The sequence below is a fragment of the Ptychodera flava genome, chromosome 16 (genome assembly GCF_041260155.1).
Source record: "Ptychodera flava strain L36383 chromosome 16, AS_Pfla_20210202, whole genome shotgun sequence".
NCBI lineage: Eukaryota > Metazoa > Hemichordata > Enteropneusta > Ptychoderidae > Ptychodera > Ptychodera flava.
Window position 1 is genome coordinate 37138209 of NC_091943.1, and position 57398 is coordinate 37195606.

At 37.3% G+C, this 57398-nt stretch overlaps 3 protein-coding genes across 6 annotated transcripts; all 3 read right to left on the bottom strand.

Annotated features, from left to right (window-relative positions):
• Positions 1 to 1986: 1986 nt before the first annotated feature.
• Positions 1987 to 14739, bottom strand: LOC139114746 (TRMT1-like protein). Of its 2 annotated transcripts, XM_070676628.1 has the most exons (8): positions 14503 to 14739; positions 13605 to 13687; positions 12718 to 12931; positions 10319 to 10531; positions 7584 to 7774; positions 6669 to 6747; positions 5562 to 5945; positions 1987 to 3083 (listed from the first exon to the last, which is right to left on the bottom strand). In XM_070676628.1, the coding sequence occupies exons 1-8, from the start codon at positions 14709 to 14711 to the stop codon at positions 2936 to 2938; spliced, it is 1521 nt and encodes a 506-aa protein (XP_070532729.1). In that variant the 5' UTR covers positions 14712 to 14739; the 3' UTR covers positions 1987 to 2935. The 2 variants fall into 2 exon arrangements, with proteins under 2 accessions (XP_070532729.1, XP_070532730.1); XM_070676629.1 differs by lacking the exons at positions 13605 to 13687; positions 14503 to 14739 and adding an exon at positions 13410 to 13515.
• Positions 14740 to 15853: 1114 nt separating this feature from the next.
• On the bottom strand, positions 15854 to 25846 carry LOC139114747 (glutamine synthetase-like). Of its 3 annotated transcripts, none has more exons than XM_070676632.1 (8): positions 25640 to 25846; positions 21854 to 22034; positions 21166 to 21327; positions 20711 to 20857; positions 20194 to 20321; positions 19649 to 19848; positions 19349 to 19529; positions 15854 to 17099 (listed from the first exon to the last, which is right to left on the bottom strand). In XM_070676632.1, the coding sequence occupies exons 2-8, from the start codon at positions 22017 to 22019 to the stop codon at positions 16956 to 16958; spliced, it is 1128 nt and encodes a 375-aa protein (XP_070532733.1). In that variant the 5' UTR covers positions 22020 to 22034; positions 25640 to 25846; the 3' UTR covers positions 15854 to 16955. The 3 variants fall into 3 exon arrangements, with proteins under 3 accessions (XP_070532733.1, XP_070532732.1, XP_070532731.1); XM_070676631.1 differs by lacking the exon at positions 25640 to 25846 and adding an exon at positions 24000 to 24247; XM_070676630.1 differs by lacking the exon at positions 25640 to 25846 and adding an exon at positions 23109 to 23281.
• A 6460-nt stretch (positions 25847 to 32306) lies between these two features.
• On the bottom strand, positions 32307 to 55667 carry LOC139114748 (anaphase-promoting complex subunit 5-like). Its single transcript, XM_070676633.1, has 19 exons — positions 55256 to 55667; positions 53351 to 53430; positions 52036 to 52151; positions 51458 to 51647; positions 48489 to 48555; positions 47995 to 48096; positions 47416 to 47588; positions 46720 to 46801; positions 45238 to 45330; positions 44651 to 44718; positions 43845 to 43958; positions 42823 to 43033; positions 41472 to 41593; positions 40563 to 40679; positions 36327 to 36474; positions 35681 to 35750; positions 35034 to 35126; positions 33966 to 34060; positions 32307 to 32655 (listed from the first exon to the last, which is right to left on the bottom strand). The coding sequence occupies exons 1-19, from the start codon at positions 55424 to 55426 to the stop codon at positions 32539 to 32541; spliced, it is 2229 nt and encodes a 742-aa protein (XP_070532734.1). The 5' UTR covers positions 55427 to 55667; the 3' UTR covers positions 32307 to 32538.
• Positions 55668 to 57398: the final 1731 nt, after the last annotated feature.

A 57398-nucleotide genomic window follows, 5' to 3' on the forward strand; every position in this document is an offset into this window, starting at 1 on the left:
GGTGATTCTAGAAATAAGGTTAAGGTCATCTCAAACTGTAAAATTCTGATTTTTGGATGAAACCAAACCTGGTTGAAGTCTTCTCCTTTGACCTAAAGTATTTCCACATCTTTTTACAAAAATCGATTTGCCAAAAAAGTAGTGGCAATTGTAAGTAGGAGGCTCTAGTATTTGACAATACATCATATGCATACCTGTGTGCATGTGTGCTGTGGATCTCAATCTATATGCTCTGTTCCAAATGTCCACATAGACTCATCGCAACCCTAAATACCGTCTGAGCGTGACAACTAAAATTCCAGCAAAAGAAAAGACAAACTCTCGGGTGTTAATGTTATTGTAAGTGTGTGCTGCCATGGCACTAATTCGATGAGCCCACTTAACTTGCTTCATCTTCTGAAAAATCTCACAAACAAGGGAAAAATACAATCAAGTCCAGCAACAGACAATGATATTAAACATTAACAGCAACAAATATCAATAAGTATAAAATGAAAAGTCCAAAACAAAACACACAAAACATGCGAAAAACCACACATTTGCAAGAGGCTAATAGTTGTAAACCTTTGAAGTTCACCAATACCCTGAGTTACTTGCCACTACACTGTTGAAATGGGAAGCGGATGAGTTGTTATGGAGTGTAACTGTGGTGTGAGAGATTTAGGGTTCAAATCTCGGCTGGGGTCTCAATACAACTGTAAAATCTTGTGTTCATTTTACAAAGTACAAGACAAAGTCTGGAGGGATGTATGAATACAGAGGAAGAAGATGAAAGAAGAACGTCCTTCCTCGAAACTTATGAGCTTCCATTCCCTACTTTTGCTTATTCTCTCAAGAATAGAGCTTATTTCCATAAAGTGAACCCCCTAAGAAAATGTACTTTAGTTCACTGTTCATCAACTGCTGCATGTTGGCTTCTTCACTTCTTGCCATTTTTTTTGTCTATTTATCATTTTCAGGATTAATTAAAACTTAATCATTTACTGAGCATGCCAATTCACGGGATCTTCCTAAGTCCACACATTATAGTAGACTGTCGACAGTGCCTTGTCTTTTCTGTCTCTTATTGGTGTAGTCTCTTGAATGTCAGACGGTGGGGGAATCGCAAGTGTAGTGCTGAAGGTGCGAGGTGGGCATTCTGAAAGCATACCTCACGCCTTATGGCACTCAGGCTTGCATTTGGCGCTTTACTTGCGATTCCCCATCATCGTACGTGCAAGAAGACTACACCAATAAGAAACAGAAAAGGTGCAAGGGACTGTGGACAGTCTAACGTCATAGCTACATCTCCTCTAGCAGATGTGAAGATAACCAAATACAAAGACTCAAGCTAAGGTTTTCATGTAAAAACCCTAGACCTTGTGTCTAGTGAATTAGCAGACAAGTATTTTGGTTTACAGAAATCTGCAAATGTGTTCTGTAGATTTTGCACTTTTCAATGAAAAAATTTTCATGGAACTGAGAATCATTTTAATTGCCTGCAAAAAATTTCAGAGCTGAAATACACAAATTATACTGTGAATAATTGTCAAGACCGAAACACAATGGCATGGAGTAACAGTTAAATTTTTGCAAACTCCAGTGCATCATGGGTATTACCAAGTATGGGGTCAGCAAAGTCATGGCTACACTATGTTGATCTCAGTTTCTCAGTGCCAATGAAGTATCTCCTGATATAAACTCACCAGTCACCCATATCGCATTGCAGACTCTGCCCATACTGAATGTACACAGTCTCCCGTAGTCATTCTTCCTAAGTTAATCCAACAATTAGGTAATTGTGACAAAAAGTGCACGCGTGTACTATTAAAAGTCAATAAAAATAATATCATTGAAATGTAATTTATGAGATTAATTTAAATACACAAAAAAAAGCTTAAGACATGACGACACAGACAAGAGTGAAATGAAAATAGGGTGGCAGTCACTTAGATTCTGAGACATGTTTTTTTGTTCTAGCTGAGCCTAAATAAGCGCATACAGACATAGCGAATATTTGTACTTTTATTGAACTATGCCAAAAATTGACATACAACACAATACTATTTGAAAATTGTAAAAGAGATGTATTGTAACAATAAGAACAACTCCAACTCTACTTCAAGTCAAGGAACACAGGGAGAATATAAAAGTGTTCAACTACTGAAAGTGGTTTTTGAGACAAGTGAAATATACAAATTTTTAACTAAAATCCTTCAAAAGTGACTTTAAAGGGATTCCATGAAAACATTTTGATATATTCAACCAATGTGATTATCCCAGCAAGTTTAAAGAGAAGTTACAGGACTCTTTGTGAGATATCTGTGTCTACAGCTAACAGTATTTGGCATGCCAAAGGCCATGTAATTAGTCCATTGGACCTACATGTCCAAAGGATTAAGAATGACATTGCACATTCCATGTGGTATCACATCAATAATTATCCTCATTTCTGCACCTTGGTGTTACCCTTACATTCCACAAACCATACACAACTAATCGGTTGATGAAATTTATTTCTTGGCAAAGATGAACTAATTCTGTCACCATAGTAATAATGTTCCCTTATGTTCAAAAAGCAATAAACAGTAGGTCAGTAATGGTGTCCAAAAAGTCATCTTGAATGTCTTGTTCAAGAAATTCCGAAGTATATTGTGGAGAATGTTACCAGTCTAATATCCACTACTTAAAGTCCATTGTGTCTATGATAACTCTTACAGACCATTCCACAGTGGCTTCTACCACACTACCTACTTCATTTCACATTCCATGGAATGGAAATCCTTTGTGACATCATTCCTCTCTGCAATGTGCATAGGTCATACTGTTTTAAGATGGCAATATTTCTGTCATTCCTACCACAGTCTTTCCAGGTTGTATGAACTTCATTGTGGTACATCCCTTGCATTGCGTCCAAACTCCCTTTGCATTGCATCCAAACTCTTCAGTCTCTTTACTACAGTTTTAAAGTTTTACTGCCTCTATTTCTAAGCAACTCAACAAACTGTTGCAGAGTGGCATTTGTTCTAACAGCCAGATTGTCAAAGTGAGTCCTGCTTGCCCGGTATCCACTCTCTTGAAGGAACTGCACCATTTTAGCTGTTCTGTTGGCACAGATTTGAAAACAAAATGAGCATCATTAAATTAATAAAGATAAATCAATTTTCAATTCTGTGTTGTTTCCATTATATTATTATTATTAGACCCTAAAATTGTGTTCTTGTCAATCGTACTTGATGTCTTGTATTTTCAACATGTGCAACTGAGTATGTCAGGTTACTGGAAATACACAATTTTTTATCTATTGTTGTTGTCATCATTGTTGCAATTATTAAAACAAGTCATCGTTGATGACACAGTCGCCACTTGTTAATGGGTACTTTGATTACAGGTCCTCAGAGAGGATAGAGTCCTCTTCATTAGGTCTGTGATAAAAATACTTTTGAATAAATTCGCTTGATACATGTCTGAGCTGTAGTTCAGGACATGAAAAAATCGTAATAAAATGGCCACATGGCGGCCTTATTGGATCGTATCACAAAACAAATCAATGTGCATATGTATGACATAGGTCAATGTCCTTGTACCAACTTTGAATAAAATCTGTTGAAACATGCCTGAGTAATGGCTCTGTACATGAAAAAATCGTAATAAAATGGCCGCCTAGCGGCCATATTGGATCGTATCACAAAACAAATTGACGTGCATATGTATGACATAGGTCAATGTCTTTGTACCAAGTTTGAATAAAATCAGTTGAGATATGCCTGAGTTATGGTTCTGTACATGAAAAAAATCAAAACAAAATGGCTGTAAGGCAGCCATATTGGATTGTATCACAAAACAAATTGGTGTGCATATCTATGTCATTGGTCAATGTCCTATACCAACTTTGAAACATGCCTGAGTAATGCCTCTATACATGAAAAAATCGTAATAAAATGGCCATACGGCAGCCATATTGGATCATATCACAAAACAAATCAACATGCATCTGTATGACATATGAAGTAATCCTTGTACCAAGTTTGAATGAAATCGCTCCTTGCATCTCTGAGATAAATGAGTGAAAGGACGGATGCACGCATGCACGCACGCACGCACGGACCCACACACGGACATGACCAAACCTATAAGTCCCCCCGGATGGTGTCCGTGGGGACTAAAACCATCTGCACAAAGTTTCATCAAATTTGGTACAGTTGTACCAGAAACAGCGCTCTAATCTCGAATTATGCAAATTAGACCTAATTATGCATGCCACACCAATATAAATAGACCTGCATATGTATGCCATAGTGTAGTATCCTTGTACCAAGTTTAAAAAGAATTGGCACAGGAATATCTCAGATATCTGCATTCATGAGCCCCTATGCATAGACACAGCATTAATATTAATTTCATCCTGGAACCCCTGTGGATCATACCTGGGGACCCTGTGGATGGATATCAAATACAGGAAAGAAAACGGCCATCACACAGCCATTTATGATCGAATCATTACAAAAATCGGCATGCATATATATGTGATAAGGATTAATATAGGTACCAACTTTCAATGCAATTGCGCCCAGCATCGCTGAGAAATTTATGTGAACGAATGCACAGTCGTAAATATAGGAAACAAAATGGCCGCCATGCAGCCATTTTAGACCAGATCAAAACAAAAATCAATGTGCATATGTATAACATATAGAGTAATCTATGTACCAAGTTTGAATGGAATCGCTCCTGGCATCACTGAGAAATTTGCGTGAACATACGCACCGACATCAAATACAGGAAACAAAATGGCTGCCAGACGGTCATATTGAATTGGATCGTAAAACAAATGGACGTGCATATGTATGGCATAGGTGATAATCCTTGTACCAAGTTTGAATGAAATCGCTCCAGGCGTCTCTGAGATATCTGCGTGAACGGACGGACGCATGCACGGACGGATGGACGCACGGACGGACGCACGGACATGACCAAACCTATAAGTCCCCCTGGACGGTGTCCGTGGGGACTAACAAAACACTCATGAATTTCAAAGTGTTGTACACAAATGTCAATAAATGAACAAATTACCACCAATGCACAGAGGTGCATGGTAGAAATGTACACGATGGTTAAATTAATCAAATACTGAATAAAAAGAGGCAGAATGTTTGATGTTTTTACCAAGGGTAAAATTTTAAAAGGGCGGCCATCGTAGATTAACAAGAAAATGGTTATAATACTATAGAATTTACAAGTTCAGCTTAAAAGGTCAGCTAGAATATTTTGAAGCAAGTATAAATGATCACAGTAAACTGATCTGAGGCGCAGTAAATGCTGTGATACACTTTCGTGTTCAGTATTTGCAAAATACAAATGTTGATATCTCACAGCTGCCATTAACCATGATGAAACATAGCGAATCTCTTCAGTTTTACAGATCTGTATGCAATGAACCAGCTTGAATAATACTAAGGTATAAAGCATGACACAAAAACAAGACAGAATTTCTTGATTGAAATATTTGCTTTGTAACAGAAGTAGTGGATAACTTTTGAAAGCAATGTGCCATGATGGAGAATAATCATCTATGAACTTACTTTGGAGTGTTCATGTCTTTTTGGCTGTGTTTATGTAAATTGAAATAAAACGATGGCTGTCCGTCATAATCAGTTTCCTCAAAAACATCTGTATTGCTGATATCACTATCTCGTTTTGCTTTCTTCTCAGCTGGAACATCCTCTGCTTCAAACTCCTGAGGGCGCTTTCCACACATGTTGTCAGTTCCTCCATTTCTACCATCGTCAAGGCTACTGACAGGTTCTACAACACTGGATCTAATCTGGAAAGGTTTCCTCCTTACAGAGCACACGGCTTCACTCAATGCCAGGTCAAGAAGTCCCTGTACTTGATTGCTCAGATTCAGTTTTGTGGCAGCTTCTTTCATACTACAAATGAACTGTGCATTGAATATACTGCCTCCCCTACAGACAAAAATATATAGCTTAGTGAATCACAAACCTAAAAGCCAGTAAAATTTTCACATCACAGAATAGTGAGCATATCCCCTTACCAGGCATATCGCAATTTACTTTTTATCTCAACAGCTAACTGCCAAGAGGAAAGACTCAGGCTAGCAGTATACACAAACTGACTTGCCATGAGGGTAACTGCATACGATTTGTGTCCCCTTCAGGATTGTGAATTGCCCACAACAGTTTGTTTTGCTGAAGACAGACTGATGCTTGTCTGTCAGGATAGCTATCAGTCTGTTCCAATTTAAGATATTTCAATATTTTGAAGAAAATGTTTGAAGTTTACAGTTAGGCCAACAGAAAAAGATTTCTGGTCACCGAGCAATATGTCATTTCACAACCTGTGCGCCATTGCTTTTTTGGGGTTACATACTTATCAGTACAGCTATCCTTGATATCCCTGTTTGCATGTCCAAAAATGCTGAACAGAAAACGGAAGTATTTATGCAGCCAGTGATAAAAGACAATAACAGTTGTGTCAATAGTGCCAAACCAGCATTGTTAGGAATATTAAAAAGAGATAAAAAAAAAAAGAACTGTCTTGCCGCATCACTTTTGCTGAATGTCAAGGACCAGAAACAATTTTTTTTTCTCAGATGAACATGACGTACCAAGGGTATTTGATACAAATCAAAAACTCAAATTGGTAACAGTGTAAGTTTTTCAACCCACCATATTGGTCCCAGTTCTACTGCAATTCTTCCTGGTGTATTCTTGTGACAATCACATCTCAAGATGCTGTAGTTACTCTCTGAAATGACACAGAAAACAAAATGAAATCACTAAACAAGTCTGTTAGTTTGGTGATTTGTTGGAACATTGAGAATTCCACAGGATTGTCTTTACCTCTTACTTTTCTCTTTTTCCATTTTGTTTGAGGACATTTTATGTCTTCAAGCAAAATGTAAGAAGAGGAAAGTGGAGAATTTGAAGTTCTTTTCTTCTTTTACAATGATTTCTGAATAGATCATGAGTCCTATGCATTTTCAACTTTGTATACTCATGAAACTACTGTCGTGAAGAATCAGAATCCTTTGTCAAACGTTTGTTTTATCTCCATGCTGAACAATTATTTTCATCAACATTGAACCCTCTTCTTCATAAAAAATATTTGTGCCACTGATGAATTCAGCAGAGCATTTGCCCCTGAACTTCATTTTTGATTAGCAACTTTTTCAAGAACTTTACTGCAAAAGTTCTGGTATTTCATCAGATTCACAAAGACAATCCTGTACCATCAAACATAGACTGGATCATTCACAACTGCTACCAATAAACACCCATAAAATCAACTTCAAATTTATAGGCTGTTGTGAAATTTGTGCTGAAGTTCTCAACAGAAATTTCTATCTGTATGATGTGAATTTTTACTGCAATGTCTTCCCATACCGTTTGGCAAGTGACAAAAAAATCACAAAAATCACAGTGAAAGTGCCTATTCTCGGTACATTTTGAATTTGCTCTTTAATCACACATGAATATCATAACATCGATACTACACACTCGCAGAGACCAAAATCTAGAACTTGCAGACAGTGAGATCACTCCAGTTTCCCATTGACTGGTTGACAGCCATTGGTTCCATACCTGGTACTGATGTTGTTGTTGGAATGTAAACTCGATCTTCACAGATGCGGCAGTGAAGAAGCCTCTTGATCTGGTTGACACTGTTGTCGGCAGGTTTACCACCTCTGTGTACTCTCACTATGACCAACACAAAGTGTTCCACAGTTATACTTATTAAAACTTCAATGCCTTTGTAGCATTTTGCTGCTGCTCTGAAATGAAGAGAAGAGCTCACAGTTGACAGAAAGTGAAATAAGAATTTCTTTCATGGAATCATGAATTAAGACCACTTGAAAAAAGGTAAAAATACTCCAGTAATGATGAGGTTTTCATTTGGGCAATTATAGTGGAACTTGGTTTTCTAAAATGAACCTGACAGGTTTCTTTGATCCGTACTGGGTATTCACACCATATTCATTGTAGGTTTTGGCTCAACACTGCTTTTAACAGACTCAGCAGATGGGGAAGTGATTGGCCAAGCAAAAAGTAAGGTTAAGGTTTCAAAGATATTAACACAGACGTTCACTCTTATTACTTGAGACACATGTAATGGAAACAGTCTCATCAAGTGCTTTGTGAATGCCTCAGAAGGCAAACAATTAGGATCACTCAAATTTTGAAATTTTTGGCATTCTTTTACGCAATGCTGGACCAGGCATATTAAACTCAGCTACGCTATTAAGATCTAGCATATGTATATGATAAACACATCTAGATAGTAGGTAGAAGCACACTTTACAGTTAGGTGTGCAAAACCATCGCTTTTACCATAGTTGCTCATAGAAATCAAGGAAAAATTAATTACAAACCACTCATCTCCAAAAAGGTTATGTTAATGGCTCCAGCATTGGACTGCTGAAGGTGGTCACAAGTTGCACACTGTTACACATGCATTATTGCAGTGCAATAAGAATAAAATTTTCGACAACACAGGTGTCCCATGATTCTTGTGATTGTGTCATCTTACATCAGGGCCAACCTTTGATAGTTTTTAATTTGAGTGAAATTTGCCAGCAGTGAAGTTACAAAACTACTACATTAACTGGAAGATGGTAATACATTGAAAGGCATTGATATCTTTTCGTTTTGGAAAAACATCTCACACGGCTTGATGACATCAGTTATCAGCTTTCATTTTTTGGAAAAACTGTGCTATGCAGAAAAGAACATGCTTGTGAAACACACTTTGGCATTAGAACATTACAAAGAATTGGCTGTGAATTCAGGTACGGATCTATGTACATGCAATTCCTTGTCAGACCAACCACTCCAGCTGAAAATGTTAAAAATAACACATTATTGTCACAAGTTGTTGACAGCTAAAAGAATGTCTCAAATATTTAACCCTTGATATGATAGAGGCAGGGTTGAGAATTGTGGGCAGACTGAGCTGATGATGGTAGGCAATATTACAACCCTTCTCAGAATTAGAGCGCGAAGCCACTGCAGTGAACTGCAATAAAACTGCTTACACTAATTAGTTTCAGCTGTAGCCGTGGCCACTTTGGTGTTGAACAAGAATACTTGATAAAGACCAAAAAGTCTGCTTGTACAAAGGCAAAACTAGCTCTGTCTGAGGCTCGAGTTGTAAATGAGAGTTTACGATTGGCACCCTGTGTTCAAGATTAAGATACAATGTAACATTACCATGCACTGGTCCATGTACAAATCTTTTTTATTTCAACTTCCCCAGACAAACTGTTTGCATGCAACATACAATGTTGTCGACTTTGCCAGCTGGCTACAGCTGAAACTAATTAGTGTGAGCAGTTTTATTGCAGTTCACCGCATTGGCTTCGCGCTCTAATTCTGAAAAGGGTTGTAAACTGTAATATCAACCAATATCTTAGCCCTGATCAGTTCCCGCCACAGATTTGTTTGGTAACCCCTCTAATCAGGTTGTAAATTTGTGTATACTGTACTTTATCTGTATACAGCCACTTAATTCGCTGACTGTATCCATTGGCGAGGCCACAGGTCTGAAGTGTGTCTATGTGTCTATAAAGGCACAGCGATATAAGGTGTAGAATTTCAGGCACTCATAGTGGATATGAAACTTTGCACAGAAGTGTCACCACACAACATGTACTGATACCAGCATGAAATTCAAGCCATGTGACACACATCTTATTTATGCAAATTATCGTTGTTTTGTTTTGTTAAGTTTGTGTTTCACAGTATTTTTTGTTCATGGGTACTTACCAGACAAATTTATGCAGGCATTAATTTTTCCAATATTCAAGGACAAAACAAATGATGTCACATCAGTCGATAATTATAGACCAATCGCTCTTGTTACAATTGTGTCTAAGGCATTTGAACTTTGCATCTTGTCCCGTATTGACAGATACATAAATACTAATGACTTTCAGTTTGGCTTCAAGAGGAATCACTCCACTGATATGTGTATTTTTATTTTAAAGGAGATAATTGACCTGTATAAGAGACAGAATTCGCCAGTTTTCTCTTGCTTTCTTGATGCCAGAAAGGCTTTTGATAGAGTTAATCATTGGTCAATGTTTAAAAAATTAATTGATAGAGGATCACCGCGTTTCATTGTTCACATTCAGCAACCATCTACAATGATTTCTTCACAGCTCTGAATACAGACCTGTATTGCTACTGTTGCCATAGCATTATGTCGTCTTTGCTGTCACACAGCTCTACCACAGCTCTGTGATAGGAGCTGTACAGGGTCTGTTATAGTAGGGAATTTTTTCTTGCTGTATTATGTATTATGCATTATTTCATCTCACCTTGCCACTGCCTGTAAGAGCATCCTTGCTCCAAGTTCTCTGTAATATTCAGTTCTCATCAAATATCCTCCATAGTTTCTGAGTGTCACGTTATCACTCTTACCAAATAAAGAGCTGACGTCAGTTGATGTTACTGAAACAATGCCATGGTTGCTGACATGATGAAACGCTGCTTCTAAGTACTGCACAGATGTACCATACGGATCTAAGTGGCTTGAAAAATATATACAAACATGTTGTTGTAATACAGGACCAAACACTTGTAAAACAACGATGGCTACATTTGTACCACAGGGGACGGCAAGCAATACATTAATCTATTAATTATGATAAATAATTATTACATTAAACATTTCCATGACAAACATTAACCATGGATGTAAAAAAGAGGACACTGGACAGTCCAATGACTTCTTTTTCAGACACAGTCCCTCCATCCATCATTTGTGAAATGCCTCGGCCTATATGCTGCTGTTAAGATGCTGGTTATGGGTTGTTGGCACATGATGATGTCATAGGTGTCATTGCTTCCTGCAAAAATCATGTGTATGGTTTTGGTTGATCTGGAGTTTTTAGTTTAATTTCTCTGATCAGATCTTCCCGATACTGCTAACTCTACGATCACATTGATTTGCTGGTAAAATGGAAATAAGTGAACACATTTTCTCCAATGATTCATTGTTAATATGAGTCTTTATTGAATAGATAGAGTCATGATAGAGGATAGAGGTAATGATTCATTGTTTCTACGAGAAATCTGCAGTTCAATTTTTAGTATTCATTGGCTTGCTTAGTCTTGTGTTTATAATTGAGTGTCTAGTCATGATGAAGTTTGTGACTTTTTCATTGCGGAGGACCCTGCATAATTCCTATTTACAATGTTGGTGTATGGAAGATATACACAACTTTCTGTATGTCTGTATGAGTATACACCAAATAAATGACTGAAATTATTTTTGTGAAAGTGTTTGGAGTTGCCTGTAAAAGGGATATGGTGGCCACCTTCAGTCATCTTAAATTTTTCAAAAAGTCCCAGAGGTGCTTGTTGTTAACTAATAGGGCAATAAAATTGTACCAGAATTTACCGTTTATATCCAAACTTTTTATTGCATCTGTTGTCACTCATGTAAAGATCTCAGAATACCTCCTTCTTTTGTACGACTCTTGTTGTCTTTGAAGTGATTACAATTCTTTACACATTGACCAGAATTTCAGACACAACTTTTTTGTGTTGTTTTCATATCAAAAACTATGTCTGCTTTTGTGTACAAGTGTTTGTACACTTGTTAGTCCCTTGGTGCACACTCTGTAGTATTGTCAATTCAGTGAGTGACCATGTCTGGAGGTTGTCAAATTCAATAAAACAACCGAACTTTTTCCACATCAACTCAGACTGCTGATTGCAATGATCAAACCAATAACATATGTAATATTGTGAATGCTCAAAGCACTTTTTCAATGCATTCAGGCAGAAAATGATGTAGCATTTATGCAATTTGTGTGCTAAATTATATACATGTATAGATACACCAGCCAGTTTGCATTTCACAACTTGATCAGCATAAGGGTGACAGTATTATTTTTTTGTTTCTCATCTCCAGAGGAATACTCTGGCAGGGCGTGTGGGTGAAAAAAAAACAAGTACCAAAAAATTGTATTTGTTTCAGTTCAATGTTCTGTTCATTCAGTCTCTACAATTTTTAAAATTTAAACAACATTAGTAGTATCTCATATCAAACAAAATTCATGAAAAATGGCTGACTTTGTGTCTTTGGTACAAAAAAAGTGTATTTGTTTCAGTTCAATGATCTGTCCGTTCAGTCACTGCAATGTCTTGTCTTTCAGTTCAGTGTTCTCTCATTTTAGTCTTTACAATTTTTAAGTACATGCTAGGATGATCGCCTCAGAGGCAGCGCAAATAAAAAAGTTTTTATTTTTTTTCATGTCGGAGCTGAAAGTTACAGTTGGTCGGGAGATGAGAAACACAAATGTTGCCCTAATCCCTGGCATCATCGGGAAACATATTAACCAGGATCATAACAATAGAAAGGACAGACGTATCTCAACTGGTGGGTACAATGATGGAGGGACTGTGATGTAATGGATGTTGACATCAGCAATGCAGACTTCCTGTGAAAACATTTGGTTTCAGTGATTTATGGAAAAGTGTCAAGAGTAAAACCTTTTGAGTATGGGGATATATCTTCTCCTACAAAATGAGTTCTTAATAATTGAATGATAACTGATTTGCAAATATTTGGTCATCAGTCTATGACTGGTAATTATAATATTCAGAAATGCTATTATCTGGTCATCATTCTATAAAATGGTTGATTTTAACATTGAAAAATACAGGCATTACACTGATTCTTCAAGGTCACCATGATTGTTGTACTCACATAAAATCAAATGCTCTCTGATGAAGTAATACATTGGCATCACTCTTCATGACTTCAACAGTCATCTCTTCATTTATCTGCTCACTTCCTTTCACATTCACTCCATTCCTCTGGCTGTTCTCCTTGATCAGTTCCACGGATTTTTCATTGATATCTGATATTGTGACTTTCACTGCATGGCTACAGTGTTTTACCCACTGGAGTCCCATCATACCTTAATGTACAAAACACACAGCATTTGAATTCAGATTAAATTTAAGGTTTCTGAATCATGTTGACAAAATTACAAACTGTTCGCTGACAGAGGTTATTGAATTCTATACAACTGGGTAATTAGCAACAAACAGGGATTATCAAAGTTCTAATTAACCATACAGAGTGCACAGTTAGTTCCAGAGCCATGAAGCTGTATATGAACTATCAGTGCTATTTCCTTTAATGATGAAAACAACCAAAATTTCCTTTAATGATGAAAACAACCAAAACAATAAGGAAACTTTGCTTTACTTGTTTATCAATGATATATTGGAAGGAAAGAATGTAGTGTGTTTGTCCCAATTAGTATGCATGTTGTTATCTCAGGTTTGTTTAGACATCCCTACCTGCATCGTCGACCCCGCCAAATGGCTATCTATGCATGCGAGATGTTGCTCAGGAAAACTGACAACACAGTCATGCATCTCATGTCCTACCTGTAGCACCAAATGCATCCAAACATTGTACAGGATTATAATGTCCTACCTGTAGCACCAAATGCATCCAAACGTTGTACAGGATTATCATGTCCTACCTGTAGCACCAAATGCATCAAACATTGTACAGGATTATAACGTCCTACCTGTAGCACCAAATGCATCCAAACATTGTACAGGATTATAATGTCCTACCTGTAGCACCAAATGCATCCAAACATTGTACAGGATTATCCTTGTCACTTGTATATGATGACAATGCACAGAGCACCAACTCCCTTGAAAAAGAGATGAAAATGCATTATTATTAAAAGTAATATAAATTTCAACACCTTGGTACATTCACATAAAAAAAAATACTGTATTTTCAGTTTTGACTACACTTACATTTTTGCACCAGCTAAATAGCTAGAAGGATGCTAGCTAAAACAAAAAGACTTGTTTTACACCAGTACTTTATTATCTTATGAGCAGCTATCAGTTTCAGTAGTAAGACCATGTACACAAGCAGAGCTTGAAGCAGACAAGGGGTGACAAGGAAACCCACCATTGAATACAAAATGATGCAAAACTAATCTAGCACAAAACCAATATCACAGAAACTTTTACTAATTGAAGTCTACTATTACACAAGAGGCAAGCCATGCTAACATCAGATGATAAGTGCACTGCCAAGAGACAGATGATAAAGAGACACAAGTTCATCAACACAGGTGACAGTACTGATGAATTGCTGAGCGACAAAGATAACACTGACACACAGGGAGATAGACATACCAATATTTCTCAGGTAGACAGTGATATATCTTGTAAGTTGTAATCCAGAGTGCATAAAACACACTTTTGAGACCTGTCAGATATTAAATTTTCTGAAAATGGAACATTTACACGGCAACTATTTTTCTTGTATGTGACCCCGTAGGCAGATTTTACCATTAGTGTCTAGTTTTAGATAGGAGACATAAGCTGATTTTTGCATACACATGGCTAATTAATAACGGAGTGTCTATTGCCACGCGTATGTCAATAGCCTCGGCCAATTTATAATTTAGTTATACACTGTGTAATACAGGTTCGTCGATATTTCGCTCACCTATTCATCCGCATTTTAGGGTTAAAGAATGTAGTTGTTTTCACCGGAGTACGATGGTCTGAATTTAAAATCACTCCCACTCCATTTTCCTTTGCTATCCTTTCAGAACTTGAGTTTTCTTCATTAACTTCGCTGCTTAGTGTGACCACTCTACTCTGCTCAGACTGTTCAGTCGTAACGTTCGCGTTCGCCATGCTGCTTACATGCATTCATGCCCCTTCAACTATGACCTACATTGACCTTTACTTCGTGCAGCCTGTGTTTGAGGGCGCACTTCCACTACATCCACCAGCTTCTGCTTTCCTCCTATATCCCATATGATCAATGTTCGGGTTCTTCTCAAGATGGACATACCTCTGTGGTACGTCCATGCATAGATTTTGACCAGTATTAAATGATAGCCTTTTTTGGTCTAACTTTCTAGAAACCTCCGAACAATTTTGTAAAAACGGCCTAGCATCTTATTTCTGACAATTTCAGTAGTCTTCTCAAGAACATATAAAGTGTGATATACTTTTTGCAACTTAGGGACTGGGCCGAAATTACAAGGGAGGGGAGGGCCAATTTTTTTTTGGAGGGAGGGTTGCCATTTTTCGTGCAAGCAGTTTTGAAAGGTCATGAAATTTTATGACATTTGGGAGGGTCATCAATGCTTGCAAAACTAAGGAAGGCAAGATGTGGCCTTTTTCCCTCTACAGAACAAGCTATATATAGCCTGTACATTTATATGTTTGATAGACAAACACTATTTACTAAAGAACAGACGTTTCACCAATACACAGATTGCCTTCCTCAGGGTAAAAACTCATAGACAAAGCAGATACTTTTTATTTTTTCTGTCCTCATTTAACTTTCTGTTGACACTTTCAATTTTATCCACTGGTCTATTAGTTTGTACCATGAGGAAGGTAAGCAGAGTATTACAAAAATGTCATTTTATACAGATTAGTAGATTGATCCACTGTGCATAGGTTGTCTATGAGAAAGCTATCCCCCTCTGTAATTTCTGTCCAGTCCCTTTACGCTATTTATCAATTAGGTCACCAGTGGAGTGGGTGTTGAAGTTCTTCATGATTACACTGTGTAGAGAACACCTGTCTAAGCACGTGGCTTGCACATGTCAGAATTGCATCACCCACAGTAATATCTACTCAACAGATTACAGTTCAGAGTGTTAGATTACACTGTTAGTGTTCTGCCATTTTTCAAGACTAAGACAAAAATTTCTTCACTGCCATGACCAACTCTTCAGAGGTAACTGGATCAGCCTTATTATACTCCAATCACATATTACAATCTTCTCATACAACTAAGATCACACAGCAAGGAATTCAACAAAGTCTTCATAATGTAAGTGTGACAAAGTGGGCATTTTATTGAGAACAAGGAATGGCATAAAGTTTAATGTCAATGATAAAATGCTAGAGATAGAAAAAAATGTTCACTATATTAACAATAAATACAAAATACCATTAAATTGGTCTGGCTGACCATTATTAGCCATTTGATGGAATAATTTGTTTTGTTCAGCCTTAAGATGGTAGATAGGTTGAGTGGTATGAAATAACATCCACAATACTTTTTTCATGGAAAAAAAATTGTGTAGAGTAAGCACCTGGCCACCAAGGTGTCTTTCACATTTGTTTGACATAATTTACCCTTTAAAACCCTGTACAGCTCAAAAAGAACAGCCTACAGAAAATAACAAACCTGATGGTACTTGGTTAAAATTAAAGATTTTGATTTGCTTTAATCTTGCACAGAAAAAAACACTGGCAGTGATGATCTTACAACTGTCATACCTGACAATGTTTTTGTGTCGTATCTCAGGGAAAGATATTTGCTTTGCAAAGCGACCAAAACACATGGCTTCTAGTAAACGCAGTAAAAATCTCTTTTATTCAGTTTCCACAAATGTGGAATGAAGTATTCACAGCTAGTTCATTTTTATTTCATCCCTTATTAGTGTTGTGATAGGACAACATAAGTGAGCTTTGTTTTCATAGAATATTCTCTTCAGAGTATTTGAATAATATGACAATATTGCTTGTAAAGTACTTTACTTTCAAATGTACCTTACTGTAAAGATGACCCTTCTAATGTAAGATAACTAGTTCAGCATTAGCAAAATAGATGAAACATTCAAAATATAAGACAGGTGAACGCTGTAAATGGCTAGCAATACTCTGTTAGAGTTAATACATTTGAAGGTCTGAAATGCACTGTACAGGAATGGAGCAAAAAATCCAGATGTAAGAATAAAACAAATGCAGAGAAAAGGTTTTGCCAACTGAACCTTTTCTTCAATTTACACTTCAACTACCAATCCAAAGATTAGAGTCATGATGTTCAAATGGAAAGGCAAGTTAAGAGGTTCAGAGGGGTCTAATATTGCTTCAGTCTATCGGATGCTATTATCTCCATCATGTAAAAGTGATTTGTCAATTTGTAGTTTAGTAATCATCATCATAGCCACATGCCTCCTCTTCCCAGTCATCAAGAATTGTCGTCCTGACAATGGCTTCTGTTACACGATATGGATCACAGTTAGATGCGGGTCGACGATCTTCAAAGTACCCTTTCTTTTCCTCACCAACCTGAAGACAGCAAAATAGTAAAATATGTCAATAAGCAGCCACAATGGTATAGGAATCTTTACACCTTCACATATCAACACTGACAAACTCGTATGACCATTCTCCATTATATGCAAATAGAGCATTTCTATTTCATCATTTAATATGCTTAAATGTATAAATACTACAAACAGTCTAACCACATTTTAAGTTTCCTTACAGAGCAGTGTTCTCCCCAGGCCATTTTAGCGTAGCGGTCCCGCTACGCTTTCGCCTCTCCCCGCTACGCTTTGATTCTCCCCGCTACGCTTTAAATATTCCCGCCATCCTTTAGTTCACACGCTAGCGCTCTGCGTAGCTATCAGCTGTTGCATGCATTGTCTACACATTAGCGCTCACTGCAACTTTCAACCTCGTGAAAGAGTGGAAGGTGTGAAGTATGGTATGCGTCCGATAACTTGTCCGTAAGTGTTGAGAGGAACGTTAAAACAATAGAAGAATCGGCTTGGTTGTTCACAAGTTTTCATTCTACAATGACTATTACGACCAACAAAGACCTTTAGTCGGTATACCTCGAGGACAAGTACTCACAGAGTTAGGCGGTGTAGCACTAGCGGGGCCTTTGATCACATTCCCATGCTTTGATCAACGAAATGGACCGCAAAAGAAACAAAAGAAGCAGTTGACTAGTTAGGTTGATTATGATTTTACAACGATGATCTTTTTTTTTTTGTCCGAGTACGATCACGATCGCGATCGAGTTCACATTGCATAAATTCCAATATGGCGGCGGCCATGTTGGCCGACGTGTTTATAACGTGTTGACATCGATCCTGGCGTCGCGTGTGTGGTTCCACTCTGACACGTTCTCTGAAAGATTTTACACCTGATTTTCGAGTGATTCTAGTCGTACTTAGTTCATGTCTTGTGATCATCTTGGTGGTATTTTTAAAATCAAGAATCGAACGACGATGTTCATTGGCAGTGGTAGTTACGGGGGGGGGGGGGGGGGGTTGAAATTGATCCTGTGATGAATACATTTGAATTGTGTAAAGCTTAAACTTATGAATTTTCCTCTTTGTTGGCAATTTTTGACAATTTTATTAGCAATATATGTATTAATGAAACTCCAATCAGACGAACCATTTCTTGCTTTCAATCTGAACTTGCTGTGAGTTACTGTTTGAATCTTCTATTTTAATTGCAATTGTACTATACTGTGATGATTTATTTAAGTGTAATAAAGAGTTTCCATGATGTTCAAATTGCATACTTGTGTGTTACCAATTTGCATTTTGTTGTGAGTGTACATGAATGCGTGGGTGCATGTGCAAGCTTATATCCATATGCAAATATAATTAATGATATGCAAATGATTATGCAAATTAGCCGCTACGCTTTTGCTTGATCCTGGGGAGAACACTGCAGAGACCTTTACAAAATCGTAACACCTACTTTTATTATTCATTGTTAGAAGACAATATTCTTATTAAAAGCTGTTATTTTTCCTGCAAACATGTCACTACACGATGTGTAAAGCTTTAACCTTTCTTAAATTCTCCGCAATTTACACATCTATAATGTGTCAATCAAAATGTGAACATTAAATTAGATACTACAGATTGTTCAGCAAAATGTCATCATTGAACGGTTTATTCACATCTCCATACCTGGCTGCAGTTCAACTTATATTTGCCAGGTTATATCTGACACAAAATTTGTTTCGTGTTTACCAAAGCGAAGCATACAAAGGCTAACTAACAACAGAAAATCTATTTTTGTTATATTTCTGAATCGTAATTTAACTGGGAAAATGCACTGAATTGGTACAGAAAGTTGTTACATCCCAAAAGATGTTTTTATCAATTCTGATTCTGCAGATTTTTTACAACACTTGGCCAAGGAACACGTGCACATAACAGTCATGACAAACATTGCATCAGAAAACGTACTCATGTATCTATAGGGGCCTTAGTAACAGACACAATCCTTGTTCTATCACACACTATTTTCAATACCAGAATTACTTCTCATTGTACAAAGTTTGGTGAAAAATACTGTAAATCATGGCCAAGGATAGGCAACATTACCTGACCTCTTTTTAAAATTTCAACGAACTGAATTTACCCATGAAAGAGAATAGCATGTTAACAAAAGTAATGTTTGTTTACAACTTGCTAATGCCCGGGACACACCCTAATAACCTTATAGGACTTCTTTGGAACCCCACCCATTCACGGGAAGGACCATTGTGAATGAAAATCACTTACTTGGCGTGGAATTCTTATACTAGCACCACGATTGGCGACACCAGCTGAGAAGTCGTTGATACTTGATGTTTCATGGTGTCCTGTGAGACGGCGGGCATTGTCTTGTCCATCATTTGGATCGTATAACATGATATGCCTCTTGTGTTGCTTTGCCAGCTTTTCAATGGCACTTTCAATATGCCTACAATACAAATAAATGACAACATATGTTACCCATTGAAACAAGTGTGGAAATAAAATTTGTACTTTCAAAGACAAAAAACACAATACTTCAGGAGAGAAATATCTTATTAAACTAACCTGATTCCGTTTTCTTCTCTCATGGCAAAAGTGCTGTAGTTGGTATGGCAACCAGCTCCGTTCCAGTCTCCAGGCATAGGTTTTGGATCAAGAGATGCAACAACACCAAAATCTTCACAAACCCTATGGAGCAGAAACCTGGCAATCCACAGATGGTCACCCATCTCAATACCTTCACATGGTCCAACTTGAAATTCCCACTGAGGGAGAAAAGCGGATAATGAAATGTCAAATTACATTGACAGCATTCTAAATTTACATGTAGTCTGATTGTTTGAATAAGCAGTTTTGTAAACTGGATTAAAATAAATAATGAAGAAGAAAACAGAATTCAAATATGGGGTGATATAGATACAATCTACATTTTTAAATAGGACAAATATCGTATGTTACAGACTTTACAAACATCAGTATGCAAGCACATTCAGACCTGACAGAACAATGGGTTTCATGTTTGCACTCAACACAAGACTTCGACCCTTGCTACTGTGATTGCCTGAGAAAACAGAATTATCAAAAGTACACCTTGTACATCAAAGTCTTACCTGAGCTGGCATGACTTCTGCGTTAGTACCACTTATCGTAACACCAGCATAAAGGCATGCTCTGTAATGGGCCTCAAGAATATCACGACCATATACTTTGTCAGCACCAACGCCACAATAGTATGGACCTGAAAATGAATTTACAAAGTTTTAATTCAGATATGAGATACCTTACATCTATTGTCATAAATTAACATTCATGCAAACAATATGTGGTTTCTAAATTTGACATTTACCAAACCCCAGTATATCACATTTAACAAATGACAAACAAAATTTAGGTAGAGGGTATATTAATTGCCGTACAGTTACATAATTTTCAGAATATGCTAGTTATATATCCCAGTAAAAAATTCTTATAGAGTATCAGTACCGGTAACATCTGTTTCTCTTTAATGTCAGGCTGCTGTGAACACTGCACTGCTTATAATGATATCAGATGTTCAAAATGTAAGTTGCCAAGAAACGGTAAATATCCAGCAAAATGTTTCTCAAACACTAAGTGCATTTTTTTTACCTTGTGGTCCTGGATATCCCCTCTGGGGCCAACCAAATGGATGTCCATCTTGGTTCAAGAGTGTGTATTCCTGTTCCATACCAAACCATGGATGTTCGTCCTTTGCACGATCCATGACTTTCCTACACGACAGTCGAAAGTTAGTTTCTGCAAAAAAGTTTTTAAAATACTTCAACAAAACATTTTTTCCATTATCATCACCTATAGACAAAGCAATATGTGTAGAAAACTGGTTACACATCAAAAGTCCAACAACAATCATTAAAACAGCTGGTAATCAAAAAATGATACCACACCAATGATAGCAGAACCCAACACTGGATGAAAAAAACATGTCATTTTCAGGACACAATCATTGATAATGTGCATTTCATTCTTGTAAATGTATTGCATTCGGTCCTACTATAACACAGAATCATTTGTAACATCTCATTAGCAAGAAAATCCCATTTTACCTGCTGGTCGTTTGTCATACTTGTACGTTTCACAGAGTACAAGTTTGTTCGGTCTCAGTCTGAAAGGATCATCAAAGAGGGCTACAGGATGGAGATACATGTCACTGTTGCTGCCTTCTGCTTGACCTGTACTGGAACCATCATAGTTCCACACTGGTAGCTCTATTAAATGGAGACAAAATTCAGCTTTTGGTTAGAACTGATGCGTCAATGTCCTTGAGATACTGATTCACAATGCCACAAAATGAAAACCATTCTATCTACACTCAGTCAAAGTTTGTTGCTGTCCCTTTTCATGTGAAAGTTAGACTTCAATTCAAAATTGCTACTCAGGTCATTTTGCATTACGCAATGAATAGAATATCCTCATTTCTCATGCCCTGCTCAGCGGCTGATGCAACACTGAACAATTACTTTTTTGTTTACTGAATTGACAATACAGTTTAAGATTTATGACAATATTCTCAATTAAGATATCAAGAAATGACAGTTCAAGATTTATGACAAGATTCTCAATTAAGATATCAAGAACAGAAGTTGAAACCCAACAGTAAAGTCTATGTGATAACTGAACTTTTTACATTTGATGACATTATTTAGTTCATGACAAATCTAGGTTTTTGTAGGGATATAATACTTCATGCTCAGTATTACTTTGCTTAAAATCAGACACTTAAATTTGGCATACCTTCAGGGGCCTTTGGCTCGAAATCTACTGTCCTGGTTTTACACCTAAGTCCTTCACCAGTGCCATCTATCCAAATGTACATACACTGGACATTTCCATGCGTTGGCAACTGCATGTACCGATGGAGTACCTCCTTGTTAGTATACGCTGCATTAGAGCTTGACATTTTGTTCAGCAAATCCTGGTGCAATATCAAAAAGAAAGAGGTGTAAGATTCTTTTTTTGAAGAATGCAGCACTATCCGATTTTGACTTCAACTTCGAGCGACTGAACTTATGCTGGAGCTTTTTAAGCTCCAGTGCTTGATCGATAACTGAAACAGACTATAAAATAAATTCGCAAAAATAAACAGTATCAACACAGTCCCATTCTCCGACCATGGTAGAAATAAAGCAGGTCAATATAACAGCGAATAAGCTATGAAAAATGAAAGGACTACGAATGACCATGAACTTAAGCTGATGCTATGAAAGCGCGAATTCCCGGGAAATATATCGCGCCAAAAACCATTTCCGCTGTACGTTGCCTTGATATCGCGGGACGTAAAATTTGGAATGAGATGTGACATTATGTATCAAAATAAAATACGACTAAGATATTTGTCGAATCGATACGAACGAAGTAAGCATCTTCTCTTCTGTACACGGTTAAATACTACAACAAGGTCATTGACAGTGACAATACGGGGACGAGTACATGGGGTCCAGTTTAACGGCTGAATTTAAATTTTCTCATAAAAAATACAGCATTTCGTTTTCCTTTTATATCGTGCCACGTTGACGGATACGCCACAGTGTTATACTTTACATCTTGTAGTCAGCAGTGTTTGTACTCGTGGCATGGCAATCGCCAGACAAGTCAAGTACATATACATACACGCCGCGCTAACCAGTCCAAGGCGGCCGGCGGGCCACTCGTAACGTACGCAGGAAAATTCCGCGAAATTTTTCGGAGTTCATACACACCCGAGAACGGGCGAAGGATGTAGGGTTTAACAGTAAATGTACGTGGAAATCTCGCTACATTTTGTTCAATTACAAAATCCGTACCACATTTCATGATTTCAGTAGAATTTGTTCTCTTTTCCGGCTTCCGTCATTCACACACACATTTCTATGTGCTGTGGCAGTCCCCATTCATCATTCAGTACAAACATGCTGGTTTACGACGATTGCATCAGCCAACAGATGACTCGTTAAAACACAGTTTATGTCCAAGTTGACGGACTTATGGTATATAGTTAGTTCATACTTACGGTCAGCCGGGGCTACACACAAGAAAATTGCAAAAGTAGAAGTTTCTTTCCCTGAGACAGACAACTACTGGCTAGTACGTTCGCATAGCAGGCTTGGGCGACACACTATGTCACTAATATGATGAGCGTGACGTAGCGTTACTAGGTCACGTGAACAGTATGCGAACATTCTTCGCAGTCGTGACCAAAAAATTCCAAAGCGATGATTGGATCATGCAGGTGACGCCCTGGCCTAACTATTGGCTGGAATATAAACCGCGCTTTTTTCTTGGATTCGATGCGTGATCACTGACTGAGTGTATCGAGGAGCGTACAAGAAGACAATGTGTCGCTCACGTGAAAAATCAACCATCCACTCAAATGTACAGTATATTCTACCTACATTTTCACTTCTTCCAATACGTTTTTAAATATCAAGTATTCACTTTCAACCCTTGACATAAGAAAGCCTGCGCTGAAATAAATTGACAAACGTAAAGGATTTCCAACATTTCGGAACACTTCTCCAATGCGCGACGCTATAAATTCAGGAGTATCGACCGACGCAGAAATGTATGAAGAGACACAAGGAATGGTGAAAGCCCAGCATATAAGGTGGACATAACCGTCGACCATAATATAAATACATGTTATACTGGCGGCGGGAGTAACTTGCGAAAGTGCGATTGCAGCCACTGTGACCTCACTCTGAGGTCACAATAATAAACTTAGATGCCCCGGAAGAGTGGTGGAAGAGATTCGTACTGTGCTCAGCACATTGATTTAATTAATTTTATGCAATTCCTGCCACTAATTATAAAAATTTGGCTTTTTTCCTAGAATGAGTTGATGATCGAGACTAGCTGTCACACGTTGCCAAATACAACACAAAAGCACAATTAGCAAACTTACACAATGCTGTCATGATTTAACTTAAACATGTACATCCGTCCGTCCACAGATAAACAAGTTGAGATCGTGGGATTGCGCTGGCATGGCAGTCTTTACCGCGATCAAAGGTACAGTTTACATGTTTCACGGTTTGCGAATGACAGTTTTCCAGGGGCACGGTTGTTTCCAAACACGACAAACACACGTGGTATATATTAAGGTCACCTGACGGTCAGGATACACGCATCAGACAAAGGCAAGTAGTTATTGTGAGCACGCTGCTAACGAGTGCCATGCCGCTTCCCTACATACAGCATAATTATAATATTCAATGATGCGTTTGTATCGTCCCGGCCCCTGCATGATAGCTAACATCATAGACGAGAAAAACTGCTATGTTGATGCATGTGACTTTACTTGTAACAGTACTGTCTCTGAAGAAGTTGAATTTTTATCAGTCAATCTTTTATTACTCAACACACACTGACAGAGAGTGGTATGGTACATTTCAGATGAAAGAACAACATGTCCAAAACTGAACACCATCAAATGGATATTAAAATCCAAGTAAACTGAATTGAAGTAGGCCTACACAGTTTCATTTTTCTTTTAAGTCGAATCAACGTCTTCCCGTTTCTGCATTGCTCCAACCAGCCCGAGGTAAAAGCGAGACCTCCGTGGTCGACACCGATTATTTTGCAAAACTGAACCCTCAAGGTGGTTATTTGAGACACAGTCCTTTTGTGGAGGGACTGTGTTTGAGATTTTATAAATCCTGAGGGGTTTTTTTAATTTAGGCCAAAGTAATTAAATTCTTTGTTTTGTGTCCCCACCCGCGTAGGTTTTTACGGTTTTCATGAAAAATACACACAATGTATTTGAATAGGAAATTTTAGGACATGACAGCTTCTGAACAAAACTTTTGTTACAATTTTTATTTGCTGCAATCAAATTACAGTGTGTTAATTTTCTTGTGTGTGTTTTGCAGCCGCTTAGACGCATACCTTTTGCCATTTAGAGTGGACGCAAAACAAAGAATTTAATTACTTTGGCCTTATTTATGTGAAAATATTTGCAAATTAATTTCCAAAACTTTTCCCCATTCATTTACAAATCTAAATCGTAGACCGTAATGTTTAAATCAAATGGGAAAAGTTTTGAGGTAAGCCTACGTAATTGATTGAACCACAAAATACTTGTCTGGGATCGTCGAGATTTCTCTCAAGGATCTGACTTTGACCGTTTTGATTTTGTTGACATGAATGATACCATGTCGAACTTTAGATAGGTTAAGACGCTTCAGTTCCTGCAGCTATAGTAGTATCCCTCAGTCAAGAAGTCGAATTTTCTCAGTTGTGTGTCCGTTGTTAACGTTGATTCTCTAGCCTCGCATGATATTCGTTAATGCAAAGCACGTGCCGGAATTACTAAGTTGTAAAGCCTGAACTCATAGAAAATGTTTTGAAACCGTAGCGCGACACTCGAATGAATGGCGAAGTCTAGTACTAAGCTTAGGCCCTACCCTCCTTTGAAATCTAAAGTGGCCACAGGTAAAATATGATATTGTGAAATGGTTCAGTGAGAATCAAATCAAGATACTGATCATGACAAATAGCACACAACGGCAATACCAGTGTATAAGCTTACTATGGTACACCTACCTGTGATTGATGTAGACACTTTTCAGGAAAGCTGGGAATGTTTGTTGTCTTCGATTTTCGAGGGATAATTACTATCAAACTGCGCAGATTCGGAGAGTCTTGTTGATCCAAAGGTGTATGGCGTAATGTAGAATTTGTAGTTAAAACAGCACACCTACATACATCATCACATGTAGCTGGCGAGTGACTTGCCTCTTGGTCAACCGGCGATTGGTCAGAACGAACTAATTGATTCACAATAAAGCTGCGCACGGCCGGAAAACGAAACTCACTGTGCTCAGCATTCATGAACCTGGGGCATTGGGGGGGGGGGGGGGGGGGGGGTAGAGGGTAGCTCCTATTCGCGAATTCGATTATCGTGCGCAAGTCGGCACAGCTCAAAATTTAAATTTAATTTATGTGCCGATAAAAGCTTACAATCATTTAGAATTTGCTTTGAAATGTTTGTGGTTTCAACAGTTTATAATAAACTTCTAACTCAACAATTATCGAGTTTGGGGAAGTTCATTTCATTAATTCGTCGTATTTTCCTACTTTCAGACTTTCGTTGAGGGACAGCGTCTAAATTTAAACGTAATGAGTTTGGTTTGGCATGAGGTTTAACTTCGTTCCATTCTGTGCGGATCATAAATAATCTGAATGCATATTAGACAGAACCAAAGCGTAGCATTTCACTGGTAATGAACAGTTGATTGTCAGAAATGGATTGAGAATCAAATACAAATCCAACTAGTACTTCGCAGATAGACATTTGCACTGAGATATCGAATCCGCCCCGGAAGACGAACAAATAACAATAAAAAATAGAATCCGAATTAATTCTCACTATAGATTCAAATTACATGTAAAGGATCATATCAACGATGGTGAGCCCAATCATCAACCTTGAATCGAATATTATCGATCATGTGAGTCGAGTTGTGACGTCACGATTTCCGAACTTCACGTCGCGGGCAAAAGGTGTCTCAGTCACGTCACAATTAACCCACGTGTAAACCGAGTAATGTCAGAGAATATTAAAATATTATTCAGACAATATACACGCGCGGTACGACAACCGCATGATGCCGATATGTTTGTTCTTTTTTTAAATTGATCTGTTTGTTGATATTCAACTTGTATAGGCCTATTAATTGAGAATGTTGATCGGTTAATAGCTAATCACATCTTGTAGACAGTGGTGTACATGCAATAATAAGACGCCGACTGGGATTCGATCACACACATGGAAATCAGCATTATTAATGCGTCTTTCCAATATTATGAGGCGACATGAGACCTCAACTCTATCCTTCGTCGCAATTGATATCGTCAAAAGATTACAACGATGTTAACGCGAAGAACTTTTCAAACGTTGTGTGAATTTTTCAAAAGGTTAGAGTACGATTGAGTTGAAAGTGAATAAATGTGGGAAAAAATAAGTTAAGCTAAACCAATGATTACTCGCCGCTTTGCAAGTGAGATCTTCTTAAAATCAAGTGTGCGAAAGTTTTAAATTCCAACTCTCTGTACGATCAGAATCTTGCTCAGAATTGTCGACGTCACTATTATACACATAGTGGCGACTGTCATGCCTGAAGTACAACAGTCAGAATGTAAGTAAAGTAAAGTAAAGTAGACCTAAGCCTTTATTGAAATAGTATGTCAATCAATATTTTGTGTTCCAGTCCGTGACGGCCGATGCCATGGTAGCAGTCTCGACCAAAACATCAGACACCGTTTAACATTTGAGACTTGTTAAGCGTTTTCACTGTTTCAGTATAGTGTGTCTTGCTGACGCTGGTAATTTCATTACGTTCTCCAAATTTTAAACTTCCATATTTTCCAATTTTTTACGCGGAGCTTTGAGTAGCTTTCCCCCGAATCAAAATGTACAGAACGCAAATAAGTTTTGTTTCGCGTAGGCCTATGGCATGGTAGCACTGCAGACAACGATAGACGTACGATCAGATGAAATAAACGGTATTCTCAAAACAAATAAAGGAGATTCCTTTTTTTGCCGCATTTAAACCCTGGTAAATGATGTATTGATTGATCCTTGATATTCTGCGAAAATAAAAAGCAAAGATAATTTTTTCCAAAATCACAAATGATGAAGAATGCTTTATGTTTCATTGTAAATTTGTATGGAAATATTATAAAAGGGTAATGTGCTATTAAATATATCTCCAAAGAGGTGACAATAATGATGATGGTGGTGATGTACATGATTGGTGATGGTGATGATGATGATGACGGGATGGGGGTGCCGATGGGGGAAGTTAAAGGCGATAGAAAGAGACGACTAAACAGCAAGTCATCGATAAACATCACAGCGATATAAAAATAAAAACAACACTAGTATGTTGCGGAATATTTTTAATTGACCAGCCAATGACGTCATCATATTTTACGCCATGTCGTACTTCGATGGGATTAAAAGGCATTTTGTCAAAAGATAATCCAAATTGAAATACTCAAAGATAAGAAAGTACGAATTGATTTTGGAAACCATACAGTACAGGATGGAGGCTATTCTATTCGTTCCTTGTACGGCAGCAAACTCACGCAATTACAAAAGTCGCTCAATCGAAGAAAACATCCTAATTTGGTTATTCTATGACGCACGAACAGGCTTTTGAAAGGAGACTGTTTTGATTTTCTTCAGAATGGAAAATGTTCACTTTGTCTTACTTTCAATCAAACGCACACTCTTAATGCACGTGATATTGTTATTATTTCACGCACCAAACGAGTGTAGTCAAGGCTTCTCGACAATTTACGTCACCAGATCACGTGATACAGACTAAATATAGCGTTTCCTTGAAACCACCGAATATCCTGTTCAGACGACATGGCTTTACAGTAAAACGCTTTCACTGCTCGGCGATGTAGGTCACGTGAACAAATGACTTATCAAATGCAAAAAATTTAACAGAGAAAAACTAATCATAAATGGAGCAGTAAATAGAAATTTAAATGGTCAAACTATGAAAGAGATATCAGTTCATATATAAATTTCTCTTTAAAAAGTATTTTATGGTTGAATTAGAGTCCTATGGCTACTCTCGAAAATGACGTAGCTATATATAGCTCTAAAGTCAATTTACAGACGATCATGAGAAGACAGCGTGATTTCACCTTAAGTGGGCACAGTTAAATGTTAAAAGTAGACATAGTCTAGAATTTGTCTTCAGATATAACTTTCACTTTCGTACTGACAGCATTGCTCTCAACTCAATGAAGATTTAAGAAATGGTAAATAAACTACGGCGATGTAGAAAACCCAAATATTTACATACTGTACATGATTGTATGGCATATGACACAGACAGCTAAGGATAGAGAGAGAGATGGTCTTTGTTGTAATGGTATTACCTACAATGAAAGGTGTGGAGACTTGGGCTTGCAAATTTCACATTTATAGAGAGTAACAACTAATGATTGTGTTAGTCAAGGACAGTGTAGGAATATTATGTAATGATGCAATGGGGCAGGATATCCTGTCAACAAAAAGATGAATACCGGTACAATGAAACCATAGAAAACCTACTTTTACAGTGTTCAGTCCTGCACAGCAATGTAAATTGACATTATTGCAATGATACTATACACTGAATTCTCAAAGCACCATGTATTTTCATAACAGGAAAAACAAAACATTGCACATTTATATTAACACCACAGGGGACCCAGAAATCTTGTTGTTGTTGTTGTTTGTGTTGCTGTTTATTATGATATTAGTTGTATTGTTGTTGTTGACCAATTATATTCAAGGAGCATATCTATTGAGCTGCTGTTGTTTCAAACGTAATGTATATATCATACGAAACATTACAAGGATACTGTAACTAATTATTTGATCCAATGCAACTCTCTCCCAACATACACTCGCTACTGTTTATAAATATAGGTAGAGAGTACACTTTGGGAGAGTTGCATTGGGACAACTAATTAGTGTCCTTCTAATGTTTCTTATGACATATACATTATGTATGAAACAACAACACCACAATAGATATGTTCCTTGAAATTTATTGGTCAACAACAACAACAACAACAACAACACGACTAATATAAACATAAACACCAATACAAACAAAAACCAGATTTCTGGGTTTCCTGTGTTAATACATTAAATGGAGAGAACCATTTGCTTTTATAATTCAACTCAGGCATGATCTACATAAAGATAGAAATACAGTTGAAGACATTATTTTACAGTGTATGGTTAAGTAATTGATCATTAAATATCTTTTATACAAAAATGTATTTCATTGGAAATAGCAATCGCCATACACATCACCTGTGTATAACCATACATGGCAGCTTTACAATCACCTTAGATGTTGTCTTGATATGATGTCACACAGTGGTTTTTGATACTTCACTGCTTCATAAAACTAATTAAACATACTATGAATGACATCATTGAAAGTGTCAAGCATTCTCAAGATTCATTTATAACTTCAGAATCCTTGATAAATTGCAGCCAACCTATTTTATACCGCAAGGAGAATTCTAAAAAGACTTTGAATATAGATTTTTTGTTAATTGTTCTTATATGCTAAAATCTACTGAATATTGAAATATACTCCTATATCTATCCTATGATTTCAAAATAAGCATAATGATACTTCTAGGTAGAAGATTACTGCAAAATCTGCGTGAAGAAAATTGAAAATAGGAACATTCCTCAGCCTGAAGAAAATTGAAAATAGGTAATAGTCTACTATATTCATTTTGGTGCAGGCATGTACTATGGTATCTAATGATGGTTACTTTTTAGAACAATGTGAAGATAGTGTTATTAAATAAATGTTAAAGTGAAATCTTTATCACATGAATCAAGCACGGCACATCTGTACACTTGTACATCTCATGATATTGGGAAATTGTGCGTTTCAAAAAGGTACCAAGACAGTCAGAATAACTGTAAAAAATACTGCTTTCTCATTACAGACTCACTTTTATATATTCTTATTAATGTACAGGACTTTACTCAGTTTGACTGAGAAATCCATGCTATATTGCCTTATATTTTTTAGACAGCTATAGCTACATTTCATCAATAGACTACCGGTGAATATGGAAGGAAAAGTTCACAATATAAATAACTCATTTAATGTGCAATGTTACATCAACTTGAATATGACTAACACATACCCCTGTCATAAATGTAGATCCCAGTTCCATTGGCTTGAAATAAACAGCAATTGACAAAAATTAATTAAGCATCTGACATTAGGGGGGCACTTACACATTTATCCCCCACCCCACCCCTTTAGGGTGTGTGTACTTGGGACAGTTGCTCTACAAGGCACAAACTCTACAATTTTCTGGTAAGCCAGGGTCAAATGTCTACATTTTGACCAAAATACTTATAGCAAGACTACATTTTCAACACAGAGATGGGCAAAAAACAGAGGTCAAACATCTGTTTTATCAAAATTTTGCATGGCAAAAGTCTATGCAGAAGTATACACCCTTTCTACTAGAGTGCCAGCTCATTGCTGCATGGCCTCTTAGTATGCATTGTCTTTACAATATTTTTGTGGCAGAGTTTTTCCCTGTCCAATAGTTCTAAAGGGGTGTATATCAACATTCACAAGGATTTAACAGTGGGCATGTAACTATAATTCTGTTTGCATTTGGTAAATCCTTGGAAAATCTTTCACAGAGTTGAAGGCAAGACCTGAAGCAATTGGGAACCTTGTCAGTCTACACGGTTGACCCTTAGAGTTCTCCTCAAAATCACATCTTCACAAAGTGCTGTTCCTATTAAAGATCCATTAGTTGTAACTTTGGTCATTTTTTAAATTTTGTTTGTTCTGTGTATCATCTGCAGTTTCTGGTTTGAATCCCTGAACCAAGGAGAAATTCCTAATATTTAGCTCATAAATATACCCTATATGAGTATAATCTGCTTTGTTATTGTTTAACTTTTGTATTAGGGTCCGGACTAGAATACATTTATTAACAATAACAATGGTCATTTCACATATACAGGCTGTGTTGGCAAGCAGGACACCAGGCATTGGTCATGATGATCGGATTATAGTACAATTCTGTAGTTGATACATTGAAACAAAGTAGTGAAAAATAATCAAAAGTTACAGCTAATGTCTCTTTAACATTCAAATGTGAACAAGGCTGCAGATCCTGCAGTTTGTGGGTTGTGAAAAAAGTAACTATGGTCAGTCGGGAGTCAAATTTGTGCTGGGTTACATGTAGTGAGGGGTCACAGTTATATGGTTACATCAGATCATTACATGTTACATGTACATGGCCACGTGCATGGCCACGAGAATCCCTTTTAGAGAATCCCTTTGTGACTATGTTTGTCAAACTCCTTGACAGTTTCATAATCTTTTTGTAATCTCTTTTGAGTTATCTTATCTGGCTTATGTAATGACCATAGATTAGATAGTAAGAAAGGATTGTTTGAAGATAGTCTCCAGACACTTTAATATTTTATTTTTTATGCCACTGATATCAGGGTATGAAGGATGATGGGGTGGTGACTTCCAAATATGTGCAAAGGGAGATGTTTCAGATATTCAATGTGGTAAATAATGTTGCATAAGTCAGAAGTTGTGGTTGCTTGTCTGGCCAAGAAGATCAAATGTTCAGTGTGTTTGTGTTAGCATTTTTGTTGAAACTTGAATTGACGCAGTTTCTGACACTGTCAGGTCTTTAGCATTTTCCATTTATTTTCTTGTACATAAAAACCATAAAGTACAGGTTCTGATGGACACCTTGGAAAAAAATAACATAACCACTACATACATGCATGATGATGAATTCGTGAATAATTTTATTGATTAATTTGTGAAAATATTTCAACATTCAGAACAATGAATTCTACATCTTTGATGATACAATTTTGTCATGTTTACAGCATGTAGGATTTTATCTCCTCAGAGAGTTGACAGGGATGGTGAGACTGATGATGGAAACTGTTGGTCTAATTGACGAAATAGGAAAGCACTCTTGTTGCGCTCATTTTGGTCACCCAGCTCATTGAAAATTCTGGCCTGAAACAAAACATAAGTATACATTGGTACAATATGAAATTGTCAACTTCACCTTATTAACAAACTAGTATTTTCCAAAAAACCTGTTCAAATGGATCTGCAAATTTAAAATATTTGCCAGTTGGGTTTTGATGTATATTATAACAATCTTCTCTACAGACAGCACAACATATAATAAAATAGATTGTTTTTCTGACCTTTCACAACAACAAAGAAATAAGCCAGTGACAACACTATAAATAATATTTGCAAAGCTGATGTCAGCATGCATTGGATTAAAGCTGGGGTATTGGCATCAGAAATCAGAGCTTCATAAATCTAAAGTTTGTCTGACCTTCCATAACAACAAAGAAATGAGACCTAACGACACTAAATGATATTTGAAAAGCTGACGTCAGCATGAACTGGATTAAAACTGGGCTATTGGCATCAGAAATGAGCACTTCATAGTTTGACATGAGAAATACAAGGATAAGTTGCTCCATGCTGACGTATCAACAACATGATCACCACACCGTACTCAATGTCAAGTGCATTCACAAATTAAATCAAACTTAAACCTACATTTACAACATTTGAGAAATTTTGAAGATTTGATACTCATCTACAATATTGCTTCAAGAAGAAAAATTGCAAAACTGAGTGTGAGTCCCGTACAGAGACACCATTTGCTCTAAGACTAAACCATATGCATGTGGAAGGTAAATAAAACATCCAGGTACTTCAAGTTGGGTATCATCAACATTTCTGTCATGAGCACTAAACCCTAGGCAGGCAATGGTGATCTTGTCCTTGCTATTTATTATTTGTTATTACAATTACACATTGAAGAATGAGATGCCTTCATGCCAATTATCATTTTCAACATTGACAGATTCTATCATTTCAAATAAAAGCTAAATAAAAAACTGAATTACAGTATGAACACTTTTCAGAGTTTAACATGGTGAATGAAAAAAGTCATATAAAACATTAATTACACTCACAAGAAGTCCTCTCTCACTGGTGAAGAATTCATTACATTTTAAGCAATTCTAAGAACAATTCCTCTATACATCGATCATTTTCATCTACTCATTGTTAGTACATTGTAAAATTTTGGCTGCTGTTTGCCAGATACGTGAACACTAAAACTAAAACCATGGGTCCTTTGGAAAAAATCATACCGTAAACATCATCTATATCTGTATGTCTAGTTTTATTGAATGAGCAAGTACACAATGTTTACATTATGTAAAAACATCATAGCAATATAATTATCTTATCTAATGATCTTATCCAAAAAAATTGTGAAATATGAAATCGCTCACCTGTAGGTAGTAGACTTCTTTCAGTTTGCATAGGGCTTCTGTCTTTTGTAAATCATGAGAGACTTCTACGAGAATCCTTACAGCTGACAGCAATGCTGATAAGAAAAAAAATATTGCACTGGTTAAATGCATGCTCAAAGCTGGCTTTGATGAACTGTGTGTTCACATAATGAAAATTGGAAATATGACCCAGTTTCCATGGTAAACCGAGGATAACATGAAATGTCTTCAATGTCTGCACCTGTGAAACACCCAGTATTCAGATCAATTCCTAGCCTGCCTCCACCAATGCAGACCTACATCACTGATAGTACATCCATATCATTTTCACTGGGTCTTGGGACATGACAAGGTTTGTCCAAGTTGTGCAGATGTACTCTTCAACCAGCTGAAGATTTCTTTTCAGTATATTGTTTACAAATGCTGAATTAGTGTTAGAATTTGGCATGAAAAGTGAAAACAGTAAAGAACTGTCAACTTATTATGTGTTTGTTTCCTTACTCTCCTTGGGAGTGAGTGAGTGAACTTTACAAGTCAATTTCTCGATTCATGGAAGTTTATCTGTATCAGCCCTATACCAGTATTTCTCTATATCAGCCCTATACCAGTATTTCTCTATATCAGCCCTATACCAGTATTTCTCTGTATCAGCCACATACCAGTATTTCTCTGTATCAGCCCCATACCAGTATTTCTCTGTATCAGCCCTATACCAGTATTTCTCTATATCAGCCCTATACCAGTATTTCTCTGTATCAGCCACATACCAGTATTTCTCTGTATCAGCCCTATACCAGTATTTCTCTGTATCAGCCCTATACCAGTATTTCTCTATATCAGCCCTATACCAGTATTTCTCTGTATCAGCCCTATACCAGTATTTCTCTGTATCAGCCCTATACCAGTATTTCTCTTTTATCAGCCCTATACTAGTATTTCTCTATATCAGCCCTATACAAGAATGTGCACATTTCTCTGTGAAATTCTCTAAAATCAGAGTGAACTTTCTTGAATTAGTAGCATGTCAAGTTAGCTTCTAGGGCACTTTGCTGATTGTGACACACTTACCAAATTTACGATTTCTGGGTTGATCTGGAGGCGTACTCGCCAGATTACACTTTGACAGCAGAAGTTTAACACAGCATTTATCATAAAGAGATCCTTTAAAAAGAGAGAGAATTATCACTGGTTATTATTACGGAACAAATCAATGAACATTACTCATAGAGGTAGAGGTCACAAATGAAATCCTAAACACTCTAACACAATCATTGCATCATATGCTGTATCACTTTCACTTTTTTACAAGGAAGTTCACACATATTAAGGAGTTGTTAACAGGTTAAGAGACTACTTCATGTCATGACAAATTTATAGTTGTGTTTTTGTGGTTTTTCTCCCATGAGTCTGACTTCATCATTAACCATGGACTACTGAGGAATCGTCCAACCCAATTTAAGTAATTTACATATTGAACATTTGAAGGCCTTTGAAACACAGTGTAAACATGATTTTTACTGACTAAGGCTATTAAAACATGTCAAGCCACAGAAGTGGAAGTAAATATGTCATGGTTTTGACTCAATACTGCTTTTTACTGACTTGGCAGATTGAACTTACATTCATAAGTAATGCCATAATTTAACGATCATGATTCATATGAATGTAAAACATTGACATATAGAATAGAGACCAATCAATCACAGTACACCTACCATGAGCTAACACCTGGATCATGCATTTTTCAACCAATGAGAGTGCTTGATGTGGAAGATTTAGCTGTAGCTAAAAAACAAAGCAATCAGTTAAAGCACAAGAAGTGTTCCGGAATCAGATCACAACTTCATATGACTATTTCCTCTGGTGTAGTAAATCTTTTGGAAAAGCTGTAAATGATAGCTCAAATCAGACATTATCGCATAATTTTTATTGTGCCAAACAGTTGGTGGGTAGGTGTTGTTTTTCATGAAACAGTAAGCTCTGCAGGTAAGCAGAGATATGCTTTCCAAACTATCCATGAAAATAGTAAATACAGTAAAGATGACATTGAAAAGCAACTGACAGGGTGATACCTGTATCTAATATGTATAAGAGTGTTTTATATAATCTGTTTGAATTAGTGTCACCTGCACAGAAAACAGTCAGATTAACCAACTCAGTATCAGCAAGTTTCCCAGCATTGCAGTTTTACTGCCTGATATAGTCAAAAATAATTGGTACATTTGCTCGACAAATCTCAAAAATGAATTTAAAACCGATGGAGAAGAAGCTGCCATTTAATCCTTTTGCTCCAGAGTTGTATTTATTTCTATGGTTTGTCTATGGAGCCTGGTAGAAAGATGATTAATTTGATCAACTTACCTGTACATGAGCTAAATGCATGGTTGTCATGGCACCCAGGTAGTAAAAATGATGTTGTTGACATAGCGACAAACCTTGTAGCAGATGGGATGCAGCAAGTGTGTAATTGGATGTTTGGCAACATAGCTCAGCTAATGTGATCAGCAACCTGTTTGCAAATGATGACAACATAAAAATTTGAAGCAATATATGATACGTAATCCTCAGAAATATGTTGCAGATGGTGAGATTAAAAAGATTGCCACAGGCTGTCACTGTATGGAGGGAAAATGGGAGTTTTCATTGAATTTTGACTACCGTGTATGAACAGTACAAATGTTCAAGGTGCACCACAGTTATGGACTGGAATTACCCCTTATTTTGCAGAGTTTACATTTCACCATCATGTTAAATTTGTTCAAACCAGTGACGTATAACATGCCCATTCGGTTGCATTTTAATACAGTAAAAATGATTTTTGTTTACTCAACTACCTATAACATGCCATGTTTCCATTCCAAACAAATTAAAATATCTACGGACTTTGGCTCAATAGTGCTTTCTATTGACTTTGTAGATTGGGAATTAAGATAGGAGTGTGACAGACTTGGCAAGATAAGGGTTGTTGTGACTGTCGTCTGGTCTTAAAATGAAGATCATTAAATATTTTGGGGTAATTTTTAGTTTGAAACGACAAGTAGGTACAGTGTACATCAATTTGTTTGGCTGACTGGAGAATGCAAAATTTGATCATAATTTTTCTAATTCCAAAATACAAATAAATGCTAATATTACCATATAGTTTTGTGTTTTGCCAAAACTAGACGCTGTAACAACTATTAAAGGGCTACTTATCATAACTTTTGATTATCTTTTTAGTATATTTCTTTTGTATGTAAATTGCAAGTTTTTGTTTCATGGCCAAAGCATGTTGAAACACTAACTATTTAGCTTGTCAATATAGCATCTACACGTTTAGAATGCAGTTATTGTTACATTTGAATTCCACTCTGGACCAGAATTCACTTGTCAAAGCTGTCTGAACATGTACAGGCTGAGTTGACATCCTGAACACTGTATCTCAATATGCTTTGGGAAGGGGGACCTGTGGCTAACATTCTAGTACAGTATAGAACAACATTGCTAACAGTAATCTGGTAAAGAATGCATAGATGAGTGGGACAAAGTTGCTGTAATTTACCAGTGGATATTGATATTTGAAAAAATATTCACAACTTTGGACAACATTTTCTTTTAATTTGTCCCATCACACATCTTATCAGCCTTGTTCTACTACTAAAATTATGTTGAATAAAAAGTGTTATCCTTTCAATATATAACATTGAGTATAAAACGTAATGTTAATGTTGATGAATGAATTCTAGTCAAGACTGAAATTCAGATTTAAGATTACACACATAGAGGCTTTGTTGAACACGGGCCATTTAAGTATAATTTAAAGAATAGGACAAATGTGATTTGCAAACTGAATAAATACACTTCAAAATACATCAAAGGTTTCAGCTGATTGTATTTTAAATAGTTTTTCATGGGACTGAGGATGAAATTGCAAACTGACAACATGTTGTCTCCAAATTAAAAGTGTATAATGATAAGGGGTGTATATTAAAAACATATTAAATAGCTGACTTGAGTAAAACCTTCCAGAGCAAAAAAATATTGTCTTTTGGTGATGTCATCATGAACATCTGCTACCACTTTGGTTACTATTGGCAACTGTTGCAAAATGACTGAGAAAAGATGCTGAAAGTGCATATTGATATTCTTGGGATATAAAATGAAAAATCCTTTATCTTTGAAGTTTTAAAGCATTTCATTCTGAAAAGAGATGGGTCAAAATACGAGACAGAAAAGATACAAGATTTTGCAATATAAATTTTGAACTTTGCTAAATTCAAGGATCTTTACGGTCCATTAATCATAAAGATTGACACATCAAAAATGTAATTCCTCTAATTTTGTTACTAAGCCTTTCTTTCCTAGTCAAAACAAAAATCCTTATTTTTAAGTTGATTTCATGATATCTACCATGTTGATTTACTGTCATTTCAATGGATTCCTTACAAACTTTCCATAATTCATTCCAGTAGTTTTTAATAGAGAACCACAACACCATGTGATATTTTTCATTTTCTTTTTGCTTTCATTGAGTCCCAAATCAACTCCTATCTTATCCATGACTGTCACAATACAATACATATGCATATTATTACCTAAATAGATGGATTTGAGGAAGAAGGGCAGGTGTCGATTTGCCAGAGTTAACACAGAGCTTCCTGTCATGGGCACTAGCAATCCCATGTATTCAGGTAATGTACTTCATTCCATAGTTGGGATACTGTTTGTTTTATTAAATACAATGTACCAGCTTTCTACCAAGTTGCGCCTGCTTGCCAGGGTTGCAGTCCACAATGTGAGAGTTGAATAGGCCTATCTTACCAAGTTTTCTGATTGACAGGGGTATCAGGTGACAATGTGAGAGCTGACAAGGCCTATCGAAACAAGTGGCTTGATTGACAGCCGTCACAAGTAACAAACAGAGAACTGACCAGGTGCACGTTCCCAAGTTGTCTGATTGACAGCGGTTATAAGTGACAATGAGAGCGGACCAGGCTTATCTTACCAAGTTGTCTTATTGACAGGGGTTGCAAGTGACAATGTGAGAGCGGACCAGGCTTATCTTACCAAGTTGTCTGATTGACAGCGGTTGCAACTGACTATGTGAGAGCGGACCAGGCTTATCTTACCAAGTTGTCTGATTGACAGCGGTTGCAAGTGACAATGTGAGAGCGGACCAGGCTTATCTTACCAAGTTGTCTGATTGACAGCGGTTGCAACTGACTATGTGAGAGCGGACCAGGCTTATCTTACCAAGTTGTCTGATTGACAGCGGTTGCAACTGACAATGTGAGAGCGGACCAGGCTTATCTTACCAAGTTGTCTGATTGACAGGGGTTATAAGTGACAATGAGAGAGCTGACCAGGCTTATCTTACCAAGTTGTCTGATTGACAGGGGTTGCAAGTGACAATGTGAGAGCGGACCAGGCTTATCTTACCAAGTTGTCTGATTGACAGGGGTTGCAACTGACAGTGTGAGAGCGGACCAGGCTTATCTTACCAAGTTGTCTGATTGACAGCGGTTATAAGTGACAATGAGAGAGCTGACAAGGTTTATCTTACCAAGTAGTCTGATTGACAGCAGTTGCAAGTGACAATGTGACAGCGGACCAGGCTTATCTTACCAAGTTGTCCGATTGACAGGGGTTATAAGTGACAATGTGACAGCGGACCAGGATTATCTTACCAAGTTGTCTGATTGACAAGGGCTGGGTTGGAGATGACAATGTGAGTGCTGACATGGGCTGGGTTGGAGATGACAATGAGAGTTCTGACATGGGCTGGGTTGGAGACGACAATGAGAGTGCTGACATGGGCTGGGTTGGAGATGACAATGAGAGTGCTGACATGGGCTTGGTTGGAGATGACAATGAGAGTGCTGGCAAGGGCTGGGTTGGAGACGACAATGAGAGTGCTGACATGGGCTGGGTTGGAGATGACAATGAGAGTTCTGACAAGGGCTGGGTTGGAGATGACAATGAGACTGTTCACAAGGGCTGGGTTGGAGATGACAATGCGAGTGCTGACAAGGGCTGGGTTGGAGATGACAATGAGAGTGCTGACAAGGGCTGGGTTGGAGATGACAATGTGAGTGCTGACAAGGGCTGGGTTGGAGATGACAATGAGAGTGCAGACAAGGGCTGGGTTGGAGATGACAATGAGAGTGCTGACAAGGGCTGGGTTGGAGATGACAATGAGAGTGCTGACAAGGGCTGGGTTGGAGATGACAATGTGAGTGCTGACAAGGGCTGGGTTGGAGATGACAATGAGAGTGCTGACAAGGGCTGGGTTGGAGATGACAATGAGAGTGCTCACAAGGGCTGGGTTGGAGATGACAATGAGAGTGCAGACAAGGGCTGGGTTGGAGATGACAATGAAAGTGCTGACATGGGCTGGGTTGGAGATGACAATGTGAGTGCTGACAAGGGCTGGGTTGGAGATGACAATGAGAGTGCTGACAAGGGCTGGGTTGGAGATGACAATGAGAGTGCTGACGAGGGCTGGGTTGGAGATGACAATGAGAGTGCTGACAAGGGCTGGGTTGGAGATGTCAATGAGAGTGCTGACAAGGGCTGGGTTGGAGATGTCAATGAGAGTGCTGACAAGGGCAAACTTACCTTGCATAATGCTCTGCAGTGTAACCTTTCTTCCTATCATGATAGTCATCTAACATTGAATGCAGCAATTTGTATGCTTGAGAAGTCTCTCCTTTTAATCTCAACAGCTGACATTTTCTGCATTTCGAAGACAGAAATCATTGTGTCATTTGTTTGATTTACATGAATATGTTGTCTACTATGTTAAATATTGATAACAACAGCAAAAATGCACTGTTAAATTTAAAGCCATTGAAACCTCCTAAAAGACATACTTTAGGAGATTGTTTCATAGATCTTTGGTGAATGTAAGGGCCCACAGACATCTGCGGCTGATCAAAATGATAGTCAAGAAATTTCTAGGTTTATCCTACTTTCTGAAAAAGAACTGAGTGCTCTGGTTTCCAACAAGGACTCGAAACGGATGAAAACGATAATCAAAGGTGCATTGGACATTTTGCAGAAGTATTGCGATCCTGTCAGGAAAACCTTTTTTCTTGCTGAACCACTCCAACCTATAAGTACATGTGACAAATTTTGTGTATGTTACATTCTTATACATGACTGCAGATGAGGTGCGTTATAAAAACACACATTTACTGGCCATGAGGGCAACAGCATAAGTCTGTACCCTGAGGGACTGTGAGTCACCCCCAAAAACAGACTGTTTCCTGGGGGTAACTCACAGGTCCAAGGGGTACAGATGTATGCTGTTGCCCTCATGGCCAGTCAATGTGTCTAAACTGTACCCATACAAACAGCAAGATCACTTGTAACACTACTATAAATTGCTTGGCCAGCCAGTAACTATTGTAGCGCCCATGAAAAGCCAATCAACTGGTGGGCCAGTCTATTTTATGCCTAATTGTTTGCATCTTCCTCATGGCTTCCCGCAACGAAAGAAGTGTGAACAGAAATGTCACAACTCACCTATAGAGGGCTTCAACTTCATCAAGAGCAGTGATGTTGAGAATTGCTTGTTCTGCAGCAGACCACTTGGCATGGTGTATTGACCTGGTGAAAGCTATCTGCTGCTCTACTAACATCCACAGCTGTAATCAAATCAAATCAAATCAATGATCATGTGTCTGGTTGGTTAGTGTCTGGTTAGTGAATGTCTGGTTGGTGAGTGTCTGGTTGGTGAATGTCTGGTTGGTGAGTGTCTGGTTAGTGAATGTCTGGTTAGTGAGTGCTTGGTTGGTGAGTGTCTGGTTGGTGAGTGTCTGGTTGGTGAGTGTCTGGTTAGTGAGTGCTTGGTTGGTGAGTGTATGGTTAGTTAGTGTCTGGTTGGTGAGTGCTTGGTTGGTGAGTGTCTGGTTGGTGAGTGTCTGGTTGGTGAATGTCTGGTTAGTGATCATAAGTGCCTGGTTGGTATGAAGTGTCTAAAGAGTACTAACTGTTAACCTTCAATACTTGCAGTTTCTAAAGCTCACAATGTTTAAACTTTATACTCTTCCACTGTGACAGTTAATCTTTAGATTAATCCTTTGAGTGCTGTAATTTTTCCCATTAAAATTTTAGTGCAATATTTTACCAATTTTTACGAATTTTTCTGTAATTATTTTGATATTTTGAACCAAATGGTCATCACATTTTATCGGCTACAGTTTCTTATCAAAATTTTGGCAAAAATCTTAAAAAACTGACTGGGATATATTTTTTGAAGGCAATAAAAATTGACTTTGGCGCTCAAAGGGCTAAGTAGTTTTCTCTGGTTCTAATTACAAATCTTTACCTTAAAACCTCTGAATCTGTTGAGTCTTTTGGTGTAAACTTCAAAAAAATTCAGACACTGCCTTGAAATGCACGATAAGTCTTATTTTTGAGATATCTCTGACTTTTCAGATTTAGAAGAAAATAATCCAAGATTGGAAAGAACTGCAAGGTGGGTATTTGCAGTTTTGTAATAGGGATTGGTTGAAACAGGTCATAAATCTATACTCAGTGACATGCTAGGATGGGGTGGGTTGTGGAGCTCCTGTGTATGAAACACTTAGTTTTCAGATGTTTTGACAACATTTTGAGTCAATGACGCATTAGAAAATCTTGTTCAACTCATTTACATGTTTATGATGTCTAACTCTTACGCCAGAAACCAAGCTTAATAATCCTTCATTAATTATTATGTGTAAAATAATAAAATTCCATATCATTGGAAGCTTATCCCAAAACATCCATTGCTTAGTAATTTAAATCCTTCGGTAAAACATCAAGAGTGTATTTAGTTGATGTCCCTAAAAAAGACATATGGCAATAGCAACTGTCAACCTATTGACCTCACCTTTGAATGCTGGGAATGACTTGGAAATGTCTTCTTCATATAGTTGATGACATCGAGGGCAGCGTTGTAGTAACCCTGGTCAGAGTGTAACTTAGCAAGATGACAGAGTACAATGCAAACAGCTTCTATGTCCACCGGGAAACTAGACTTGGCTAACTCACTACTGTTGTTCATGTGTAAGAGCATCTGGCTGCATAGCCTGGACATTTCACTAGAAGGTAACATTGGCAAAAAACTTGGTATTATCATGCTTTTCTGTCATGCCTCAGCTTTCAAGTATGATGAGTTGGAAAAAGTCAACATTGTTAAGATGATAGGTTTGAAAGGCTATCAGAAAGTGAATGAAATGAATGTCATTCTTATCAAAGTATTCATCATGTCTTTATTTTACGAAATAACACATCCAGTGGTTCAAACTGTTTGCCAGAAAGAGCTTTTCATGCTCCTCGCTTTAAATAAACTTTGTTTTGACTTTTGACGTATTCTGTTAGCTGATTGGTTTTATTGCTGTGTGCTCAAATGCAAAATCACTGTAACAGCAAATTTTTCTTCATGTTTCATTGTGTGCTGAGGTGAATGTTTAACAGTTCCTTTGCAAGGTGTATACATATACATATAAAATGCCTGCCAGTGTTTTTGTTAAGGCCGGTACCCCAGTCATTTTACCGGGGTTCCCCAATGCAATCAGATTCAGGGACAGCAGAAATGTTACCGAGGTTCCCAAATCATTTACCAACATTCCAGAACCTTAGCTAAAACACTGCCTGCTTTGCTTCAGTTTTGATAATAATAGAATGGTAAACACCATCTGACTGCAATGTGAAAATGGCAATGTTAGTTTGCTTAGTGGGAATGACATCACTGTCTTACTCATTACAATAGAATCACTATAAACCCATATGTAGAACAGATAGCCAAATACAATATGACAAGAAACAATTGTCAGATTTTCTAAGTGATATCATACACAGCTGAAGTACTAGTTTCAAATTGTTACATTACAGACATATTGTTAACATTACCTTTGTCCATACATCTGCCACATGGCTGATTGCATTGCTAGACATGTACACATCAAATCAGGCATGTTGTGAAGTAAATTCATTGCATCACTTCCAAGAAAATATGAGAACATGCTACAAAAGAGAGAAATTCCATTGTGTTTCAAACTCAAAACAAAAACAACACAATATCAAGAACCACTGTTATTTCTAAATTTGTCTTGCCCTGGGAAGTTTACAATTGAAGTAATATTTAACACTGGCGATAGAAAGTGAATGAAATTTCTCCACTACATTCTTTAAAGGGACAAAGTCAACCATTTTTCATAAATTTTGTTTGATACAAGACACTAATTATATTGATTGACATGTTGAAAGATACTGAATGAATGGGTCACCATGAAACTACGCGAAAATGAATTAATGGTCATGACCATTAATTCATTTTCGTGATGGTTTCATTGATCGTGTCTAAAACTGGGGTTGAATACCGATATATGCATGGTCACCCATTCATTCAGTATCTTTCAACATGTCAAACATTATAAGTAGTATCTTGTATCAAACAAAATTCATGAAAAATGGTCGACTTTGTCCCTTTAACTTGACAATCAGCTTCTTAAGTGTTTGAAATCAAATGTACCATGAATAATAGTAACACACATAAAATAAAATATAAACAAGCTTTCACTTCACAAATAAAAATACTTGCTATTACAAACTCTGTAACGTCTCAACATTTTTAAACATGTCCTTCATAGCATTTTTCTAAGTACTGGTATAGGAAAAAACATGGAGTGATGAAGATTAACAGGTAACTGCCATACCTTGCAGGGTCAGCCCCTGCACGACATTTTTGTTTTGTGTAGTTTTGAATTCCAAGTGATGCCAGGTACTGTAAACAATATCAATGAAAAAGTTATGTTTTGATCTATATGCACTTGTACATGTAAGTCCCTGTCAGCTGATTGGTGGAGCCACTGCAGCTAAACCGAGCAGCCAACCAGGACAAAGGGCTACGGTGATGTGCTTGATTATCAAGACATCGATTTGTCCATACCTTGTAACATCAAAAATGAAAATTGTCCCAATGTATATTTAATGTTTCTCAAAATCATCATCGGATTACTGTTGAAGCTAATCCTGCCAGGGTGAAGCTCTCTCAACAGTGGCAGCAATAATCGGTAAGTATATGTATCTCATTAGTGTTGTGAAAAAATTCACTTCTGTATGAATATTCACGAAGACTAGTAGTTTAAAGTTACTGATAAATGTTGCATTTAAAATCCTACTGGTGTACAAATACCATATTGTTTAGCAGCAGTCTACAAAGATAGTTGGTCACTATGTATAGAGCAATATGTGTGAAAAAAGGTATATTTGTGTTCAACATTGTAGGATTGTAGACACTTACTGGTAAGCTTAGTTCCCTGGCTTTAGTGACAGATCTATCGAGCAAATAGCCAAGGTCTTCACCTTTCTCTTGCTGAAGACGGCATAACCAGCCCTGAAACATACAAAAAGAAACAACTTTGATCTCCTTCGAGGTGCAGTAGACAACATGCAAGTTTAGATCAACTTGTAGTAATTGCAGAATAAATGATCACTGAGATTGGAGTCAAACAGTGATATATCCAGTGTGTCACCTTCAGATACATAGCTGTAATAATTGTACCTTCCAAGTACTACATTGGAAATAAGGCAATGGGGAACACAATGGGAAAAAATATTTTACCTTTTTTGTGTTATCCTCAGCAAGGATATCTAGCGAATTCTTACTTTCCTTTGATGTTGATTTCAATGTATCAATATTTGCAATTCTACCCTTTTTTGTTCTGAGTAATTTGCCTTATCAAATCTAATCAAATCAAATCATGTACAGTAATGTTTAGAAATGAAATTGAAAATACTACTCATCATCCACATGTTTCTTAAAGTTTCTGTGAAAGAAATTATGACTTTGATTAATCTGGGCTGCGTACTGATGAATTGTTATACCCTGCCATCACATGACTTAGATTTCTCTTTGACATTAAATGATAAGTAAATGTTGAGTTGGAAGATTGGTATTTTATCTGCTGAATGCAACAGTTGCTTACTTTCTGTCATATTTCTTTTCATTTCAAAACTTTAACTATCCTACTGTAACACACAGGCTGTTCTGAATGCACTAGATGATTATACATTGAGGTTCCCAGATACTTCGCACCAAAACCACGTTACACCATACCATTTTGTCCCATACCATTTCACACCAAAGCCACTTTGCACCAAAACAACCTCGTACCAAAAAATCTTCGCCCCAAAAGTCACATCGCCCAAAACCATTTGGCCCTTAAAACAACACCAATTCGCCCCAAACTTATCGCCAGCCAGTAAAGTTATAACCGAACACTGCCTTTGAAGTTTTCATCACCTTTCTATCATCCCAGGTCTGAAATCTTGAAAGTGTACACATTTGGAGAAATGACACATTTGGAGAAAATGACATCATGCAATTCCGCACACAGCACAGTTGTAGAGTTTAGTAGTAGTTTGCATTTTTTCTTTGTACTATGGTTCGTGGTAGCAAAAATGTCCTTGCAGCTAAAAACATTATGTCAGCATATATCGTGGTATTGTTGTTTTAGGACAGGTTGGTAGTATTATGATGGCATTATACTTGGGCGAAGTAGTTTTAGTACGAGGTGGTACTTGGGGCGAAGTAGCATTGGATGAAGTAGTACTTGAGACATGGTGGTTTTGGTACGAAATGGTTTTGGGATGAAGTTGTGTGGGTTGAAGTGGTTTTGGTGTGAAGTGTCTGGACTCCTACATTGGTTTCACACACAGGACATAATAAACAAAATGGTATCAAAGTAAAATGAGTCCTATGAATATACAGATGAATTCTTACAGCAGCATGCTGCAAACAGACACTGTCGTTGGCTTCTTGTGCCATGCTGATAGCTTCCTTCAATGCTGCAAGGGCTTCCTCCCTGCGGTAGAAATTCAGCCATATTTGTTGAGATGTGATTTCATGAGACACCTGGATATTTTAAATTATTTTACAAGGTCATATATGAATGGGCAGATGAACAAACATGAACATGAATGTCTGTAAGCGGTGTGTATTTCTTTCATTTTACAATAACTAAATGAGTGTATGTTTGTGTATTGTGTGTGAGAACATAGAATAACAAAGCCACTATAATATCTGACTGTCAGTGATATTTTACAGAGATTGAATGTAATTTGCTCTTGGAGTTGAATTAACGTAGATCAAAGTTGCAGTTTTAACACTCTTTTGTTGACGCAATTTGTGATAGTATTGTCATCAACAATACTAGTAGTGACACAGCCTCATGTTGGACATGCAAGATCATAGGCATTGTGGATGTTCACAGAATGTTTCATCAAAGTCTGTCTCTGAAAAGTCCTCTGGTGAAAAGCAGTAAAATGGAAACACATGACATTTTGGGTAAACAACAGCAAACACACAAGTGCACTTGGTGCAAAGTAAATTATAGAAAAATACTGGCTGTATTTGTGTATAAATGGATGGTTGAGTCAATGACTCAACATCTAATCTGAAATTCATTGTTCAACTTACATGTGGCCAAATCTGCAGTGTACACCTGCTAAATTAAGAGCAGCATAGCGAAAACTGTGACCTACTGCCTCTGTATTATCTGAAAATGCATGCTTGTCAGAATATCTGTACAGTTCATGGATTGTGTTGCAAAATTCATTGATCCGCAGGTTGTTGAGATAGCTCAGGTAATGCTGCCAATAGAATTAAAATAACAGTCAGCTGTTGGTGAAATTCCACGTTTAGGTAGTATTATTGGCATTCAATGTCATCATTTTAAAGCTGAAATGCATTTGGTGAGGAGTTAAATCGAATGTGATCCTGTAATGGTTCACAGAAGCAATTATTTCTTTAATAAGTTTGGAGTTTTTGTAGCCATTATTAAGAAATTTCGAATCTTGAAAATCCTTTCCTTTTCAACAGAAGTTAACGAGGACTAACTTAACATGAAACTACACCTATGCTAATAACGTTTACATTGGTACACTTCAGAAAAATCACATCAATGAATAGTTACATGAAGAAATTTAAAAAGTGTGTTGGCAAACACTGAAATGGTTTTTGCCCGGGGATTTGATGGTTAGTTGGTTTGTTACTTACCGCCTCAGCTAAGTCAGGATTGCCTCTGAGTAACTGACAAATCTGCCTGTTCAATTCTTTTGGTGATAATGCTTGATTTTCATGACTATGAAGCATACCAGCCTGCTCAAAGCCAAACAAAGTTGAGTGACTTACACAATAGTAGAAAATTGAACCTCATTCAAGACAGAACAGATCATCATCTGTAAAGACTAGATTTGTTAAATCAGTGCTACTTTCATCCTTTTGTACTTTAGTCTCGATAACCCTTGATGCCAGCACTCTAATATTTTATTGATTTTATTGAATCATAGTCACATCATAAATACTGTTGTAAAGTCAATGAAAATGGTTCACCTGCCCAAGGATATACCGGTATGATGGTAAGAAATTTGCAAAATTTGTTCAGTATCTATCTTACATCATTGTTACTTGCCTTTGAGTAATTTCTGATGGCCTAAATTGTAAGCATGAATTTTAGAAAGTAAAAAATGGTCTCACTTCAGTTTTCTCACCTGGTGTGCAATAAAATACTCCGCTTGCTTTTGTGAAAATATTCCTCCAGATAAAAATTTATAGTTTCTGCCAAAAGAAAAGAAATCAGTTGTATATAAAAATACAGTAATTACTCTGAAACTAAATACAAGGCTGTAAGAACATGTCAGTACTACAGTTTGGTTAGCTGATAGCTCATAAAGGAATCAACTTATCCAAATTTATTGTCCCTTGGTATTCCTCAATGATGATTAATGGAAATAGAATGTATGTAATATTGTTATTAACACAAAATTGATGACTGGTCATGAGGGTAACAACATATGTTCATTCCGTGAGGGCCTGTGAGTTGCCTTGAAAACACTGCTCAGGGCAACAAAGAGGCCTAAGGGGAAACAATTAGATATTATTCCCTAATATTTTTCTTCGTTCAGCAAAGGAAAATACGAGTGACGTAATGACCGTGTCACCATAAGTCGAAGAGGAGTGGTCACACGGTCATTACATCACTCGTATTTTCCGAGCTGAACGAAGAAAAATATTAGGGAATAATATACTTATCACATGCACAAGCCAAGAATTCGGTTTTTTTTGCAAAATAAAATAAGTTTTCCATGACGAGTCCGCGTTTAAACTTTTGAACTACTTTAGGAAAAAATATTAGTACGCCGTGCACAAGTTGTCAATCATTTCCAGTCGTCCGTCGTGTGCGTTAGCGCTCACGTTCGTCTGTGTGCTGAGCAAATGACAGCTCTCGGTCTACACGTAGGCTACCTTCAGCAAAGTTATACTCTATTTCAAAGATAGCATAGTCCTAGAAATTTATCACAGACGAAGATACGCTATTTTTCGGGAACAAATCTCGACAGCGCGAACACTGTAAACGTCGCGCCTGACCCTGTTTGCAATGCGTACGGAACCCACGGTATACGCGACCAGCTTCGAGTTCGTTGTTTCCGCAAATTATTCACGTAATTCCTTCGGAATATACAGGCGGTACACTCTTGTGTTTACATTGTTCGGATTAGTAATGTCGTAGTCTGTGAAAATATCGATTTCATTACATGACTTTTGATCGTGGGAGAAACATCGGCCGCCATGTTGTTTGTTTACATATTTACCAGTTTACGAGCACACCGAAGATCGACAAAAAAAAGGTCTGATGCACCAAAATTGATGACATAGACGCGGGTTGTCGTGACGTAGAACAACCAGAGAATAAATCCCGTATTTTGTGTTCGGAGACGACAAACTTGGCTTGTGCATGTGATAAATGTATGTTATTACCTGAGTATGCATTATCAAGGGTGTCTTCTAACACACCACATGCATTTTCCTCTCCTAAAAATAAAGCAATGCCTCCACTGTCACTTGTTTAGGGTGCCTGGGGTATCCCTATTTTTGTTCATGTGTGCATACAAGTTATCAAGGTAAACAGTTGCCTGAGCTGTTACCCAGTGGAGAAACTGTCAACTGTTAACCAGTAACTGGCTCTTCACTTGTATCAGCACTAAAATGATGCATACCTTGAAGTCGTAAAATGAAGTCACAACAAAGTTGAGTTACAATGTTGCCATGGCAAGTCATTACCCTAGCTACACCACAGCTTCCAGTTGAATCACTAATCACTTCAATATACCTTGTTGTGCAAACCTTACTCTTGAAAACATATTGTCTCATAGACTCAGCACAAGAAGTCAATATTGATATTGGATTGAATAGTATGATATCTATACATCAATTCAAAAAACTAGCCTTATGCTCTTGGTTTTGAAAGACAAGGATGGTAAGAAGAAGACAAACTACATTGCCATAGTAATAAATGATGCAGAGTATATCAAACAAGAAAACCAATCATAAAGTTTAGTTTCTCATTGATTATGTGTAAATATAATCAGTAGGACATTACTTTTCAATATATCAGTCTCAGCAAATCTGTCTCATAACCCAATTATCAAATAGTTACAATCCAATGCATCACTAAATAGATGGAATTCTCCCTTTTGCACATTTCAATTTCTACTTGAAATCAGCATTTTGGATTTATAGTCAAACATAAACAGCGTAGGTAGTATGACTGGTATTGCATCAACTACCTTGACACTGTGGGTACAAGACTAGACTACTACATTCATCCAAGTATAAGACCCTAATTTGATGACACAACACTGCCTTTATGCTAGGGGAGGGGTTTATAATTGAGCACCCACATATGTAATTTGCCAATCATCTGCTCACTTGTACCAGTACTACATACCACCCAGGCAAACATGTGTTTGATGCACAAAAACAAATGAACTTTTCGAGATCAAAAAGTTACTGGCTGCACAGCAATGAAATTCAGAATAGTTACAAGTCAAAACTTGTCAAAGATGAAAAACTGATTGCTTCAAATGCTGAAATAGGTCAAGAAAGAAATCTATCACAGTTAGTTGGGTTGTCATTTACGAGTGGAGGGATGTGACGTTGCAGACATGGAACTGTTTATTATATTAACATGGGCCCAAGACTGTCACTCAGTCATAAATACTGGAAAAATGCCTTTTTTCTGATGATTTTGTCATAGAAACTTCAGAGTTGCATTATTTCAACACCTTTACTAATTTCTTTGGTTTGAATTGAAAATTTATTTATGCATATGATTTATGATGTATAAAACTTTCCTAACAGTAAGCTGTTCATGTTTTATCATAAACACAAGTACCACTGCCATCAATGCATTGTTTGCCGAACATTGTCTGAACACACAGCCTAGTGATAAAGACGTCTTCCCAATCAACAGTTGGTTAGTCAGCCACAACTTCATATCCAGTTGATCTAGCCACACTATTGAGGATTTTTCTTTTCCGTATCTGAGTTACACTAGGGTAGGGGCTTATACATGGCTATGTAGCATTTTCAAAAATCCTTCGAAAGTGAGGTTGGCTTATACATTTGACACTGGTAGTGGTTGGGTAAAGATACTGGATCTAATATTGGATTGACTCACTTGGCACTGGGTGGATCACCTTTCTCATCCTTCAGATCTTCTGTGGTTAAATTGCTATCACCATTCCTCAACTCATCCATATCAGCGTCAACTTTGTTTAAATAGTATTGTCTCATGAGTTTGTAAAGCTTTGAGATCTGACTGAAAGAAAGCTTGTCAAACGCCAGAATCATCCTTCTCACAAAAATGCCTGGCAACAAAAAGTAAAATGACATGTATGTATTAAATAAACAATGATGCCAAATGAAATGGTGGCTCTTTCTTTTCTATCTTAATTTCATGACATAAATTATGATTATTGATGATAATTTATGTAGCAATAAATTGCATATTGAGATGTCTATGATACAATTATTTATATAGTCTGCATTGATTACACAATTCAAACATTTGACTGACGGTGAAAAATTAATTTTATCTCTTGTTAATATATCTGTTGATTAAATCTTTGTATTTGTGGTTGTTCTTTGTGTGATAAATCCTGCAATAATGTTGCAATCAAGAATTCTACTCCTTTGCAAGTTTTACTGAAAGCGTGAAGACACAGAACTATAAAGTGCATCATAACAGAGTCTCACCTATAATACTACTCCTGTGTATGACAGGCTCTCCATCAATACTTTCCAGCAGTTTGTCAAGAGATTGAAAAAAATCTATCAGAGTTGACAAACCATTTGCATAAACTTCATCAAGTCTATATGAGAAAGAAATGAGAAAAAAGAGCAAAAAGATTCAAAGATGAAATATTAGGGTATCACCTATAATAAAATACTATAGAATCTGAAGGAAGTACATGAACTGATGACTAGTCTGCCAGGCTCATCCAAATTGCTAATGAATCAAGATGATCACATTGTGGAGCCAACAATTCAGAACATATCCTACATAATCCTTGACAATTTCTAGTGTTTTGACATGATGTATTTTAACACATTGGATTATTTGATGATCTTTGAAAACATAGATACATAATTATCACTGATTTACTTCCTGTTATATTAAAGATATTCATGTAAATTCTTATGGATGTTGCCTTTAATTGAGTTGACCTGATATTCACAATATCTCAGTGATTTTTGGAATGCCTTGAACTTTATGACTATTCTTAATGATTTGACATGAGAAGGGTTCAACAGATTTCGTCACAGTCAGCTGATGTCCTGGCTTGGCAGGGCCACATGTATATACATGAAGGAGGACAGGCTAACATGTAGTAGTGTGTGTATTTGTTTACTTAATTTACTGATGCTGCAGTCACTGTACATAAATGAAAGGAGAGGTTGTGCAACAAACTTTTGGGGAAACCACCGAGTTTGAGGATAAAGACACAAATTACTGAATTTCTACATGTAAAACAAAAAACCTGTTGGAGTGATTTTTACGTTTGGGACACAGAGAATTATATATATATATAAATATATATATGCATATATATATATAAATATATATATATATATATATATATATATATATATATATATATATATATATATATATATATATATATATATATATATATATACATTTCTATTCTTACCAGTGTAAACCAGTTTACATTCCCACTACAAATTTGTTTCGTATAGTCAGTGTATAGTCAGTAAAGGCTATATATACACTCATCAGGTGGTTGTATCAGACTGATGAAATCAAGGTACGAGATTCCATATGCTATCATGGGAAATGAATCATGAACCAGACCCATTTTGTTTAACGCTTTTGACACTTGCTGAAGTTTCAATGGAAGTTTGCATATATTAGATTGATAGTGATACGTCATGGTTATAGCTGTGTCTCTCACTGTTTGCACAATAGATATTTCCTTAGATGTCTACAGGTGGGAACGAATTCATTTCTGATGTAATATTCACAGTCTTTGTGCCTTTTTTGACTGACCTGTCATTAAGATTCTTATGGATGTCTTCTGATATCTCTTGTACTTCAGGCATGAGTTCCTTTAGTTCAACATCAGGATTCTGCTTAATGCAAAGAAAAACATTACAATTACTTACATTCATTGGATACTGTAAACTTCATGAAAGGATGACAGCATTTGGTAAGGATGATAAACTAGTACACTTTTTAAGGCGATACCAGAGTAAATTTACTTGAATTCTTCATGTAGTGTAACAGTGCTGCAGTTTATCTATTTACTTCTGTATTTCCATAGGCCTTGAGCATCATTCAAATTAGTAAATAAACAATAAATGCACTGAAATATTCATACCCATCCTGCTACAGTAATTTTCATTACTAGACTTATGAAAGAGGATAGCTGTGGGTCCATAGCTGTGGTGTTTTCAGACGGGATTCCTGCCTTTTACGAGCTGGTTTTGACTTTAACGATTTTAACCCCGCCACCACAGCTATGGGATAATCCATTGACTAGCATCCAAATCCGCCGCAAGCACCCTTTGCGCAAGTTTGTTCAATGATATTTTGAAAAACTTTCCATCCAAATTACAAATTGCCAACACTCATCGACAGCTTGGTTATTAGGAACTCACCAAGACCAGAAATCTGTTCAAAATTCACTGAAATATCACCTTTTTTCTAGGTTTACCTGACATGACTACCAGGAGACCGCCTGAGAGATTATGGCCGGCATCCACGCCCCATGAATAATCAGAGATCCCAGGACTGAACTTTTTTCCCCCAAGTAAAAGTTTGATTTCAGTTTTGTGAGACTGGCAATGTCCATAAGACGAACGATGGTCATCGATATCACACGATGAATCTCTCAGTTTGCCCATAAAAGGCAGGAATGCCGTCTGAAAACACCACAGCTATATGGACCCACAGCTGGAAAGCGGCAGTCATTAAACCCTGCCTGCTTCTCCCATTGCTGGTTGCTGACATTGACTTTTTATATTATTTTAGTCGTCCTATCCTTTAGAAATTGTGCACAGTTAGTGGATTTGCTCAGAGATAGAGCTGATAAATAGCCTGACTCTTTAATGATTTAATATCATCATCATATTACAAATCTTGTCATTCCTTATAATCTGTCAATTGTTCCAATTTACAATGTCTGTTGGTTTGCAGTGATTTTGTTCAGTGAACTAAGTACCTCTGTGAAATTACTGGCGGGTGGGGCTCCCAATGTAATGATGTTATATCAATGCACTTTTATTACGGGGCATAAGAAACAGTATTACGGTTTCCACATCAATTACCAATGCTCCCAAACCTAGGCAAAAACACTTCTCAGTGTAATTAATTATGATGATCTCTGTTGATTCTACGCTTATACGAATTTGGAAATAAACATGTTGATGAATCTTTGAAAAGAAAAGTTGAATTTCACTTCTATGGTGACTGGTGTCAAAGTAACATGAACATGGAATTATGCTAGTACCAGATGTGTGACCGCGTGGGAGTAGAGTAACTGTGCTATGCAGGCTCTACATCTATGCTAGGTGTACACTGTACATAGTGTAAAGTGTAGAATGATGAGATCAGTTACTAGTAAAGATACATGTACATCAGTTCTGAAGTGCTATAATAGTTGCATGGCTACGGACACAGTGTACTCGGTGCTCTTCTCTAACATACGCCGTGTATGTAAGAGCATGGACCTAACATGGTTAGAGTAAGGTCAACAGAGCGCGTATTGTTAGGGGAGAATATCCAGCCATCGAGCGCCAGAGGGATGCCTGACCATAGCTCTGCGTACAGGTCTGAGTGCTCCCGGCGTGATACGGCCTCCACCGTATAACGCCGGGAACAGACCAGTACGCAGGGCTAGCCTGACCAGTGACCGTGGTCTGTCAAGTGTAAATAAGGACTCGTGTATCGTACCTGAATCCATTTCAACATGGCATACGCGAACTTCCGCTGCACCAGTACTCCATGTTTTCCACATTGCCCGGTCTCACTATCCACGTAGACTTTCACTAACATCAGAAGTGATATTTTATGTGGGGTAACCCACTCTCCTTGCTTGTTACCGAAAAGGTCAGCCATCTTCATTGACTTCGGAACTTCTGTAGTTGTTTCACTAACGGTCGGCGTCGCAAAAATCGACCCGTCCCACTAAACTTCCGAGGAAGTACTACCACTATATTTTAAGAAGCATAAAAATTTCAGATTAAGGTGAAAATATCGGTGTGTAAGGAAACCTTTTTACCGAGAGGCACATCTAATCCATCATGATGTGCTTCTCAACGATATCATACCCTTCCAGCTGATTTCAAGTTCGCGGCAAAGAAGCGCCCTCAGCGACGGAATGTTACTATCGAGCTGTAGGGTTATCGGCCAAAAAATGGTAGTCGTCTCAGTCTTCATCATAGCTTATGACAGTTACCTTATCTAGGTAAGTTAGGCATTAGGCTTCACCACCGTTCATGACGTCCAGCTTATCTAGTCAAGTTAGGCATTAGTCTTCACCAATGTTCATGACAGCTACCATATCTAGGTAAATTAGGCATTAGTCTTCATCATAGCTTATGACAGCTAGCTAATCGGGGCAAGTAGTCTTCACCACATTCATAACAGCTAGCTAATCTGGGCAAGTTAGGCATAAATCTTCACCACTGCTCATGACAGCTGCTAGCCTTGGTTCAAGTCTGTGGTTTGTGAATGTTTGAGTGGAGTAAATGCCCGGGAGTAAATGCAATGATTTGTGTTCTGTTTTAATGTGAAACTCATGAGTAGGGTGAATGCTATAAAGGAGAGTTTATCCGGCGGAAACAAACTCACGACTGCTTAGACTCAAAGAGAGCGCGTTGAATTGCTAGGAAAACCTGGCCTGGGCTGCCAAATTCCAAATAGGTTTGTATGAAAAAGGAGAGACACATGAGAAACTACTGCAAATGATTTTATTTTTAGAAATTCACCGACCTCAACCAAGTCTAGACAGCTACTTATTTATAAGTAAGTTAGGCATTAGTCTTTACCATATTCATAACAGCTACCTTATCTAGGCAAGTTAGGCATTAGTGTTCACCACTGCTCATCATCTCAGCTTCCTTTATATAATATCTTGGCAAGTAAGGCATTAGTCCTCACCATAGACTAGAAGATCCGTCGAGAAGCTTTAGGGGAGCGTTACTAAGGGAGCTTCCTTGATCAACGCATCTTTCAGTCTATTCTCACCACTACTCTAGACGAGTTATCCATCAAAATAAAAATGGCGATATGTTCCAAATGGCCCATGTTCACTTGTTATTTGGCCAGTGGCCAATAATGTGAGTAAAAGTCTGTTGAGCGACCCACATGTGTAGATGGAGGAACTGTGCATGGTTGGGATTAGTTCAATTTAACCTTTATATTCCACTTTTTGCACCTATTGAAGTGATTGATTTGGGAGTTTCTTTGCACTGTGCTATCATTTTTAGGTGATATTTTGTTATGTATATTTTGCACCTATCATAGGACATATTATCTATTAAAGCCCCAGTGCTGCTAATTTTGATGATTTTTTCATTATTTTTATTTTATAAATCAAGTGCAACTTATTATTCTACTCCCCAAAGGATGTTGAAACACCCACTATTTAGCTTGTCAACTTAGCGTCTATACGTGTAAAATGCACGGTTATTGTTTACATTGAACTCTAGTCCGGACCAGAAGTCAGTTTTCAACAATAAAAATGAAGTTTACAACTATAGGGTTGAGTTGACGAGCTGGATACTGTGTACTGGTATATCAACATTCTTTGGGAAGAGGAACAAGGAATTATGGTTCACATTCAAAATAAATATGATGAAATTATCATCAAAAGTTAGCATTACTTGAGCTTTAAAGGGACATGAGCTGCAATTTTTGGCATTATTTTCATGATTTTATATTTAGATTACAATTAGTTCACAGGAATGTTCTCAATCAGAGATGTTTACTCAAGTATAATTATCCACTGAGTGGGACTGCATGGGGAGGTTTCAGTAAGACAAATAATAAGCGGGTGCTGCACCTAAATATGGCTGCCTATGGCTGCCTCCAT

What these genes read in the sequence shown, in the direction of transcription:
- LOC139114747 (XM_070676632.1), bottom strand. Translation starts at nt 22,019, where the DNA reads ATGTCAAGCTCTAATGCAGCGTATACTAACAAGGAGGTACTCCATCGG. An exon ending in GGGATATCCAGGACCACAAG is followed by an intron (nt 20,322 to 20,710) that starts GTAAAAAAAATG and finishes ATTCATTTTCAG; the next exon opens with GTCCATACTATTGTGGCGTT. An exon ending in CAGAAGTCATGCCAGCTCAG is followed by an intron (nt 19,849 to 20,193) that starts GTAAGACTTTGA and finishes TTTCTCCCTCAG; the next exon opens with TGGGAATTTCAAGTTGGACC.
- LOC139114748 (XM_070676633.1), bottom strand. Translation starts at nt 55,426, where the DNA reads ATGAAGATGGCTGACCTTTTCGGTAACAAGCAAGGAGAGTGGGTTACC. An exon ending in CCAGGGAACTAAGCTTACCA is followed by an intron (nt 44,719 to 45,237) that starts GTAAGTGTCTAC and finishes TATTGTTTACAG; the next exon opens with TACCTGGCATCACTTGGAAT. An exon ending in GATCCAGGTGTTAGCTCATG is followed by an intron (nt 35,127 to 35,680) that starts GTAGGTGTACTG and finishes CTCTTTTTAAAG; the next exon opens with GATCTCTTTATGATAAATGC.
- LOC139114746 (XM_070676628.1), bottom strand. Translation starts at nt 14,711, where the DNA reads ATGCATGTAAGCAGCATGGCGAACGCGAACGTTACGACTGAACAGTCT. An exon ending in AACAACAACATCAGTACCAG is followed by an intron (nt 6,748 to 7,583) that starts GTATGGAACCAA and finishes GTGTCATTTCAG; the next exon opens with AGAGTAACTACAGCATCTTG. An exon ending in GTAGAACTGGGACCAATATG is followed by an intron (nt 5,946 to 6,668) that starts GTGGGTTGAAAA and finishes TTTTGTCTGTAG; the next exon opens with GGGAGGCAGTATATTCAATG.